This window comes from Amblyomma mixtum, chromosome 9 (assembly GCF_055824585.1).
Source record: "Amblyomma mixtum isolate Tamu chromosome 9, ASM5582458v1, whole genome shotgun sequence".
Classification (NCBI taxonomy): domain Eukaryota; kingdom Metazoa; phylum Arthropoda; class Arachnida; order Ixodida; family Ixodidae; genus Amblyomma; species Amblyomma mixtum.
The window spans coordinates 8,445,221-8,516,617 of NC_143020.1; the positions used below are offsets into that span (position 1 = coordinate 8,445,221).

General features: G+C 50.0%; 3 protein-coding genes across 3 annotated transcripts in view; 2 read left to right on the forward strand and 1 right to left on the reverse strand.

The window, feature by feature from the left end:
• Positions 1-456: 456 nt before the first annotated feature.
• Positions 457-31,079, reverse strand: LOC149328229 (BTB/POZ domain-containing protein 6-like). Its single transcript, XM_089559578.1, has 4 exons — positions 30,145-31,079; positions 9,375-9,484; positions 3,035-3,255; positions 457-1,439 (listed from the first exon to the last, which is right to left on the reverse strand). The coding sequence occupies exons 1-4, from the start codon at positions 30,149-30,151 to the stop codon at positions 806-808; spliced, it is 972 nt and encodes a 323-aa protein (XP_089415704.1). The 5' UTR covers positions 30,152-31,079; the 3' UTR covers positions 457-805.
• An 8,183-nt stretch (positions 31,080-39,262) lies between these two features.
• Positions 39,263-43,939, forward strand: LOC149328230 (BTB/POZ domain-containing protein 6-B-like). Its single transcript, XM_089558941.1, has 3 exons — positions 39,263-39,280; positions 41,908-42,128; positions 43,546-43,939. The coding sequence occupies exons 1-3, from the start codon at positions 39,263-39,265 to the stop codon at positions 43,937-43,939; spliced, it is 633 nt and encodes a 210-aa protein (XP_089415067.1).
• A 22,116-nt stretch (positions 43,940-66,055) lies between these two features.
• The window catches only part of LOC149328231 (uncharacterized), a 5,541-nt gene continuing 199 nt past the window's right edge, over positions 66,056-71,397 (forward strand). The window contains exon 1 of the mRNA XM_089559580.1: positions 66,056-67,711. Within this exon, the coding sequence (XP_089415706.1) occupies positions 66,550-67,707 (1,158 nt within the window). The 5' untranslated portion in view covers positions 66,056-66,549 and the 3' untranslated portion in view covers positions 67,708-67,711. The remainder of the gene's footprint in view (positions 67,712-71,397) is intronic.

Below are 71,397 nucleotides of genomic sequence, written 5' to 3' on the forward strand. Positions count from 1 at the left end.
TCTCATTGCGACCGGTTATGTCTGCGCTTGTGCAATGAACAGTCGAGCATCAGCGTCTACAGATTCGACACCGGCACCACCCGAAGTGAAACGTGGTCGTCCGTGCAAACTCTGAAGCACAATATAACGCTTGTAATGCTTTCGCATTCCCACACGTAAGGAGTCGCAATTATGTCTGCCGAACGTATTTGGTTATTTAGTCAAAGCACTGGCACTTACGAGGTAGGCCTGCGGCGGCGATGCCTGTATTTTAGTTCTTGCTCTTTTGTATCTTACAAGAGCTTTGTTATTAAGAGAGGTCTTCTTGCGCTTAAGGCCTGGTATTATATCGACACAAGCGAGCCTCAGTTCCATCTCAGTGTAGTTTTAAGGCATCAGAAACAGCATCCATGTAAACACTACAAAAACGCATCACTCCATGTGCCCGTATTTTTGGCCAGCACGGATACCTTTGAAAAAAAAAAAATAAACTAAGAAAAACCCAAACACTTTATTACCTCTCATGTATCCAACAGGCAATGCCACAATGAAGCCTGGCAGTCCGCAAACAAATATATGAACGTATAAAAACACTTGAAAACCTTGAAGCATTTGCTGATGCGAGGGAGCGCAACGCATAATACAGAAAAATACGAGATAATCTAACCAGGTAGGGCAGAAAAAAGACAACTGGTCTGAACTCAGAATTTAGAACTATCCTTTCTTCGGAAGCTCAACAACATTTAGATGTAGCACCTAGGTGTATGACGGTAGAGGGATATGCCGGAGGCTCTGGCTTTGGATACTGGCGTCCAATGTAGGGAGTTTACTTCGGGCGCATCTTACGGGCGGTCTTCTTCCCCCTCTTCACTCGCTTCACTCGGGGAGAGACGACGTTACTGAAGCCATCGGGCAAAGGCAGCGAACTTTTTTTCCGAATGTTGCTCAAGATAGCGCGAACCTCATGGTCGTCCAGGATTCCCCACTGGATCGGTCCGGTAGTCAACTCCTCTTCCGAGAGCGCGAGGAACCGAAGTTTGGGGAAGAAGGGCTTCATAAGCATTCGGAGCTCAGGCTTTCCGTCCACGACAAAGGCTTTGTGAAACGGGTTCTCCAGTGCCCATCTGTGGAGGGCGCTAATAACCCAAATCTCGGGCACGTCAACGACGTGGTCGATGACGTAATCGACCGTGTACTCCGAAGAGCATAAGAACGCATCTGACATCAGCACGGTGAGGCTATCTGCCAGGATGAGATCCAATGTAGGGAGGTCACTGTGATCTTCACCCATAGTGATGGCGTAGTCCAAGACCAGGCACACATCCATCTGCTTCATGTTGCACTTTATGTAAGCGGTGCACTTTTCTGCGAGTTCCGGCACCAGGTACTTGACAGCCGCGCTTCGAGTGTACAGCGCCTGAAGCACGTATTCCACTTCTAGCTGGCCGCTGTAGAAGTACCTGCATTGAACACAATGGACATTAGTTAAGAGCTCACAACACCCAATTTTCAAACATAAACTTGCACTTGATTTCCAATATGCAAAAATACAGTTCCTCGAAATCTGGATTTATTACATTAGGCAGATGTTTAGTGTGATTTATATTTACTATTGTTTTTCAACAGCTTCTTGTCTGGCACCTTAGAGATCATTAACGCAAGGAAGGGATACCGGCCCCGCATCATCTCATTTACTACCCATGTGCTGGCAGGCCGGGGAACAGCGTCTAATTGATAAGCTTTGCAGCAGAAATTTTTTTGTTTTTTTGGGACCCTACTGCGTAGTATGTGCGTTTTTTTTTCTTTTATTTATCTTAAAGGCCCATGTGGGCATTACACGGGGGGAATATCATGCAAGAGAAGCAATGAATAAAATTCAATAGTAATATTAGGGCGCCTAAAGAGCATTCCGGTATACATCGTAACAACAAGTTAAAGCAGTCAGCAATAAAAATATTATGAATACAGTATGCGAAATTTGAAAAATGCAAGCATGGAATGCAACATACTCCAAGGCTTTAGAAAAAAATAAAGATTTCAAACAAACCGGTCAAAAGATAAATCTTACACACCTACTCTGTTAAACTCTCTTTTACTGAAAATAACTTATCGCAATCAACCGTGTTAAATATGCAATAGGGGAAAGTATTCTATTCTCTTAGTGTCTGGTGCAAAAACGAAAATCTGACTGCATCTGTACAATGGAGATCAGGTTTTTGATTGTGGTTAAAGCGATGAAATGTGCGTATGGCAGGCCTAATTGGTGCTGAGGAGTATACGGTGTACGGTTAAAGTATAATTTATGAAAAAGGCAAGTCGTGATTTCTTACGTCTGCTTTCCAACGTTGGGAGGTTAAGGTTCTCTTTTATTGCAGTAATGCTCGAGTACACGTAACACGAGTATTGACGTGCGAGGAATCGACTGGCCCTGTTCTAAGCTGTCAGTGAGGTTTCTTGATGACAACACCAAATGAATGACACATACTCAAGCTTAGGTCTGACCAACGTGGTATCAGCAAGTAGTCATGTATCATTGTTAGCTTTACAAAGTGACTGGCGAATAAAACCTTGAGTTTTATATGTATTAGTCAGAAGTTGGTTGACATGAGTACTCCACGAAATATTAGGGGCTAAATACACTCCTAAGGATCCGGAAGAGCCGACAGATTCTATTTCAATGCTGGTGATTGTGTATGTGTTCGACAAAACGTGACAGCGGGTACTGAAATGCATTAATTTTTTTATACAGCATCATCTGTCTGATTTGGACAAGTCATTCATTAACATAATGCAGTCAGTAAAATTAAAGATTGCACAGTAAATGGCATAATAGCTTGGCTGGCATAAACCGTGCAGGCTGGTTACTTTTAGCAAAGACTGCACATAGATGTGGAAGGTGGTCCACGCAGTACCCTCCTCCACGGTCGCATCGTAAAGTATATGTATGAGAAAAATGCAATCGCTTGAGGATTTCTAGTTTTAACATCGCAACAGTTCTGGCACATGTCACGCGACGTAGTCGTGGATCAACCGCAAATCACTTGAGTGAACGTACCGAAGAAGGCCGAGAACTCCCTCCGGGTGCAAGTCTGTGATGATTACACGTTCTTCCTTGGGGAAGTCTCCATAGAACATGGCTTTGAAGACGTCGTTCTGCAGCGCTAGGATCAGGCGATGCGCCTTGAATGACTTCCGCTGGTCGGGAAAGTGGGCACAATCCACGACGATCTCTACATCAGCAATGTCCCCAGTTTGGAGAAATCTTGCAAAAGAGAACTGAAAGTGAAGGACAGACGTTAGGATTGTAGTGTAATTTGTCAACGACCTCACATCACAAAATCTAAGAACACACCTATATAAGCCGGTTCCAAAAACAACCAAAAACTGAATGGGAGGCCCACATCCTCGTGTACCACTGCTGCTGAAGCAACTGACTTTCTTGGCCTGCTAAGCACAACGAATGCTGGCTAATGCATATGCCCGCCTCCCCCTTGGCTATTTATAGTGCTGGAACTTCAAGAAGTAACGCACCAACATGCATAATAAGCTTGTAATTACACAGGTTGTTTCACCAAATACTTTGCACAATTAAAAAAAAATAGGCTTTTTGAGTCAGAAGAGCTCATTTCGTTATTGTATATTGTGGTCAGTGTAGTAAATCAGAGGACAGTTAAGACGTGCTAAGCAGGCTGGGTAACTAATACTGAATAGTCAAGTTCCTAATTCTTAGGCTCCTCAGTTATTAATTACTCCTATAAGCACCTTAATTATGGAGTCATGTAGCCCACCGTATGTAATGTCTTTAGAATTTCTAAAAAGCGGTAACCCTCGGCGCAATGTCCCACCAAATTTAGTGTACATCGCGCCAAAATACATGCGCTTTCGAGAAGGTTTCAGCAAAGAAACTTCTCCAGTGCACGAAAGACATTGCAACAGCCAAAATTTGTTATGCTGCAGCGCCGAGGGTAACTGCATTTCTGAAATTTTAAAAACTGATATGAATATTGCTTACGGTAGGCTGCACACCTCGCAATAATTAAGAAGCCCCACAGCAATAGTCAAAATCTTAACCATTCAATTTTCGTTAACCAAGCTTCTGTTAATATGTCATAGCTGTGATGTAATAAACCGCTGAAAGCTATGGCGAATTGAGTGGTCTTCCAACTCAAGAAGCCTATTTTTAAAAATCTTAGGTCATACATTCTACACAACTACAAACGCAGATGCATACATTCAACACACACACACACACACACACATGCAGATATACAGGGTGTGCCAGCTAACTTTGACCAAGATTAAAAAAACCTAAGCATTCTACAGAACTGAAATCATGTGAATATTGGTGGGGTTTATCTAAAGTTATAGTACCAATTTTTTGCCCGTCCTATCTGAATAATTAGTCGAGATCAATAAATTAACCTTTTGAATATAGCTTGAAAAGCTCAGGCGTCAATCGGAAAGTTTACTTCCAACGAGATAAATTTAGCGTGGCCGTTTTTATTCGGGAAAAACGAAAGCCCGCGGACTTAAGAAATACCACATGACAGCGTGCTCCGTTCGCCCGGATGCGCCGCGATTAGCGCTCTCATCCGTGTTTTGTAAAGACCATCACTCGCTTCGCTCCTTTCGTGCTGCCCAAGACAGCTTCTCGTTGTGCTTGGTTCCAAAACAAGCGCCAGTGGGTTTGGGTGACAGTTGAAAGAAAGCGCGGCTCCCATTTCGGCGGCGATAATTGTGCTCTTACGTTAGCAGAATGCATGCGGAGGAACGATGACAATCTCATGGGTTCGGATTTGGGAGCAAGATCCCAACAAGCAAAGACGCATATAACAAGCTTGATAACGTCGTGTGAATCACGATGAAAAACCAGTGCATGCTCCAGTGCACGTAACTCTTAGAAATGACCAAAATTTTTTGGGCCATAGCGCCGAGGGTAACCCTATTTTCGAAATTCAAAAAACTGATATTGATATTACTTACTGTGGGCTACACACCTTTCAGTAAGTAGAGAGCCTAAAAGGAATAGTTTAAAGGATAGCTATTCAATATTAGTTAACCAGGCTGCTAGTTAGCACATCCCAGCAGCATTCTTAGGTACTCAGTTAAAAAATTTGCACCATTAAAGGTGTAACGCTAATGACAGCACCCATTCCACACCCTTTTCTTTTTTCTTGCTTTTTGAAAAAGGGTGCGCTCAGCATGTTTTATCACCATTAATGCACCCATGCACCCTTGAAAGGTGCACGAGCACAAGGGCGTTGTGGCTCCTTCGGGTGCTAAGGTGCGTAAGGGTATTGACTGAGTTGTGCTGTATTTAAGTCAAGCGTGCTCTTAAAATTATGTGAGCTGTTCGAGCTTACCATTAAATGACAGGTGCAGCACTGATGCAAGCAGTGATGACTGCGATCTGCGCCCCTATAATGTGATAATCACTGACTCCAAATAGGGGCTCGCTGATATGGCATGTATAAACTTGTAGAAAGTATGCCATTCACGGTAAATAAGTATTGCGTGCAGCGGTGGTGTCTTCTGTGTTGAACTCTGTCACCTCAGCAGCTTTCAGTGTCTCATTCCAGTTACCCTTATACCTGTTTATGGTCCTGCCATTTGCGGTAAATGAGTATTGCGCGCAACGGTGGTGTCTTCTGTGTTAAACCCTGTCACCTCAGCAGCTTTGAGTGTGTCATTCCACTTACCCTTATGCCTGTTTATGGTCCTGCCATTCGCAGTAAATAAGTATTGCGCGCAACGGTGGTGTCTCTGTGTTAAACTCTTGTCACCTCAGCAGCTTTGAGTGTCTCATTCCAGTTACCCTTATGCCTGTTTATGGTCCTGCCATTCGCGGTAAATAAGTATTGTGCGCAGCGGTGGTGTCTTCTGTGTTGAACTCTGTCACCTCAGCAGCTTTCAGTGTCTCATTCCAGTTACCCTTATACCTATTTATGGTCCTGCCATTCGCGGTAAATGAGTATTGCGCGCAACGGTGGTGTCTTCTGTGTTAAACTCTGTCACCTCAGCAGCTTTGAGTGTGTCATTCCACTTACCCTTATGCCTGTTTATGATCCTGCCATTCGCAGTAAATAAGTATTGCGCACAACGGTGCATGGTGTCTCTGTGTTAAACTCTGTCACCTCAGTAGCTTTGAGTGTCTCATTCCAGTTACCCTTATGCCTGTTTATGGTCCTGCCATTCGCGGTAAATAAGTATTGTGCGCAGCGGTGGTGTCTTCTGTGTTGAACTCTGTCACCTCAGCAGCTTTCAGTGTCTCATTGCAGTTACCCTTATACCTGTTTATGGTCCTGCCATTCGCGGTAAAGAGTATCGCGCGCAACGGTGGTGTCTTCTGTGTTAAACTCTGTCACCTCAGCAGCTTTGAGTGTGTCATTCCACTTACCCTTATGCCTGTTTATGGTCCTGCCATTCGCAGTAAATAAGTATTGCGCGCAACGGTGGTGTCTCTGTGTTAAACTCTTGTCACCTCAGCAGCTTTGAGTGTCTCATTCCAGTTACCCTTATGCCTGTTTATGGTCCTGCCATTCGCGGTAAATAAGTATTGTGCGCAGCGGTGGTGTCTTCTGTGTTGAACTCTGTCACCTCAGCAGCTTTCAGTGTCTCATTCCAGTTACCCTTATGCCTGTTTATGGTCCTGCCATTCGCAGTAAATAAGTATTGCGCGCAACGGTGGTGTCTCTGTGTTAAACTCTTGTCACCTCAGCAGCTTTGAGTGTCTCATTCCAGTTACCCTTATGCCTGTTTAAGGTCCTGCCATTCGCGATAAATAAGTATTGCGCGCAACGGTGGTGTCTCTGTGTTGAACTTGTCACCTCAGCAGCTTTGAGTGTCTCATTCCAGTTACCCTTATGCCTGTTTATGGTCCTGCCATTCACGGTAAATAAGTATTGTGCGCAGCGGTGGTGTCTTCTGTGTTGAACTCTGTCACCTCAGCAGCTTTCAGTGTCTCATTCCAGTTACCCTTATGCCTGTTTATGGTCCTGCCATTCGCAGTAAATAAGTATTGCGCGCAACGGTGGTGTCTCTGTGTTAAACTCTTGTCACCTCAGCAGCTTTGAGTGTCTCATTCCAGTTACCCTTATGCCTGTTTAAGGTCCTGCCATTCGCGATAAATAAGTATTGCGCGCGACGGTGGTGTCTTCTGTGTTGAACTTGTCACCTCAGCAGCTTTGAGTGTCTCATTCCAGTTACCCTTATGCCTGTTTATGGTCCTGCCATTCGCGGTAAATAAGTATTGCACACAGCGGTGGTGTCTCTGTGTTGAACTCTGTCACCTTAGCAGCTTTGAGTGTCTCATTCCAGTTACCCTTATACCTGTTTACGGTCCTTTGGCAAAAATACGCGGCACAATATAGAATCGTGATACTGTATGAGCTGGTTTGCTGCTGGTTGGCTTCCTTTAGCAAGGCGTTTTTTCTATTTTGGATATATTCAGAAAAATCACAACGTACACGTGATGCAGACATCACAAATATGACTCCAGATCAAACAGGTGCAGAAACACTGTGAAAAAACTTTAGTACAAAGTTAGACAAGTCATCAGCAGCGTTTCAGCTTCCCTCCAAGAGTGCACCAAAAAAAAAAAAGACTGATCAGCCTCTTTTAAAGCGCTCAAAACTTATGAAACTGTACTGTAAAGCAGTCCGGAAACTGGTGGAACCGTAACGATACCACCCTTACTACGTGTGTGACAAGCATACTTTGCACCCTTATGGGAGGGTGCAAGGGTACGAGTTGCAGAGAAGGGTGCAATTTTTTTTACAGTGTACTACACCGCTGACAATGTCATGGCAAAGAAAGAGCTCTTCTAACTAAAAAAACCTCTTTTTAAAAATCATCTAAAACTTAGGTGAAACACATTGTATATACAGGGTCCTTCAAATAATATTTACACAATTTTCAAAATATGCTTTTTGAGCTGAACAGCGTTTTATTCGGCATAGCGTTGCCAGCGGTGATGTACATCATAGTACGGCTACGACCTGCTAACTAGCAGGCTGGTTAACTAACACTGAAGCGTTAACTTTTTAACTATTACTTCTAAGCTTCTCAATTGTCCGCAGACCTGTATAGCTCACCGTAAGTAATATCCATAACAGTTTTTGGAATTTCGAAACCGCAATTACCCTCGGCGCTTTGGAACAACAAACTTTGGCTATTTCGACGGGTTGTGTGCACTGTAGAGGCAGCTTTGATTGCAAGCTTCTCAAAAGCGCATGTATTCTGGCACAATGTAGCCTAAATTTCATGGGCCCCTGCGCCGAGGATAACTGCTTTTTCAAAATTGTAAGAACTGATATAGATATTACTAAAAGTGGGCTTCACACGTCTCCATAATTAAGAAGCCTAACAATAGTAGTTAAAAAGGTAACTGCTCAATATTCTTTAACCATCCTACTAGTTAACGCGCCTTAGCTCTATTTGGATGTACTACACCGCTGACAGTGCTATGCCAAAGAAAGCAGTCTCTAACTTAAAGAAGCCTATGTATAAAAATTGTGTTAAGCCTTAGATGAAACACCCTGCACACGTATCAAGCAGTGACAGCGCCATGGGGAATCGAAAGGTGGCAGCTGCTACATCAAAAAGTGTTGGGCTTTAAGTTGTTGAAACTGATTATAGTGTGAAAGCATGGGATTTTGCGTGACATTCAAAATGGTTCAACTTGACATTATTGGTTGGTTTTGCTAGGTGCGAACCCGATTTCTTGGCGCGAGTGCAATTTTGGTGGTGCAAAAAAATTACCTGTAGACACTTGTGCCCGTCCCTAACTTCCTCATCCTCAGTGTCAAATTATGTAAAGTAAATATTACTTTCATAGCTGTTTTCACGGAAGATGATGATGTGCAATACACAGCGTGAAAGTGTGCTACAGCTTAACACAAAGCGTGTTCGGCTGCGACGAGGGCCAATTGCTTTAAACCAAAACGGAGTTTTACGTAGCTATAAAAGCATTACAGGTCTCGACGACAGATGGTCGTTTCTACAAGCCGGCTGCGATGACGTCAGGTTCTCCTGTTGCCAGATCTCTGATGTTAGACCACGGCGCCACTGACTTCCTAGCAACAACCATGGATGTGTAAATGCCCTCGACGCTGTAATTAATGAGATGAGTTTGAATTGCGAGAAAAATGCTCCATTCCCAACTGCACACTTCTCACGAATCAATGCGCCTTTTGCTTCCGAGTGATCGTCTACAAAACCAGAAAATCTATTCTGCTAAGAACAAAAAGGCTATGGAGTGGTCCCCAGCATCATTTTAGAACCAGTTCACATTTTTTATCATCGTATACGCACTAATAAGGCGGTAATCAGCTTAGCATATGTCTGGCGCGAAGGATTAGAAAGCAGTTTATGGAAATTATCTTTGTAAGGCTTACCTCTTGTATCTTCTCCGTCTGTGCAGAACGTTCGATCTTGACAACACTACGGCCACGTTTCGGTTTCCTACTGCAGCAGCAGGAATACCCGCGGCACTCGTCGCAGTACGCTAAAATTGATAGAGAAAAGAAAGGTGTACTGTGCATAAAACATGAGGTACTTTAAACACATTGACATGAAGCGCACAAGTGCCAATTTTCCTTTCCACTTCCCATGTACTGCGATGGGCCACCAGGACGTCAGAAGCTGATCTTGAAAGGGGCCTTCCGAATCGTTATGTCATACGGCAATGTACGAGCGAGGTAAATAAGTGCTGCAGGAGGGATACAACCTGAGCGCGAAGCTCTATTTTTGAACGTTTTCAAATTAACGGCCGTTCTTTCTATCAGGTATGTCGCCATTTCTACTGCTCCTACATCAGCTGCAGCTCACCTGCAAATCACCTGCAAAGGAACCCATAGGGCTAATGCATAGGAATATGGAGCACTGATCGGACCTTAATACGGCAGCTGGTAGACGGTCGTGCCACCTGTGCATTCGCGTGAACTTCCCATCTCACGAAACACACAACTTTTTCAAAACATCTTGAAACAGCTACTAACGTATGCCTCACACTAGACCGAACTGTCGTGAGTGATGCACGCAGGTGGCGACAGGTAAACCATCGTCACCAAGCAGAGTCGTGCAAGGGGGGTGGGGGGGGGAGGGGGAGGATGCTGTGCAGGAGACGGCGGGGTGATGCACTGATTGCTCTAATAGACGGGGCCAGTGGAGTGGGGGTACGGAGTGATGGCGTAGAGCCCACGTGGCATGGAGGAAGGAAAACTCAGGAGAGGCCCTTCCCATGCAACACCCTGGGAGAAAAGTGTGAAGGAAATCTCGAGGCTTTTCTCGATCCAGAGGCCATCTTATCCGGGCACTGCTTAGCAACGGTGTCATAAACTGCTATTTATAAACCGGGCGATAGCACAGGGCCGTGGCATACTATTTGTGGAGCAGCGTAGGCATACTTTCCTCAACTGCTCGAGCTTCTGATTTCGGTTGTGCTCACAGGCTGACGATGGCGCCAGTCATATCTGAAGACGGAATTCAGTGCAAAACTCTCGTTGTCGTGTGCACGGATTTTCAATTGAAAGTGGTTGGCGACAATGATCGCACAAACATTTCGTCTACTGCGACCATGCGTGGAGCCGTTGGGAGACCGCTGCTGCTCACTGAGTGAGGGGCATTCGCGCTGTTCGTTCATCAGTGACTCAATATAGCGTGCGCTACACAGCAGTCGTCCGTGTATTGTGCAAACTTTTTGTGTCCTGTGCATGCAATGTGCGTGTAGCTTTAGCACTCCAGTTTCAGAGTCACCTTTATGCGTGTTCTCGCAATGCTCCAGCGATTGTGACTGCTGTTGATTATAACATAACTGCCATTTTTGTTTTTTCGGCGATTGCGCTTGTGTGGACGGCGGGGGCCATGAAATGCACGGAGAGCAATATTGTAAAGGAAGCAACTGAGCTCGCTTTGCTATGCAGAAACTTTGTTGCATGCCCATTTGGAGCGTCTAAGTTTGAAGCGTGTTCAGCAAGCTATTTGCTTCTGGGACGTGCCACGCTCAAGAGGATTCATTTATATCGATGTCAAGTCTGTATTTTTGGTCGCGCGCTAAATAGACCTATTTCCTATAGCGGGTTTTGCAGTTGCTTTTCTGGCTGAGGTCATGGTCAAAAGTGCGAAAAAGGCGAAGCTCTAGCTGAATTTGGAGGCCACTTCTCACACGTTTATTGTGCCCACGTGTCCTGCGATATTGTTATTTTTGGTAAAAAGTACAAATGAGGATCCACATGTGCATTTAATTATGATGATGTCTGTGGCTACGTTGATGAAAAATAATTCGATGTGTTCATTACGTATAAGTTCACTCTCATTGTATGTACTGTCAATCACAAGTGTGCTACTATGCAGTGACATCACCAGATATTATTTCACTAACTAGTGAAAACTGGAGCGTACAGCTGCAGCTGTGCACATTAAATGTAACAATTTAAATGGTGCACAGCACTGTGAGACTTATACTGTAGCTACAGTGTGCTCCTAAACTTCTGGAAGCAATCTGAAATGCTACGGTCATATACATTATGCACCATAATAGATCTATGGATGTGAAAGGTATGTTACAGTGCTATGTATCGATCATTCTTTAAAGGGGCGGGAGGCAGTGGTTCCATTTCAAACATATATTTCTTGGACTTTTTTCGTCGAGAAAAAGGGGTTCAGCATGGTTTCCCTATTTAAAAATTGGCTATGGTTTAGCTCTGGTTAACCCTAGCTGAGTTACGAAAGCCTCAAGTCTTCTTGCTCATTCTTCCTCCGTTTCCTCGGCACGTCATCCATGCAGCATCTCATTCCGACGCTCTCGAGAACTCAAACCGGTCCCTCCCGCAGTTCTAGAGTCACTCTGGGACGTGGCACTTCTTCTAGCCGCACCTTCGTTACGACTCTTCTCGGGTCGTGCGTCGCGTTGCCTTTCTTTCGTGCTCTCTATAACCAGAATCCACTGAGGCGAAGCGCATATATATATACCTCCCGCGAGGCGACACCTCCTCTCCCTCTACCCCAGCGGAGCACATCTGGTGGAGCGAGCGGCGACGGCAGCGGTGCCATCTGTTGGAGTGCAGCTGCGGCGTTGCTAGGCAATTGTGGCTCAAGGTCGTTCGTGGGCCACGGCATACGGCCGAAGTGCGACCACGCGACAAGCCGAACTGGCTGGCGTAGTGTTGCTTTAGCAACAAAACTTCAGGCTTTTTTTTTGGGGGGGGGGGGGTCGACACCCCAAGCCCCATAAATCCTCCCCTGCCATGCTACTATACGCACTTCAGCGCTCTCCGTTTCTGTCACCTCTATGAGTGGTTCTTGAAGTTGTAAATCAAAAGTCACTGTTCGCGCGACCACCGCTATGAACACGTTATGATACTACTATGATACTACATTTTACATTCAAAGTCAAGAACTCAAACTTTTTAGTATAGTTGCCAATCCCGACTGCTGTGTGAGAAAGCATTCCTGGCTTGGCCAGCCGCAGGAAAACATGTATGAGGATGAATAGAATATTCGAGACCAAAAACAAAATACAGCATGATTTTTCTTGTCCTCACTGCTGCAGCAGAAGGCACTGTTGATGCAGCCAGCTGCCCAAACAAACACAATGGAGGCAGATTGTAACATTCAACTACAAGAGCAGCATTAAAAGGCAGGTTGAGCACAAAGGTTGGGTGTGAACATGCATGGCAGCACTGTTCACGACTCATCTGGAAGCAGACACGTGCACACTTATTCAGCATATGAAATGAGAGGGTTGTGCTATCTACCAGACAGCGTGATTAAAGTGTGGCCAGTATGTAGGCTACTTATATGTGAGGATAGCACGCAAACAACCTGACATCAACAATCTTTTTTTTTTTGCAACCTAACGAGCACATTTGACAGCTGTCCATTCAAAAATCATTATTATCTCAAATACAAAGTGTTGAAGAGGATCATTTAAATCTAAGCCTCTTGCCAGCAAGCTGGACACGGAAAGCTTCAAGGGTAGCCATGCACTAAAACTTTTCGGGAAGCATAAGTAAAGGCACTACTTTACACTGCATTAAGGTGAGATAGTTTGTTCGGAAGCATCACGAAATACGCAGCGCGATCCAAGAAAAAAGGAATGAAAGATGATAGACAGCACAGAGTAAAAAGTTCTATTTTAGAGGACCATATATGTGTAGCAGTTTATATGAGAAAAGAGAGAACACAAACAAGCATGCTTATTAAAGTGTATGCTAGATTTGGTTTTCTTTTCTTCAACTATATTCTGGCAGCAGCTGTATATTTATACAATTTCACGGAACAAAAATTTCACGCCCTTCAATGGATCTGGTGAAATGAACTTTCTAGCCTTGCGATTAACACGAGACTAAGATGGACCGGACGTAAGTACACTAGTATATTTCGCCAAGTGCAGCCTGCAATGGACCCAGGGACATATACCTCCGCCGCCGCAAAACGATGAAGGCTAAAGCGGCGGGAGACACTGGGTACCAAGGTGGGCCACCGCAATAGGTCAAAGAGAAAGTTACTTCCCGGGCTTACTGCAACTGCGATAAGCGCGATCGCCGAATGATACCTGGGTGCCATGCAAGAAATGACTGTTTCGTTCGAACAGAGCGGGGATGACGTGGAGACGATAGACACAGCAAAGAGAAATGACTGGAAGCAGCCGAATGTCTCGGGCGATTACTTCCGAGGTCTACCCGTACATGAACAATGGCCAGTAACCAAGCGCCACTCTCACTGGAGTCTCTCCAGAACAGTTCCTTCGCTGGATTTGAAATGCGCGCGCGGATGATGATGATGAAAACGTTTATTAAAGCCACAATGCCTTAGTTGAAGGGAAGGCTGATCGGGTCCCTAGTCCGGGACGCCGTTGGTGAAAGCCGCTGCCCGTGCTCTGGCGACGAGGGCTCGTTGTTCCTCGAGGTCTGAGCTGGACAGGGCCGCCTCCCAGCCCTCCCGCGTTGGCTGATTTATAATGTCAATGCTGTCATTTTTCTGACAAGCCCATACCATGTGGTACAGTTTGCCTTCTGGCCACAAAATTTGCACTGTGCCGAAAAGGACTCGGGCTCAATGGCGTGAAGCGTAGCTGGATTATTGAAGGACATAGTTTGTAGCCTGCGAAGGTGACATTCCTCTGATTTACTGAGACCCTTAGCGGGCCTCGGGAGTGTCTGCCTTTCAAGGCGAAAATGTTGCAAGATTTCTGAATATGTCGTTAGCGGAGAGGGGGAGCCAGAATCAGGAAGGGAGGATGTAGAAGGATGCCGGGGAAGAAAAGCTCGGGCCAAAGCGTGTGCGCGCTCGTTTCCTTTAACTCCCTGGTGACCTGGTACCCATATTAATTCCTTCTGTTCAGCTGAAGTCCTACATTGACTAAGAATTTTGCAGGCTAGCGGCGTGATTCTGCCACGTATATAGTTTCTATAAGCCGCCTGGGAATCTGTAACTATGTATTTAGATTCGGAGTGCGTTGCGGCTAGGGCTATCGCTACTTCCTCCATAGCCTGTGTATCCCCGTTACGAACTGAAAGCCCGTCCACGACTTGCATTTGGTGCACCACTGAGATTGTTGATATTCCTTGTACAGGACCCGCAGCGTCCACGAAGAGGGCTCCTTCTTTTGTTGAATAGCACTCGTTCATCTTCTTGCTCCTCGCCACTCGTCTAGCATGATGATGCTCCGGGTGCATGTTTTTGGGAAGAGGAAGCGTAAAGAATTTGCTCTTCCACTCTTTAGGTATATCTTGTCTCCCAGCCACTTGCTGCGGAAAGCTAATGTTTAAATCTTCTAAGACCCTGCGGCCGGTCGTAGTTGTGGCCAGTCGCACTACCTAGCTTGTAAGATGGGCGCTAATCAATGCATCAGCCGTGTTGTGTACCCCTAGTTTAAGTAGATGCTCCGTAGATGCTTTCATGGGTAGGCTGAGTGCCTTCTTATAAGCCGTTCGAATGATAACGTCCAGGTGGTTTAGATCGGTCTTCCTCAAACGAAGGTACGGGGCCACGTACACTATCCTGCAGATGACAAAGGCCTGTATTAGTCTAAGGGTATCCTGTTCTTGCATGCCGTTTTTCTTGCTTGTGATCCGAGATATCATACGGATGACTTGTTTGCACACCGTTCGGAGCTTGGTGATCGCTGCTGCGTTCACACCCTTGTTGTTAATGAGCAGCCCCAAAATCCGTATTCTTTCCACCTCGGGAACAGGTGTACCATGGACTGAGATTTCCAGCGATGCAGTATCCCCCTTCCCTCGCAGGACGAGGAGCTCCGACTTGTCCGGGGAACAGCGCAGTCCGCATTCTTCTGCATACTTTTCAACCGTACTGGCAGCCTCTCGGAAGGCCTCCTCCATCTGTCCCATGTTTCCCTCCGTTGCCCATATGGTTATGTCATCCGCGTATAGGGCGTGGCGGATTCCCCCTATGGCATGAAGTTGTTCCGGCAGGTGCATGAGGGCAACGTTGAAGAGCAGTGGAGAAAGGACTGCTCCCTGAGGCGTCCCCCTGGTGCCCATGGGTATCGCCTCGGACCTCGTGTCGCCAATCCTGATGTGCGCTTGCCTATCTTGCAAGAAAGCCTTGATGTAATTAAAGGTACGCTTTCCGCAGTGAGTACCCTGCAGATTGTCCAGAATATTGGAATGCTTCACGTTGTCGAAAGCCCCCTTCAGATCTAATGCCAGTATGGCCCTACTGTTTCGTTTGCGCGGGGGATCGATAACCTCCATCTTCAGCTGCAGTAACACGTCCTGGGTTGACAAGTGTGCCCTAAACCCAAACATTGTGTGAGGTATAATATTGTGGTCTTCTATATACGTAGAAAGTCGCATGTGTACCGCCTTCTCCATCAGTTTCCCGGCGCACGACGTAAGCGAGATGGGTCTGAGGTTATTGATGTTCACCTCCTTTCCAGGCTTGCGAATAAAGCTGACATCAGCCGTCTTCCATGCCCTGGGTAACTGTCCACATTTCCAGCATTCGTTGATGTACTGCGTGAGATGTTCAAGCGCTTGCTGATTGAGATTGACAAGCAATCCCACCGTCACCCTGTCGTTCCCTGGCGCCGTGCCCCGCCTCATGGCCATAAGCGCCGCCTGTATTTCCTCGACTTCGAACTCTCTGTCCAGGTCCGGATTGTCCATACCCTCATAATCCCGTACTGGCTCGTTGTCTTTCACTGTACAGAGGTACTTGCTCACGAGGGCTGCAACTAGCTGCTGGTCCGTGCCGGCGAAGCCGTGTAGGGCTCTCTTGAGATTACGTTGCTGATCCCCGCGAGACTTAGAGGGCTCTATCAAACATCTAAGAAGACTCCACGCCGCCTTGGTGCTAAGGGTGCCCTTCATGGAGTCGCATTTGGCCAACCAGTTGTTTTTGGCCAGGGATCGTGCATACTCTTCTGCTTGCAAGCTTAATTTCGCGATCTTGATCTTGAGCTTGCGGTTATGTTTTTGCCTTTTCCACCGCCATGCGAGACTTCTTCTGGCCTCCCATAGATGTAGTAGGTGGTTGTCAATAGCCGGGACTTCTTCTGGTGTCTGAAGTGTACGTGTGAAGCGGTCCCTGACTCTCAGCAGCGACTCAGCCCACTCCTCGTACTTTTCAATGGGCGCGTTGAGCGTAGAGTCTTCCGCCTGTTGGAACAACGACCAGTCCGTGAGCCGTGCATTCCCTCTCGGTCTGCGATGCTTATTGTAGTCGAGGCAGATCTTGAGAATGCAGTGGTCACTCCCTAAGGTCTCCTGCGTGTTGTGCCAATCATAGTTTCTCGCTCCTTTAACCAACGAGAGATCTGGACATGTATCTCTCGAGACACTGTTGCCAATCCTCATGGGATGCTGCGGGTCAGTAAGAATCGTCAGTGCTAGGTCCGATATGGCCGCAGCGAGTCTCCTGCCCTTAATATCCTCCTTACTATATCCCCACAAGAAGCTATATGCGTTAAAATCCCCCACAATGATGAGAGGTGCACTTTTTGCCAATTGCGCGGCCTTTTGGAAAATCTCATCGAAAGACGCACCCCAGTTCTTCGGTTGACTATATATGTTCAACACATACGCACTTCTGCTAGTGCATACGTTCGGTAAAAGCTGAATAAATGTATGTTCCACCTCAGTGACTAAATCCAGCTCAGTTGTCACAGCCGTGCAATCCTTATGCACCAGAATGCAAGTGGATGAGCTGTTTTGATGCGTGCTGTATGGTCTGAGTTTGGCTTCCGTATTCACGTCCTGCAGTGCAATAATATCTGGTAATTTATCCAACGAATCTACGTATTGCTGTAGCGAATCCCTCTTCTTTCTGAACCCCCGGCAGTTCCACTGCAAAATCTGCAATTTAGGAGGCTCGGGGCCATGTTGTCTGGGGCTGCTCTTGCCTACTTTTTTCTCCGCGCGCGCGTTGATTTCCTTTAGTGTTCAATGCGCGCGCGGAGAAAAAAGTAGGCAAGAGCAGCCCCAGACAACATGGCCCCGAGCTATTTTCTGGCTTCAAAAAATGTCACCTGACGGCCTCTTCTCTAAATTTTCCTTCTTCCATCACACGCGGAGACAGGACTCGTACCCAGTAGCCTGCTGGACTTCAGAGAAGGTCTGCTCTAACCCCCCACGAGCTGACCCTGACCGCAAGCTTTTCGGGCCGCGCAGATCGTTTGCCATTGCCTTCCTCTCACGCCCCGCCGAGAAGAGGTGGCGGTGCTAAAACTGTCTTGGTCACTCCACCCGCTACCGTCTGGGCCTAATGCTATCTCATACTGGACCGCAAGAATCGCATAGGTCATCTGTGACATTCTGCCGCTCACGAATTATCGGGGACAAAAGTAAAAGTTCAGGGGGCAACTTAGTTGACCTAAAGTGCGGTGAGGCGAAAGCCTTAAGCGCGGTGTTGCTGCTTGATTCACTTATATGTGTGGTTAAGATGTTAAGCTTCGCCTGTAAGAGTGGAACGCTACAGTGTCTTGCAACGCTGCCAGGGAGTCCACAGAACGCCATCGCACCCAAAGGCGGCACGAAGGTGAGCTGGGAAGTAGGCCCTCCCAAAACTCTGTCTCTGCACTCGTGAAACAATCAAAACAACAGAGAAAAACAGCTAAAGGAAGAAAACAGGGCACTAAGGCATGAGCTAGAAATTAGCCGCAAAGCGCGCGAAGAGCAGGACAGAAAAATCAACAGGCTACAGCAGGAGATACAGGACCTCAGGTCAGGCAGCACTCCCATGCCGCCACCACCTCCCCCGCAAAGTCAACCCACCGAAATGACACAGACCAATTTCGCCAAGTTTATGGCAGAAGTACAAGTAATACAAAGAACAGAACAGTAGGTAGCCATGCAAGGAACAGAAATCCGCACCCTGCAAAAACAGAAAATCACCGAAGGCGTTAAAGATAATTTCAATCAGAGACGCCCGGCATAAGAAAACTACAGTACGAGAGACGAATCCGAAAACTAAACATGGACAGTACAACCAAAGTTGCGAAGAAGGAAGAAAAATTAGAAATAGGGAGTGGAACTGCAGAGGATACAGAAGGAAACAAGGATTATTACAACAATACATCAACACGCAACTAACTCCACCTGATGTAACTGCCCTACAAGAAACAGGGATCACCCCAACACTCCAGGGCTACACGTGCTACGAAAACTCGGAAGAAGGCAGAAGAACGGCGATCCTAGTCATCAAAGCCCTCATCGCCATAGGTCATAATAGGATAGCCGACACAGACGTGGAGCACGTAATAATAGAGATCCCACCGAAGAAGAAAAGAAAGAGAGGAAGTATATTCGTCGCAAATATATACAGCCCCCCAAGACAAAGCAGGGCAAAATTCGACGCGCTGTTCAAGGGAGCAAACAAACTAGCCAAAGGAAACGCGCTACTCATATTAGGAGACTATAACGCCAGAGAAGAGAGCTGGGGATACACAAGAACAGATATGAAGGGAAGAGCGGTAATCCAGGCAGCCAACAGTATCGACTGTGAGCTTATCCCGGACGCCGACACCCCTACGAGAATCGGAAACAGCGTGACCAAGGACACCTGCCCCGATCTCACGTTTGTCAAAAGAATAAGGCAAGCGGAGTGGGACAACCTAATGGAAAACCTAGGAAGCGACCACTATATCCTAAAGACACAAATTACAATAGCGGATAAAATCAGACGACAGATAGGGAAGGCAGATCATAAGGACTGGAATGCCTTCAGAGCAGCATGTGCCAACGCGATAGGAAGTATCGAGTCCATCACGGAGTGGGAGAACTTGCTCAAAGAAAAACAAGCAATTTCACCAAAGAAATCGAGCGTACGCTACAAACACCGGACGTAGACTCCAGACTTCTCAGGCTATGGGAAGCTAGGAGGGGATTCACAAAAAGGTGGAAACGACAGAAATACAATAGGAAACTCAGGCTGAAAATCGCGGAAATCACAAAAAAGGCAGTGGAGTACGCGACGGACCTAGCAAGACAGAACTGGCAACAATTTATCGACTCTTTAAACGGAACCTTAAACACCGCAAAAACATGGCACATACTTAAGGCACTTCTAGATCTAGCAAAAGCAGAGAAAACAACAAAGCCATATACCGACTGGTACAGCAATACGAAGGAACAGACTCGGAATTATTGGACAAAGTACGCAAAAAGTGCTACGGCAAAGGCAACCCAGCAGCCTACGCAGAGCGCGACAAAGGAGAAGATGAGGCCATAGCACAGGCCATAGCATCTTCCATTGCCACACACTTAATGAGCGACTACAAAACCGCAATCAGGAATTTTGCAAAGGGACAGATACATTCTGCCACCTACAAAATTCTCCAATCAAGCCCCCACGACTCTGTCCGCTTCTACCTGTGTGAGGTGAAGATAGGGGAGTGAGTATAACATTCTGCTAATCACGAATGCTTGCACTAACCGCCTGGGTTCTATGTTCTCGCCTTCCTGGGTGCCTGTTTGCTATTCTTTTGATTAACCAATAGACACCTTTAGCATACCGTGTACCGCGTTACCGTTACCGGAGTACCGGGAGCCCGCGGGCAGCCAATGCGCATGCGCAAATCGCCTTCACGGCGCCAGATGCCCGACTGCGGCGCGTGTGCCTGCAGCATCGGGACCAATCTCATAGCAATGCGCACCCTCTCGCGGCAGCTGCGCAGTGCGCCGTGGCAGCTCCGCCGCGCCCATGCTAACCGCGCGAGCTGGGGCCCTTTCTCTCGATCTGGCGTGACGTCACCACAGAGGACAGCTAAAGGTCAATGGTGGAAGCGGCACGACCACGCTAATGGCTCGAAAGTCAGAGCAGTATTGCTTTTGCAATAAAAGAAAGAGAAAAAGAGGTGGCGTAGTAGAGGTCTCCAGAGTGATTTCGACCACCGGGGATCCTAACGTGCGCTAACATCGCATAGCACATGGGCACCTTTTGCGTTCTGCCTCCATCGAAACGCGGCCGCCGCAGTCGGGTTCGAACCCGGGTACTCCGGCTGAGCAGACGAGCGCCGTAACCACTGCGCCACCGCGGCGGGTGGCGGCAGTGACAGATGTGCGCTGCATGCGTTGCCATTGACAGCGTTGTACCAGAAACGCGGCGCTCAAGCAATAGTGCACATAACTGGCTCCCTTGGTCAATGGATGCCTGAATCGCGCTTATAGGAGGTATTCACTGAGGCCGCGCTACCAGACGGCGCGAGCGTCGTCGCGGCATACGCGCCATGTTTGCGGTCGTTTCACGCCAGCTAGCGCAGTGTCACGGTGCGCCGTGAAGTACCCGGCCTGAACTGTTAGTGATCCGTAACATATTTACACGTTGAATGCGGCAGGGACCACTTATCTTTGTGGAACGCTTATTTTGCATGAAGTTTGCAGCAGAATACTTCTGTGCCGTGATATAACCGAACTACTTATAGCAACCCGGCAGCAAAACTGGCTGGCTGCACTGCACGCTGGAATGTACATGACTTGCAGCTTTTAATATCAGTTGATAACTGTCAGCTAGTCATGCAGGGCACATCGTGGATAAACAGCACGATTAATTACCGAAATCCCAAAACTGCCGCCGCAGAAACTGATAATTCAAGCGCCTGTAGTCCGCGAACTGCTGACGCTTCTCAGACGGTCTTTCAGCAGAAAGGCAAGGCGTAGCTGCCTTATTTACACGACAGAACGGTCAAACAAATACTGCCATGCGTTCGCAGCACGAACGACAGACACAGCGAGAATGTTTGCAGTTTTGACTGTAGCTACGTAGCGTTGCTTCGTATGCACAAGACTTCTCGCGCTTTTGCAGCAACGCAGTGTGCAGCCATTCCGCTAGATTCAGCAGTAACACGTCACTTTCAGCAGATAGAGATGACATGTGAAGCTACAGCTAAGTGAACAGACCCTTAGAATTACTCGCCTCCCCAAAAACGGCACTTCGGCCATCGGCTCCTCGGACGTCGGCACCCTCAGCACGGCTCTTGGACTCTCCCGCTTGTCAAGTAATTGCACCCTCTCATAGGTTTGTATGCTTTAATTCCTTGGCCTGCCAGCAAACTTAAGCCGTGCACAAGGTGGGCCTCGATACCGGTGAATTCAACGCGCGGCAGCAGTCCTGTACATATCACACCGCGCCGGCGCCTCCGCTTTCCTACGGGTCGACCTTTTCACAAAGTGGAACCTTTTGAGCTTGGCCGCTCTTTTCTGCTTCGCGCAGTTCACGGAATACCCATTCAGTCATGCGGTGTTACGGGCCGGACAGAAATTATTTGCGACGAGACGCGAAATACACTCACATTTCACACATCACCAGCTATTTAACGCTGCGGCTGGTTGCAGCGGCCGCGCGCGCGACCACCAACATGGCGAATGCCGCGCCGGCCGCTAGCGCCCCTTGCGGATGACGTCATGTGAATACCTCCTATAGGTACGAGGGTGATCAAGAGACGTGGGCTGCAGGCATTGACTACGTTGTGCCAGAAACGCGGCGCTGAATCCACAGGCCGTCGGCGTTCATTGGCGTTGGCGTTGACAACGTTCCACACTCAGATCATTTTAAGGAAAGTAAGTCACATAACTGGCTCCCAGGGTCAGTGAACGCCTGAATCGCGCGTATAGGTACTTGGGGTGATGACAGAGAGATGTGGGCTGCATGCGTTAGCACTGACACAAAGAGATCGGGGAGAAGTGAGCCACTCGCTTTCGACGCCCACCGGCCAGTGTTTCCTTCACTTCTTGGTGTAGCTGGGAATAAATCCTCCTTCCTTGTTTTGAAGCGAAAAGCTTCACTAGGCTCCTCAACACCGCGCTTCGCACGGGCCACCCCCGGGCGCCGCCGCGGCGCGCCCTTCCTCCTCCTCGCCACCCCCTCCGTTCTCCTCCACGCCACCGGTTTAGGCCACATTCTCACAGCCGGTTTTTCCCTTGCTCCGTCGCCTCCATCACGCCGGGAGCCGACGGAGGGGGCTGCATTTGGACCGTTTCCCCCCCCCCCCCCCCCCCCCCAAATCGGGTGGCCGGTGCCGCCGGCTCCTGCTCTACGTTTCCGTCGAGCGGCGGCGACGGAGCCCGCCCCCACGGAGAGCGAGCCAGTCACAGCGCGAGCTCGCTTCACGTCACCCGCGGCTTGCTCGCTGCGACCAAGAGATGGCACTGGCGAGCGTCGGCGGCGGCAGCGATGCGCGGGTGCGCGGCCAGGGCGAAAAAACAAAAAGCCTGCTCATTTTTTTTACTCTCCGTCGGGAGATGCACGCGCCTTGCGCCCCGAAAAGCGCCCGCTGTCGAGGAGCAGAGAGCGGATGAGTTTTATTTCATATGGCATATGCGAGGTGTTCGAGCCAAAACGGGTCTGCGAATGAACATTGTGGTTGCACTAGGCGTGGGATATACGATAAATGATTTTTTTTTTTTTGGGGGGGGGGGGGGGGGGGGGACGCTCAAGTAGCACCACTGTTATGTATTTGAATTTCATGCGCTATCTTTTAGAGCTTTAAGAAAAAACTACTCGGACGATACCTTGTTGCGAACACTCTAGCCGGCCGTTTGTCAAAGTGATCTACAACTTTTAAATTGACATTTTTTTTCAAGAAATCAGTCAGAAGAATGAAAATACAGCACCAAAGCCTTTTCCAAGAGGACTTCCTGACGTCCATGTTTTTTTTTTTTAAAAGGGGGGGGAAGCAATCTTTTTTTTTTTTTGACGCGAAATAGCCTTGCCGTGTTTGTTGCCTGAATACCGCTAGCGGGAACGAAGCACACCGCGCGTGAAGCTGGAATATCTGGTGCGATATTACTTTGGGAAAACGGCACGGAAAACGTAGAGTGAATGACACAACACGGGAGGTGGCTAACAACTGAGGTTCGCTCCACGCACAGAGAAATACAGAAAACGGCACGCCGGGTCAACACACTCGTTCACATTTAGCCCAGAAAGGAAAGCCTGTTCGCAAACAGCGCCGACTGCAGCACTCCGCTTGCATGCTACAAGAAGCTCGCAAACCCAAGACACCCCAAATCAGGAAAAGCCTGGGAGGTTGAAACGGTGGCTCAACATGTGGCTCCACAGTTCAGAGGCGCGCCATAAGGTAGAAAAAAACCTAAAAAAAAAAAACACGGCCCGTAGGCCATGACGAACCGAGGGAGTTCGGGAGGGTAACGAAGTGGGGGACGAAAAGACTGCTGCCAGGTTTAAAGCGAATTGAAGGGGATGGCTGATGCAAAGGGGAACCATCCAGGTGAAGAAAGGAGAAAGAGGCGAGAGGGGTAACTGCGGAGATAACGGAAAGAGCAGAAAAAACTAAATTCTGTTCATTGTTTTTATTAGCCGTTTAAATTCTTTTGCTAGCTTAATTCTTGAATGGTTGTATAAAGACCAATCTCGCAAGCTATTGATAACAGAGTTCATTACCACCCTACATATGTTCAATTTCGTGCATATCGGCCTGAATACTGTGACTGCAGCACTCATTTCTGCAGCGGCTTTAAAAGTAGTTGCTATACTCATATATATTTGTTTTGGTGCTGTACACGTGGTGTGTTTCGTTGCAAAAACAGGGGAGTTGCGTAGAGTTAATAAACTAACTTCAAACTTTGTCCACCGCTTGCGAGATCACATCGGTTTTTTTCTGCGGTAAGAGCCAAGCGAACCAAAGCGCAAGCAGACGACTTTCATCGCTACTTCGGCATGTTTCTCGGACACCGCCGAGCAGCGTTTTTTTTTTGCGCAGAAGAAAAAAAAGGCACTGACGTAGAGTCACGTGGGAACAGCGAGCTGCCGCCCAAACTGGTTTGCCGGTGTCCGGCGCCGCTTTCGATTAGAACACAAATCCGTTCCGTTGCGGCCGCGGTTCCCGGCTCTGTCGCCGCCGCGCCGGAGAGGAGACCGGCTGTGAGAATCAGGTTCTTTTGCAAGGCGTTGCGATAACGCGTGAGCGGCGGCCGTAGAAGAGGCGAAGACATTCGCCATGGAAGAAAAGAAGACCCAGAAGTGGTAGCGAGGGAGTTGGCTCAAAATCTACACCGCTATCGTGGTGCTCCCAGTGCATTGTGCGCGAACTGCGACAGCCATGACGTCAAACAAAGCATAACTGCAGCTTTTCGCTTGTATATCCAAGCTAAACCAGAGCTAAACCACAGCCAATTTTTTAAAGTATATTTCGATCTCCCACATGCCACCGAAAAACGAACAGCGGCAGTTCGCAAGCGGCGACCTTAGCGGCCTACCAGACATGTGGCGGGACGTGTGCCTCCTGCTTTAAAGCGTAGGCATATGCTTTATGTGTGCTGAAAGGTCTTAGAATTTCTACAGAAACCTCATAAATGTCCGCCCGTGATAACAGTAGACAGGAAGAGGTTCTAAAGAGGCATCCCTGAGCTCAACAGAAGTGTCTTCCGAGAGTAGCCAATTGAGGTGGCTTCGTAGGTGAGTTATTTCCGGTAGACAGTTGACTGCAAACCTGATGAAAACAGTGGCAGGGGAGTGATTGCTGTGTGTACATATATGAGTTGATTTATTGGGGTTTACCGTCCCAAATCGACTCAGGCTATGAGGGACGCCGTAGTGAAGGGCTCCGGTAATTTCGAACACCAGGGGTTCTTTAGCGTGCACTGACATCGCACAGTACACGGGCCTCTAGAATTTCGCCTCCATCGAAATTCAGCCGCCGCTGCTGGGATCGAAGCCGCGTCTTTCGGGCCAGCAGTCGAGCGCCGTAACCACGGAGTCACCGCGGCGAGTAGTGTATATACAGGGTGTCCCAGCTAACTTGGACTAAGGTTTATAAAAAAACTAAGCCTTCTTCAGAACTGAAATCGCGTGGATGTTGTTAGGGTTTATCTAAAGTTAGAGTACCATTTTTTCGCTCCTACTATTTGATTAATTAGTCGAGATAAATAAATGAACTTTTTAAATTAGCTCGAAACGTTCAGGCGTCAATAGGAAAGTTGGGGAGCTCCACAAATATTGTCCAACCCAGGCACTTCCAACGAGGTAGACTTAGCGTGGCCGTATTTATTCGGGAAAAACGAAAGCCCGCGGCGAAGAAATACCACGTGACAGTGCGCTCCATGCGCCTGAATTCGTCGCGATTACAACGCTCGTATCCGTGCTTTGTAAAAAGCATCACTCGCTTCGCGCCTTTCGCGCTGCCCAAGACAGAGCTTCGCGTTGAGCTTGGTTCCAAGGTAAGGGCGGCAGTTGAAAGAAAGCGCGGCTCCCGTTTCTGCGGCGATAATTGCGCGCTCACGTTAGCAGAATGCATGCGGAGGAACGATGACAATCTAATGAGTTCGAATTTGGGAGCGAGATCCCAACATTCAAAGACGCCTATAACAAGTTTGATAACGTCGTGTGAATCACGATGGAAAACGGAAGCCGCGCTTTCTTTCAACTGCTGTACGAACCCCTGGCGCTTATCTTGGAACCAAGCACAACGCGAAGCCCTGTCTTGGGCAGCACGAAAGGCGTGAAGCGAGTGATGCTTTTTACAAAGCACGGATGAGAGCGCTGTAATCGAGGCGCATTCGAGCGCATGGAATGCGCGGTCACGTGGTACTTTTTAAATTCCGCGGGCTTTCGTTTTTCCCGAATAAAAACGGCCACGCTAAGACAATCTCGTTGGAAGTTCCTGGTCCGGACAATATTTGTGGAGCTCCACAACTTTCCTATTGACATCTGAACGTTTCAGGCTATATTTGAAAAGGTAATTTATTTATCGACTAATTATTTAAATAGGAGGACTGAAAAAAAATGGTCTGTAAGTTTAGAGAAACCCTAACAACATCCACGCGATTTCAGTTCTGAAGAACGCTTAGTTTTTTTATAAATCTTGGTCCAAGTTAGCTGGGACACCATGTATATATTGCAATGTGCGAGACACGCACCCTACATCACACCCCTGCCACTATTCTCTCTCTATCTCTGTATACATACATACATACATACATACATACATACATACACACATATACATAGAGGGGATTTTATTTATTTTGGGGCGTTGATCAATGGCGAATATTACTGAATATGTTATCGCTTAGATAATTGATTAGATAAGCAGAAGAAAAAACCACACGCCGCCGGTGGGAACCGAACCCACGAACCCGAATTACACGTCCCGTGCTCTACCAACTGAGCTACGGCGACGGCTGTCAGATCAGCTTTCGGGGGTATTAATGTTTACAAGTGACCTAACCTTGAGAGAGTTCATCAGCGCCACCACGTTCATAAGCGGCAGACGTAGTACGTCCTGAATGTAATATAATCGTGTATATATTGGTGTGATTCAGGCAGATTCCAACAGCGGAAGAGACTACGGTCAGTCCTTTACCGCGTCAGTCCCTCTTATATACACGCGGAAATAGCAACCTAAATCCGTAGCGGTCTTACATTCCCGCACACGAAATGTGCTTAATGGGAGGGCACAACAGCAAGCTCAGCACACTGACGCCGAAGACGTGCTGGTGATCGAAAACACGTGCTTCGCCAGGACAACCTTCAGTCTGCAGCTGGCCGATCCGGCTACCGCTTGCACCTCAGTGCACCAACGAGCCAAATCGATAAATATACGTTCTGATGCATAAAGTTATCATAGATGTTAGCGCACGTAAAAGACGGCAACAAGCGACACGCCAGAAATTACTCATAAGTACCGGTTTCCAATCCGCACCCTACCTGCATGGTCGACTTCTCTCGGATGTCACCTTAACGAGTGACAATGCATGTCAGAAAATGTCAGAGGGAAAATGCGAGCAGTGCAGTGCTGCCGATCCTAGGGATTATTTCCTAGTTTTAGGGAATTTGGACGCTGTTTAGGGGAAAAGAGATTATTTTGCATAATTTAGGGAAATTTCATTTGCTTGGAGAGTTCTTTTTTCTCTCTCAAATTGGGAAGACAGTACAAGCTTTTCGCTGTTTTTTTCTCTAGAACTGATGGAGGCCCGCACAACAATGCCGCGCGCTCGAGTAAAGCCTGTTTCACATGCAAGTGGAAACGCTTTGTTGCTGCGGCGCAAAGGTTGGTTAGAGCCATCGCGGCGGCTCCAACAGTCAGAGCGGCTACGTTCCAAGAAGTTAACAAATTTTTCGCCGCGATGCGCTCCTCGATTTTCAGTCGCTTGCATGCATATGAACCAGGCTTTACACGGACGTAGTCGGTGGTGTATGGTCCCTGACGTGGCCAGTTGCACCCGCTGCTGTGATCTGGCGCGCCACCGCCTTCCCTCAACACGCGCGCCCACTCCTCGCGCTGTACTTGGAGCTCGCTGCACGACGTGAAATTCCTATTCAGTAAGCATATCTGCTTGTTTATTTTGATAACTAGAACAGAACAAGGGCACCATTTTTTTTATAAAGGAGCGCCGTGTTGAAAATCTTAGCTAGTCTAACTAGGGGAACAATTCCCAGTTCACCCGCCGCGGTGGCTGAGTGGTTATGGCGCTCAGCTGCTGACCCGAAAGACGAGGCTTTGATCCCGGCCTCGGCAGTCGAATTTCGATGAAGGCGAAATTCTAGAGGCCCGTGTACTGTGCGATGTCAGTGCACGTTAAAGAACACCAGGTGGTCGAAATTACCGCAGCCCTTCACTACGGCGTCCCTCATAGCCTGGGTCGCTTTGGGACGTTAGACCCTCCAAAATCATAAATCATAATTTCCACTTCCACCACGGCGAACAAAATGAGTTGAGATCACATGACGCATACAAAAGCTGTAACAAACACTGCTTTATTGTTTTAATTGACTCAAACTGTTACTTTAGCCACCCTCTAGAGCAATCGCAGCAAATCGACAAGCAGCTTTCATATCGCAGTTTCCGTACACTCCTCAAGCGACCTCCAGGCATTTTGTACGTGGTATACTTCGACTGAAGTCTAAACCGACATAACATGAGGGAAAAAATTTCAGTTCATTCCACACGCCGATGCATGTTTACTAATATCTTGCGTACAGTGAAGAAAAAAACACACAGACACGGTATAGAGCCTTTGATTTCTAATTTCCAAAGAGCGCTACGGTTTTATCTTGTATCTTCATTTAGAAGTTCTTCATTTTAGACCTTTCATTTTAAACTTACACCTAATTTGCTTACAAACGTCTGGTAATAGGGTGGCTTCAAGATAAAACTTGTCACTGGAATACGCGTAAGTATACATTTTTTCACATTTGAACACTATTTTTGATATCTAGGGAAATCTAGGGAATTTTTTGTTGCAAACAGGGGAGAAGCGGCTCCGGAGGTTGGCAGCACAGCAGCAGTGATGCACAGCACACACCCACATGAGCGCATCAACGACGGAAGCGAAGAGCAAGTAAACATGAGCGCGACGCGCTGCGCCGGCACGACCTTCCGCAGTCCACCGAGCTGACCTAAGCTGACCGAGCCGCGCGAGCGACAGAGGGCGACTGGTGTCGAGAGTAGTAGCAAGCTCGCTGTCTGCGCGAAAGGGTTAAAGAATCTGATCTATAGGCATGGAGGAAGGAAAACTCAGGAGAGGCCCTTCCTATATCTACAGGCAACGGACGTCACAATCTTACGTCATGTAGAGAGGAAACACCACGTAATGTTACCGCTTGAGAATGGCGGGCACTTACGGCGGAGATGGGCTTACTCGATGGCCTAGCAGAATTACCTACGCCGAACCCAGAAGCCTGGACGCCCGATACACACAGCGTGGCATTAATACTAACAGCCATGACTTGAAAGCGAACAAAGAGAGAGGTAAGAGTTTGTTGGCGGTCAAATCAAGAACACAGATAAGCTTCTTCTGTAAATTCACACGAGACAGCTGGTCGAAGCGTACAGCGAAGCTAGCCACAGCCGCGAAGAGCGATGAAAGGTAACATACCCGGCTCACAAACAAAGGTGAATCAAACGGCACAGCTGCTGCGAAAAACCTCACTACTCCCACGGATTCCCTGCAGTCAAATAAACCAGGCGCATGCAACCGATGCGGCTCCATCAACCGACGGAGCGGCCCGCGAAGCAATCGCGACCAAAACTGAGAACTTGAACGACGCCGCTGCGCGATCTCAGCAGTTCGCCGCCAAGAGCGGTCCACGGGCGCCTACGCGAGCAGGGCAGCGAAACCCAGCAATGCAAGAGCGCAGGGAGCGGTGAGAGGAGCGGTGAGAGGCCATCTCCAAAGTTTCGGACTGATAACCACGCCCGGGAGCTTGCAGGTTTACGAACCTAGACACAAAGGACCCCAAAGTCACGAGCGAACACAGGCGCGGAACCAGCTCAAGGCCGAAGAAAATCTCCGACAGCGTAGCTTAGAAATTTACTACGTGGCGCTTCCTCGGAGAATCGGTCCGCAATTTAGTAGATGGCCCCGGAGCTGGAATTGGTTTTCCTCTAGACATGTTGCGAGAAAAAAAAAAAAAACGGCACTCGAAGAGTCAGAACAGCCACTAACCGATTACTCAGCTTAATTCATATCTGAACTGCCTGAACTGTGCGAACACAATAAGTTTTGGCTCTACAGAGCTCGCGTGAGAAGTCACGAATGTGCGCGCCTCGACCTAAGCCTACTCGCGGAGAAGTGGACAAATCGTTTCATGCCGGTTCCACTCAACGTCGCGCTCACACGTGGGAACACACGTGGACGCTGGCTGGCCGTGCCATGAGCTCGCCAGCACAAACGAACAAGTTCGCGCCAAATGGTCCTGGGAAAAAAGAAAGTACTAAGATATAAAACGCTGATTACTCACAGGACATTGTTCCCAGAAAATCTTCCACAGCAAGACGATTGCTCTCCAAGGACTAGCCAAGCTACTCCAAACGCAAGGAACGCGCACACACGAACAACGACAACGCTCCAGGCGAGCCTAAAGAGGCTGTGTTTTTCCAAGTAAACCGTTTAAAAGGACAAGAAGCGCCATCTGACGGCTTATTCCGCATACTGAGGCAGTAAGTGGGAAAGAGTGTGTCGGAGGAAATGTGTTTTCGCTTTCGGTTTCTTTTAAGCCACCAGTTTCGGTCGCTTATCGAAGCTGCGTGTTGCGGCGACTACTGGTTGCGGCTGCCTGAGGTTGCGGTTATAGAGCGCATTAACACTACGCGCAGTTGCTTAAGTTGCGTCCCTTGTGATGGCTTGCTGAGTCCGAAACATTTCCGTTTCATACATAACACACCCCCTGTTGGGTGCTTACAGGTATACGTTCAGGCAAAACAACGTTAATAAGAAAACATTACTCACGCAGCGTGAAGAAGTTGCCGTGATGCTGAGGCGTAATTAAACTGAGAAAAGAGCAGAGAGAAAGAGACGCGGATCACAGGGTTGTTGTTGGGCCCTTGGTTATTGAGTTAGAGCTTAGACCTCCCGCACAGCGTTATCTTTCTTTTCTGTGTGTGAGCACCAGGCCTTTTTGACACAACCAGCAGTGGTTCCCGAGCGAGGCCCTCTAATCATATTGCGCCCGCGGACAGTCTGTTAGCAGTCCGCCAATAAACCAGTTTTGGTTTACATACAATACCAGGTCTGTCTGTACATTTCGGTGCTGCATGTAGGAACAAGAGCGCTGTTTAGTGTCGTATCGCGGCCTCTTCTATCAACGGTGAGCAGCTTTAATCATACGTCTTCGCGAGGTCCTTTCGAGCTTGATCTTCGTGAACGCTGCGGTTCTGTGTCACGTGCTGTGCTGTGGTGGCGGCTCCAAGCGTGTTCGTTTGAAGTCTTGAACCAGTGCGTTATGGAGGATGGCTAGATTAATCTACCGGCTCAACTAATCCAAACTGTAAGTTCGACGTTGGTGCCGGGAAATTAGGGCTTTTATTAACTCTTCGCGACTCAGAACGTTACGCAGTTGTATAACACCATGGAAAATGCACGGTTTTGCGTTCTCGCTTCTGTTTACTGTTACATAGTTTTGTGTAGCGTGAGCAGCAATGCACTTTACCAGTGGTAACCAGCTTTCTAGGGCGGTGGTTAGCTGGCTAGAATTGCTAGATGCCTCAACTGCTCGCAGCTTAAATGAATTGTGCTTTTGATGGCTCCATTTCCACATATTTGGGCGTATTTTAGTCGGTAACATCGGTGCAGCGATTTCTGACAACTCCGCGTGCTCTCTATGTGAATGTCCGTGGCTTTCCTGACCTTCCTCTGGCTTTCGCGCGGCAGAGGTATCCCAGGGGCCGCCATTCTTCCGCAACACACCGGGGCGCGGTGGTGACGATGTCTACCCACCACACGGACAGTGGGAGTGAAAGGTAGTACAAGACCATCCCCCCCCCCCCCCCCCCGCATTGTCGCCTGGTAGGGGGCACTTGTATAACGTCACGCGGTCCACACGGGTGCGAGCGTATTTCGTGTGTGTGTGTGTGTGTGTGTGTGTGCGTGCGTGCGTGCGTGCGTGCGTGTGTGTGTGCGTGCTTGCTCTTGTGTGCGTGTGATCGTACGACGGTCTTAATACGTTTACGGTACTTGGTGGCGAAAAAAATTCCCTCTTCAGGGACAACGCAGTGGGCAGTCCCTGAAGAGGCAATTTTGTTCGTCACCAAGTACCGTAAACGTCTTAAGGCCGTTGTACGATCGTTTTTGTGCCGATTCCGCAAGAGTGCGGTTCGCACGCCTGCGCGCGGACGTGGGGCCGAAGGTTGTTGTACAATCACTTTGCTGCCTGCGGGCGAGCCGGGTGGTTCCAGCGTTCCGATTGGCGCTCCCGGCAGCGCCTCCCGTCTAATCGCGTGCGGCCGTGCAGGTATGTGTTTCTAGCAAAACACGGAGATGTCTTGCGGTAGAAATTAACCGTATTAATTGCGGCGTATTCGAGACATCCGCTGCGTCAACGTTTCTTTTGCAGCGGGATTTTCGTCGAAGGTAAAATCGTGGTCGGCTGTGATGGCACGGATCTCTGTTTAGCCGACCCTGACGGCCGCGAACCAATACGCGACAAAACTTTGCAACATATCGAAGGAGAGCCTGATCATCTGAAGCGATGTCGTGGGAAACCATACGTATTTGAACCATTTCTATCCATGAGACTGAAAAACGCGTCACATCGCGATCGCGTACTCCTCCTCGTTCGACGATACGTTCTCGCAACGGCCAGTGATTTCTGCTCCATAATAACAGAAGGCTGCCTCCGCTGAAAGTTGCGCTGCTCCGACGATTTCAGACCGACGACGCGATTCTTACTGCCATTTCTAGATCGGGCCAAGCAGCAGTACAGGCTCCTATCAACGTACTTACAACCGGGATAATCACATATTTATATTAGTTTAGATTACATGCTTAATATATTTAGTGAGTTACTCAAAGTAGTACACTGCGCTGTTTTTTTTTTGCATTGCTGACAGACGAAAATAATTGCACTCGCAGCCTTTCCCAACAATCTGCAAACTACATAGTTGTCACTCTAATATGTAAACGGCCTCCTCTCTGGCTCCCTACTCACTGTTATTGCAAGCGACGTGCTTTTCTTTTCAATGTATATGGTGTGTGTGTGTGTGTTTGTGTGTGTGTGCGTGCGTGCGTGCGTGCGCACGTGTCTGAATGGTGCATGCGTTAAAAATTCACATTTTAGCACACTGCTGTCGAACACAAATGCAAATGCACGTGAGAAACTATGACTTTTCCAACCATTTGACACAGATAAAATCAGTTGTAATTAAAGCAGCTGTGCATTTCCCACAACAGTGACAATGCAACTTTAACGGTTAATTTTCGTCGTTTTTTTTCCGAGCCATTATGAAGGCCAAAATAGAAGTAGCACTGTGTGGCTGCAAAGGGGCTTAGACGTGCATCACCCGGCTAAGGTGCACGGCTTTGTGCTGCACAGTGACAGCGGGCCATGTGGTTGTCGTTTAATATTCCTTCCTGAGCTCATATTGCAGTTGCACAAGCCAGAATGCAGCGTTTAAAAGAAGCATGGGAAGTTTTGCTGAAGGCCATGTCATTGTTGCCATGTACAAAACAAGCTGGCAGATACTCTGTGCAGCTCCAAAGCATTCTCAAATGTCGCTGTGAATGGAAAATAAAGTGTGTGCTTTGGTATTGCATAAAAGTCTGTACATGCCATTCTCATCACTATAAACATAATGAGATGTGGTAGCCAGTAAACTAAATCAAAGGTAGAGGAAATGCAAGAACCAATTTGGAGGGTTTATATGGTAACGGCTCCTGGCTTAGGCTGAGAAAGAATACTTGTATAGCCGGGGAAGACGGTATGATGACCATATTATCTTGTTATCACGAGCAAACAGTAACATCTCAAGCAGAATTTGTAAAGAAGCAGAACTTTTTGTGGGGCTAGTTGGTCCATTCTGACATAAGTGAAACAGCGCGAAAGAAGCCCGAAGCCCGAAGAGTTTGTAAATTAGAGCTCAAAGGAGTCCGGACACCTGCGACGGCACTGACAGTAGGTCCCCCACGTGGCTGCGGCAGGCGTTCGCCATGACGGCGAAACGACCGGGCCGGCCGTTTAGTGAGGCAGGGAGACGCGTGACGTCACACTCTCCAAGGAGCAGTAGTTCGGGGCGCCGCCGACAGGTGCTCCACTTCAAGGAAAAAATAAAGGAAAAAAGTGGCTTCCGCTGGCTTCGTGAAAAAAACGATGCGGTTTCAGTCTACTTAGGACCGCCAGCTTTAATTCCAGCACAAAATTAGACCGCATAAAAGTTATTGCAGTATACACCTATTTCAGTGCCAGTCTCGTTTTCAATGACAAATTAACTGAGGCGTCGATAGGCATCAGAAACTTGGCAAAGACCAAGTTGAAGTTAGGCTGAAGAACACCGAAGAAAAACAGGAAAGCAGTGATAGCTTTCGTCCTTATTGGCATCTCTTCACTGCAGCTTGAAGTTGACGGCTTTTGTGCTTAAGATGAACCACTAATTAAAAAAAATTAGTGTCCATGAGTTACCAACAGAGCCTAAATCATACGGAAAAATTCAGGGGGTACTTTGGCTCTCTAAAGTGCTGCAAGGTGAAAGCCTTTCCTGACGCACTGTTTGGCATTGACTGCGAGACTGTTTGTGCTCTACTAGTGCTTTATTTGACTACACACTTTGACTACACACTAAAACTACACACTTTGACTGCCGACTTTGACTGCCTCGTTAGCACGACTCTCACTCTATGCTTCGACGAGTTCGGTTGTATCCATGGCTCTGTTTGCAGTAATGAGGTATGTAATGTGGTCACCCACGGACGCCTTACGCCGCCTGTCGTAGCGGACGACAACTATTCTTGATTAGTTGTCGTATGCTTTAAAAGGGGGCGTCAGGCATCCGTGGGTGACCTTATTATTTCGAATCCGCGCACACTGATGACAAACATTTCGACCAACCGAAAAGCGTGACACCTCTGCTGACAACCTTCATTCGACAACAATGAGGCATTAAAAACTCTCGCCTTAAAGGGATACTCAGGCGGTTTTCGAATCAGGAAATGTTTTAGGGTTTTGAAGTATTGCCATTGCTGATCATGTCTGTGAAATCATTTTTTCGATTTTGGCTAAAACAGTGCCGCAGTCATCAATTGAGAGCGCGTTGTTTAAATCTCCCGCGCCCCGCGCGAGCGCAGGAGAGGAGAACGGCGGAGAAGGGAACCTCGTCCATGTCGGCCAACGTGACGTCACGTTAAGAAGCCGGGGATACTTCGGCGCACCCGGGAGAGCTTTCATCGCGCCTTGTTTCTCATGCTGAATGCGTTGTTCCTTGTACTGCATGCGTTGTGACCACGGTGTGGTTGTGACCACGGTGTGGTTGTGAGGTACAAAGCGAGGCAGCCGACCTTGAGAATCAGGTTCAACACGAGGTACTACTCTGCGTTCGTGTCCACGAACAACTACGGCCGCGACTGTGTCGTCTTCCACTGTTTTCCGCAAGATCATAAGCTCGCAGCGCAAGCGCTCGCTACTGTGACGAATTGAAGCCGACCAAAGCAAGCGTACTCTGCTCGAAGCACTTTCGCAAGAGCGGCTACATGCAGACCTTGTGCGTAATGTGATCGCTGGAGATTTTTGTCGAAAAGGCGCGGCTGAACCATGACACAATTCCTTCGATTTTCTCGCGCATGAGAGGCGTGTCCCCATTCCGAAGAAGCACCTCTTCTAAAATTACAAACGTGCTCACTTAGCCCCTGCAGAAACCTTATAGAGGCTTAAGCATGTGTCGCTCTACTCAGCTTAGGTGCGGCCAGACCACCTGAGGCATGCTCAGCAAGGCTCGGTTAGTGATTTTGTACTCGGTTCGACGTGTCCAAGCAAGCAAGCAAGCAAGCAAGCAAGCAAGAAAGCAAGCAAAGCACAATAAAGCAAAGCAAGCATCGAAGCTCTTCAAATATGCGGCATCTCGCTTAATCGTAGCTAAGCGATTAAAAGGAAAGCGTTCGACAGCGTTCGACGTTCTGATTTCGGATGCAAATTTAAGAGAGAAAGGAAAGGCAACCAAGTTTTTGCATAAAAGCACCATGTTTCGCAACCTTATTCGGTATCTTCATGAAGCTGTGACAGCAGGTGAGTTGCAGCTAGCTTGGCTTTAAAACACACATAAAGTTGGCCACTACTTCATTGAACCTAAACTGCAAATCTGGGAAGGGCGAACGTTTCCGAGGGAGTGATTAATATTTTCTGGCATCTGCTGAACGTGCCACGGGTGAAGCAGCAGCATTGAGCGCGTATTTGGTTTGGTTTCCTGTGCACAACGATTGCGTCACTATTCTGTGTACACATGCCTCGCAGTGCTTGGCCACTGCGCTTCGCTAATAACATCAACTTTGTGCTGCTTCATCGTTTCCTTGAAAAACTTCCTTGCCCCAACTTACAACGCCGGGTACTGAGAACAGGATTTTTTGTACACTGCGCTTTGGGCCTTTTTAGCGAGCCAGGAGGCGTCCGTTGGTGGTCATTAACTTGAGTATTGTTCGCACCCCTTCCTTTCCGAAAATACGAGCCGAGGTTGTACTGGCACCTTTTACCCATGGTCTGCATATGCGTCTTTCACGCTGGCGTATGCTTGTGCTAATCGTAGAATTCTCTGCTTGTGTATTTTTTGGTTTCAGGTGATACGTGGAATGAACAAACTGCAGTATCCTTTACTTTAGAGGTCAGTAAAAAAATAGTCGCCATAGTCGCTTTTACCACACAACGGAAAGCTGCGATCTGCACTCAACGCAGCGCCGGATCCGCATCGGCAGCTTCCCCAGTCCTCAAAGTGTCGTCACGACCTCTCTAGACCAATCACGGGCGGCGGCGCGCCGCACGGCGTGCCCCGCGGCAAAGGCCGCATCTTTCTGCTAAAAAAGGCAATTCGTGCTTGTTTTTGCCTTATATGGATGCGATATTCCAGTATACAGCATGAAAAACTATGGTATGCCGCTGCCAGCTTGATTTTCAAAAAAAGTGCTTCAGTCTCCCTTTAATAGAGCCAATAAAAAATGGAGAAAAAAAACTAGGAGGGAGCATGACGTCATGCGCTCAGCCTCTGCAAGCCATCCTCATCTGACGCCGCTGCCGAGGGCCCTTTTGCGCACTGACTCTTGGGAAATAGGCCCTCCATGGCTACCAGACTGCCAAGCAGCTTGGATCGCGGTGCTTTTTAGTGATCGTCCGTGCTCCGATGTAGCGCAGAAGCGCGGCGCCTGGGTTGCAGCTTTGGCGGAATGCGTACCGAGCTCGAGGTTGTCTGAAGGCTCCACGTCTCAACACTTCTGTTGATTACACTCTCAAGTTTTTGGGTGCACTGCAGAAAACCGTAGGTAAACTTTTCATCAAAGGGTTCATCGGTGGGGACTGCGCTTTTGAACTAACGTCGCTGTACGCTATATGTGTACGGTACTCCAGTACCGGGGTCAAGAGGCGTTTTCATGGTCTTGCAAGAAATACAAATTGCCCATGCCCGCTTTGAATGTCGCTAGAATTCAGAATTTTTCTCAGCGGCGTGCCGCCGCGACATCTTCAATGTTCAAATGTGGTTCATAAAGCGAATGGAGAGGAATTCCTTTCGTCGTTTACACACATGCGGAGCGTTTATTTCAGCGCATGCTCTGAGCGCAGAAGTCGAGAGTAGGCGAAGAAAAAGAGCCTCTAAAAAAGGGCGCAGTGGCTTCCAGAGCGCTCACGGCGGACGGACGTGTTTAACGAGCTCTCAAGCGCGCTGCACTAGATTCTATTTCTCGGGCAGGCGGACTTCGGCCCGCCCAAGGGCCCGCCGTTCTCCGCTATTCTCGAGGCACAAGTCGCGCCGAATACGCCCGCGCACATGCATACGCGGTTCCGACGTGAAATGCAGCAGTAAAGTATATCTCTCTCGCTGTCGCGAGAGAGTCCCGGCGGCTTTACGTCTGCCCCTGCAAGGGATCTCCCGGCCCTCGGTGTTAGCTTGTTTGTCGGTTTCGGAGCCGATGCTCGGAGTTTACGCGGTGCTATGGGCTCACGCCGTTGCTCGAGAACTGGCTGCGCATGTCGGAAGACGACGGCAGATACCGTCTTATAGAATAATGCAGCTTTCGTTACTGCGACCTGACAGGCGCTGCCATTAGCGACAGCAGCAAGAGTTTTCTGTTTGTGATGAGGCCCCCAGGACGGCGTTCTTCCGTACGGATCCTGCATCCCGGCACGCAGCATTTCATTGCGCAGCTCAGACGACCCAGCCGCACTTCGCGAAACACACGGGCGCACCGAGGCACTGGCCTCTCGGCAAATACAAATCTCCAAGCTCCACGCCCTGTGTGCGCTTCTCAAATTTCGAGCGCAGCCGTGTTGGTCGTCTGACACAACACAAAGAGAGAGCGAAACCGAAACTATAGTGTACTAGAATATACCGAAACCGAAGTCCGGCTAAGAGCTACCGCTGTCTTCTCACGTGAGTGCCTATTTCCCATGATGCTTTCCACTATATTTTTTATGACTAGGCTTGAAGATTTTGACGTCACGGTCCCTCCTAGTTTTTTTTTCCCTCATGCAAAAATTCATACATAGTGTGGAATACGTTGAGCTCAACATAATATTTCTGTTTAACTCGCACACACTGGGAGTTCCCCACAAATAAGTATACTAGGGGCATTTTTATTTTTTATGTAGTTGAACGACATTGCCAGCTTGGACGTGCAGGCTAAATAGTCACCTGCGGAGATGACACTAGCACTTTTTGTGTTTCGGATAACTGAACAGAATTGTTCATCACTGCCCACTCGGTGATATATAAAGTCGGCGATTGGGAAAGATAGAAAGTTTAGTAATTAACAGCTCCAAAACGAAAGCGATTGTTTCCCGTGCGAAATCAAGACTTATGCCGTCGGACTTACGATTTAAGATAAGTGGTTCAGAGGAAGAAATCGTGAGTGAATTTAAAACATCGGGGGCAATTCCCCCGGAAACAGCGCCTTTGGTCTGGCACATAGACTGCATGTCGTCAAGATGTTTCCTGGCCATAGTACGTTAGTCGGGTCCTAATCTTTAAACTCTTACAGTAGGCAGATAAAAATACAGATGCGCGCGGCAAATACCCCTCAGAGCCGGCCTTTCAGCCATTGGCGTAGACCGACTGTAATGACGGTTAGCCCCATTTCGCGAAGAGCCGCAATGGTGGCTCAGTGGTTATGGCGTTCGGCTGCTGACCGGAAAGACGCGGGTTCGATCCCGGCCGCGGCGGTTGAATTTTGATGAAAGCGAAATTCCAGCGGCCCGTCTACTGTGCGATGCCAGTGCACGTTACAGAACCCCAGGAGGTCGAAACTTCCAGACTCCTTCACTACGGCATCCCTCATAGCCTGAGTCGCTTTGGGACGATAAACCCCATAAGCTATAAACCACATCGCGAAGAGAGCGACCAGCAACATTTTTACGTTAGAACCTCTGCGAAGACTACCGTTACCAGTGAACCGCTATGAACGCCTACAGGGAGGTGCGTTTTTTTGTAAGCGTTCGCAACGAATTGAGACGCCTCGCGGAATTTCAGAAAAAATGTTTCTGATCATTACAGCTGCACTGTGGGGTAGGCATATTCTTTGAAAAATAAATGCGCTCAGAGACGTATATAGGAATTGTGTGTTACGCAGTGCAAAAGCACGGTTGCCTTCTTGTAGGCATCCTGTAGTGTTTTATATCGTTAGCAGAATGAGGAATGAACTGCGTGGTTTCTGGTGTCGCTTCATATTACACTGTCCTGTTGCTGCTGCGATACTTTTGGCCTCGCCGCTTGACTTTGCAGAACTGAAGCAGAAATGCTGCTAAAGCACTTTTTTTAAAATGCAGCTAGATATTCGCCATTTATCTCAGCGTTAAGGAGAGGAATTCAGACAACGTGATAGGGCCTAAGATACTGGCTACAGCACCTCAAATGTTTACATGACGGAAGCCAACCGCCACCAAAACTAGGGAGGCGAGGGAACGCACTTTTTCTTAATTCGCATTTTTTTCAGCAGCGGGAGATTAATAAAAGCAGAATAGAAGCAACCACATGCCTCAGGTGGGAACCAAACCCACGAACTCTGATTTAGCGTCCGGTGCTCTACCAACTGGGCTAAGGTTGCTTTTTTTTTCGGTATTGTTCTGAGCTACGGCGACGGCTGTCCAGTCTTCTGCTTTTGTGGCTATATATGTGCAGTACAAGCGAACCTTGAGAGTGTTCACTAGCGCCACTCTCGTCCGTAGCGGTAGACGTGGCACGTCCTGTCGAGTGTCACGTAGGAACATGGTCGAGCTGTGAGGGCGGAAACTGTGCGAGAACTCTCACATGCTACCTGCGGCATCAAGTCTGCCAGATTCGAGGCCCTCGTTAAGGAATTAAGCAGGCAAGGGAAGGAGGATGAGGGGCTCGTTATGGCATACACTACGGAAGCCAACAGCCACCGAGACCAAGGTGCGTAGCGGATGTATTAAGGTGAAAGCCTTTAATGGCTCATATTCGCAGCCATGACTCTGTCCGTCCGTTATATCTGGCGTGAAAGTCGTAACCAGTCATTACTAGTCACAAGTCATGACTGGAATTAGAGAAAAACTAGCGCCAGATCATGCACACCACAAGGGAGGAACGAGGACGAGGCACAAGCACTAACTCACAACTGAAATTTTATTGAAGCCAGGAAGCACCTTATGTAAGGTGAAGTTTCATGGGTAAAGAAGGGTGACATGGAGGAGAAGGTGAACAAAGGCAATCATATGCGAACGCAGAAACAGGCAGGCAGCCAAAAATCCGAAAAGAAAAAGAACAGTTACTTGAGAGCTGAATCTAAAAATTCGAACTCGGAGGCAAAAAGAGATAAAGATGGAGTGCTGACACACCTACAGCTAAATTTCATTATGTAAAAAACCTCCAGACTAACATATGTAGTTTAACTGTGCTGTTGCCAAGAATTTTCGTCTCATTTAACCGTGCCTCGCAACTGTCGCTGCTCGTTACGTGCGCAAGCAAATGTGCGTACTTATCTTCGAAATCTGCTAAATTTCGGGCATGGTCCCCCAAACGCTCGTTGATGCAGCGGCCAGTCGGGCCGACATAAAACTTGCCACACGTTAAGTGAATAGCGTAGACCACTCCTACGGGGCACTTGGTGGAAGGAGTATCGTGCTTAATCTGGCAACCCTGCTTTCTTAAGTTGCAGATTTGGGGGCACAACTTTACCAGCTTGTTAGGAGCCGAAACGACGACACTCACGTCATAACTGTAGGCCACTTTTCTCAAGTTGTGCGAGGTTTTGCGCACGTAAGGCCCAATTAGCGGCTTCTGTGTCCTGCCACCAGGCCAACAAAATGACTCACGTCACACAACGAAATGACATACCATAACATCTGATGGCATTTTACGCTCTGCAGGAAGTTATTCTCGAGAACGGAAGTGTTCTTGTTCAGCATATGACATTGTTTAAAAGTTCATTCAACGTTGATTTCGGTTCCAGAACGATTATGACACGCAACACCGTATTCAGTTAGGCACATGTGTGATTTTCCTTGAGTTTGCACTCAGCCTACGTCCCTGATCATTCACCTGCTTCCGGTGTTACTTCCACTTGAGCGCTGTACAGTGTCATGCTGCATTTTACAATCGCATCATATCCTGTTAAGTACGCCATTTGTCTCTGCACCTGCCGCAGTGCATTGGCCATAGTTGAGGCAAAATCGTCGCACTCATCTTTTTGCCGAGCTGCACTCGCAGACTGCTCTCAATGCTATGCCTTAAAAGGCGCTCTTTTAACTCAAGAAGCCTATCTTTAAAAATACTGTAAACTCTTCGGTGAAACACCCTGTGTAATCACAAGTTGACTGTTGGGCATGTCGGTGCGGCACATCTTAAAGTTTCTGCGCGAGAAACAGAGAAGAGTGGGCGGGCGTATGCATTAGCAGACGGGCTTTGAGCTTAACGGACCAAGGAGGTCCTTTGCTTCACCAGCATCGATAAGGACTAGAATGTGGGCGCCCTTTTAGTTTTTTTTTGTTTGTAGAACCGGGTTGTGAAGGTGTGGTCATTGATTTGGTGACGCGAAGTCGCTGACAAACTACGACATAATCCCGACCTCTGTCCTTCACTTTCAGTCCTCTTTTGCAAGATTTCTCAACGCTGAGGACATTGCCGACATAGAGATCATCGTGGATTATGCCCACTTTCCCCACCAGCGGAAGTCATTCAAGGCGCATCGCCTGATGTTGGCGCTGCAGAACAATGTCTTCAAAGCCAAGTTCAACGGAGACGTCCCCAAGGAAGAACGTGTAATCATCACCGACTTGCACCCGGAAGGCGTTCTTGACCGTCTTCGGCACGTTCACTCAAGTGATTTGGCAGTTGATCCACCGCTATGTGGCGTTACATGTTTGCCATGATCGTTGTGGTGGTAAACTTAGCATCCTCAAGGTGGTTCATGAGGGACGGTAAATTGGTTTTGGGGGAAAGGAAATGGCGCAGTATCTGTCTCACATATCTCGGTGGACACCTGAACTGTGCCATAAGGGAAGGGAGCAAGGTGGAAATGAAAGAGAGAAAGAAGTGCCGTAGTGGAGGTCTCTGGAATAATTTCGACCACCTGGGGATCTTTAACGGGAACTGATATCACACAGCACACGGGCGCATTTTTGCGTTCCGCCTCCATCGAAACGCGTCCGCCGCGGTCGGGTTCGAAGCCGGGTGCTCCGGCTCAGCAGATGAGTGCTTCAACCATTGAGCCACCGAGGCGGCTTAGGGTTTAACGCCCCAAAACGACTCAGGCAGTGAGGGACGTCGTAGTGAAGGGTTCCGGAAATTCCGGCCACCTGGGGTTCTTTAACGCGCACTGACATCGCACAGTACACGGACCTCTAGAATTTCGCCTCCATTGATATTCGATCGCCGCGGACCGGGATCGAATCCGCGCCATTCGGGTGAGCAGCCGAGTGCCATAACCACTGAGTCATCATGGCGGCCGCATCCTCAAGCGATTTCGTCTTTCTTGTTGTTTTTTTCTTGCAATATGCCAGCACAGCAGCGCTGTACAAGTTTGGGGACTTTTGACAGGATGCTGTCGGCGACGACCCTGGTTGGTCGACGCAGGAACCTCACCACTGATTTAGCTTTGTTCCCGCAGTATATTTCCTTCATGCTTTCATCGCGTGGTGCGACTATTCTTGAAGCATATAAAGACTGCTCGGTCGGATCGGAAAGGATATGGTTGCCCTATGTATAAGAAAGACGCTTCCTCAAGCGATTGCGTCTTTCTTATACATACTGCCCCCATACCATTTGCGATGCTACCAGGCTGTCTCTATATGCTTGAACCTTACGTGAGGAAAACTTGAAGGACATTTACTGCGGGAGCAAAGTAAAATCACTGATGATGTCCTTGCCTCTACCAACCAAGGATATCGCCTATGGCATCCTGTCAAAAGTTCTGAAACTTGTACAGCGCTGCTCTACTGGCCTACTGCAAAAAAACAATAGTGCAACAAAATTTGCGACACGCTTTATTTTGACTGTTTCACCTTTTGAAAACGCTGTTGAGACCAGCTGCTATTAAGCAGAAGCAGTCTCGGCTCTACCGGCTTGTTTTTGGCAGTGCTACGTTTTGTTTCGTTTGCATTATTGTCGGTCATTGTCAGAAATTAAATTAAAAACTTAACTTTAGTTCAATTTTTTTGAAACTCTGAAGCGGCTTCAGAAATTTAGAAGATGCAGGAACTTGTAATGCATTGTGTACAATGCAGGTACTTCTACAGCGGCCAGCTGGAAGCGAAAACCGTGCATCAGGCCCTGTGCACTCGAAGCTCGGCTCTCAAGTACCTGGTGCCAGAAATCGCAGAAAAGTGCATTGCTCACGTGAAGCACAACATGAAGCCGGAGGATGTGTGCCCGGTCTTGGACTACGCCATCACTATGGGTGGAGATCACAGTGACCTCCCTGCATTGGACATCCTCCTTGCAGATAGCCTCACCGTGTTGTCGTCAGAAGCGTTCGCATGTTCTTCGGAATACACGGTCGATTACGTCATCGACCATGTCGTTGACGTGCCCGAGATTTCGGTTATGCAGGCCCTCCACAGAAGGGCACAGGAGCAGTGGCTTCACACAGCCGCTGCTGTTGAAGAGCCTGAGCTCTGAGCGCTCGTGATAACATTCTTACCAAACTTCGGTTCCTCGCGCTCACGGCAGAGGAGTTCGCTACTGGACCGAACCTGTGGGGAATCCTAGACAACCACGAGGCTCGCGCAGTCTTCAGCAGCATTGTGAGAGAAGAAGAATAACATGATGCGCCCGATGCAGACGCCCTACCTCGAACATCTACTCACCAGTGCTAAAGCCAGAGCCACTGGCGTAACCTAGCCCGGCGGTCATACATCCAGGTCCCACGTTTAAACGTTTGTCTGTTTCCTCGGAAAGGATCATTCCTTCTTAATCTTGAGTTCAGTTATGCGATTCCTGTTTAGCACGCTGAGAATTTTCGCACATTGCACCCTTTGCTTTGCTTCATCAGCGAAGGCGTGAACAGGTGTTGCCTTTGTTGCGCTAGTCGCGTGCATTTGTTGCGCTAGTCGCGCGCTGCAAGTCATGTATACAGGGGGTTCCGGCTGTTTCAAGTGGAAGTTGTTTCCACTTTTTTGGCTGAACCAACCCTCATCAATTTGTGATGAAAATAAAAACGTTTGATTGATTGATTGATTGATTGATTCTTTTGCGGGCAACCAGGAAAGAAGATGCGAGGTGTTGGGTATTTGTGTCATAATAAAGTATGTTTGTCCTCCTTCTTAGTCTATACTTCAGTTTTCAACGAGATAAGCGCAGGCAACAGCCAACGATACAAGAAGGGTGACTTTTGGTGGCGTTTACACGCATGCCATTGCCCTTCTTTAAAGATGGTTAGGTTTGTGGGGTGTAAAGCCCCGAAGGGGCTCGGGCTATGAGGGACGCCGTAGTGAAAAGCTGGGTAAATTTCGATAACCTGGGGTTCTTTGACATGCACTGACACTGCACAGCACACGGGGATCTATAATTTCGCCTCCATCGAAATTCGGCAGCCGCGGCCGGGATCGAACCCGCGTCTTTCGGGTCAGCAGCCGAGCGCCATAACCACTGAGCCACCGCGGCGGCTCACCTTGGAACAGACTTCTCTGAAATCGAAAGAAGCTCTGTTACAAGACGCTCCGGTGGATGGCGCCAGCTGTACCGGCAACGCACCCTCCGCTGCGTCCGCTGTCGGAGCAGCAGCCAGCCACCCTCGCAGGCGATGCGTCGAGCGCATTGGCCCGACGGCCGCCGTCCTCCTCACCATCTTATAGCCAAGGGGCAGACGGCTCGGATTCCGCGGCGTCCCCACTTGAACAACTACGCAGCACACACAGCCGTGTATTCTACCTAATCAGACCTATGTAGCCCATACTGTAATAAACGTTCAATAATCCCCATCTAATAGAAGTCCGCCGTTAAGTGAGTCATCCAAGATTAGAGAGGCACGAAACAGCTCTTCGAGGACTAGTCTAGTTTTGTTTATCGGGGGTGAAATATATTTCATATCAATTTGTCTAAAGAATTGTTCCTGGAAAGAAGAGTAAATTTCGTTGCCGCGCACCACTTGACAAGCCGATCTGAAGCATGTACCGGAGTGGAGCACACTTGAGCGCGCATTTCTGCTGCTGGTGCGATGTCGACAAATCTGGGGCCTGTCCTGCTGTATGGAAAGTGTCAGCCGCCGGAGGTTGGCAAGACACCTCACCATTCATTTCTAGTCCACTCTGGACACCATACCGGTTTGTTGAAGCTCATGGATCGGACTTAAAAACAAAATGTAGGAAACAAGCCGAATGAAGCACCCATCGTTTCTTTTTTTTTTTTTTAGAAATTTGCAGGCAAACTACGGTGTATTGTTTAGCCCTCTGGATGAAGTTTGTTGCAAGTATGCCTTTGTTGTAAAGGTACGGTCTTTAATCACTGCGCTCTGTAGCTGGCAAAGTACTGCGTATATCAGCGTCACTTCATCGGCATGCATATTGTCGCGACTTGATAGAACCCCAAGGAGGGCTTAAAGATAAAAACGGTTGACTGATCAACCAGAAAGAGTCCCGCGTTTCATCGTCTTTCTCTTCCAGCTTCGCGCTCCTAGACCCAGTCGTCATCTTTGGTGTCTTCTTCCTCTATGCGGCATTTGCCCCCCTCCTAAGGAAGCATCGTCCCAGTGTCCACAAAAGGCAGTAGGAGGTCAAGATAAGTCCGAGTGGTACGGCTTCATACGTACAACATGGACGACGACGACTTACTGGTGGCGTCGCTTGGATGTCGATACCCCGGCTGGCACCACCTCATACGTTACGTCGGTTAAACGTCTCAGAACAAGATAAGGCCCGAAGTATCGCTGTAATAGGTGTTTCGAAATTCCATGGCGGCGAATAGGCGTCCTGATCAGCACTTTGTTGCCAGGTTCATACAACATGTCTGTGGCGAATATTGTAGCGTCGTGCATCATACTCCTGCTGAGTTCTGATCCGCACACGCGCTAGTTTGCGAGCTTCTTCAGCTCGCTGTGCGAATTCCTCGGCGTCCTGATCCAGATCGTCGCCTTAGGCATTCGGGAGCAACATAGAATCCAGCATAGTTGTCACTGGTCACCTATGAAGGAGGCTGAAAGCCGTCAAGCGAGTTGTGTCTTGTGCCGTATTGTAAGCGAATGTGACGTATGGATGAATTTCGTCCCAATTCTTGTGATCCACGTCGACGTACGTACAAAACATGTCTACGATGGTCTTACTGAGGCGCTCTGTGATTCCATTGGTTTGAGGGTGATAGGCCGTCGTTTTAGGATGCCTGGTACCGCTGAGGCGGAGAACGGTCTCCAAAAGCTCGGCCATAAATGCAGTTCCTCTGGTTACAATGAGTGCCGGAGCGCCACGCCTGAGGACAATGTTCTCAACGAAGAATCGAGCTGCTTCGGCGGCGGTACCTCCGGGCAGAGCCTTTGTCTCCGCGTAGCGAATTAGATAATCAGTGGCGACGAGTGTCCATTTATTACTGGCAGTAGACATCGGAAACGGTCCCAGGGGGTCCATGCCAATTTGCTTGAAAGGTGTCTTTCGCACTTGAAGAGGGTGGAGTAGGCCGGCTGGTTTTCCAGGGGCTGATTTACGGCGTTGGCAGTGTACGCACGTCCGTAGATAGTGCTTCACTGTCGCCGGCAGTTTCGGCAAGTAGTATCCGCTCTGTACTCTAGCCAACATGCCGGTGTAGCCTAGGTGGTCGGCGGTTGCTCGTCGTGGAGCGCTTGCAAGAATTCAGTGCGTAGAGATGTTGGGATGACGAGTAGACGACTGTTTCCCCCAGGACGCAAGTTCTTGTGAATTACGTCGTTGCGAATAAAGAATGAAGAAAGGCTACGTGCGAAAATCTTAGGCACAACCGTAGTTCGCTTTTCCAAGAAATCAATATGAGGGAACAATTCCCGGTCCTCTCGCTGCTGTTGGAAAGATTTGCGTCATCTATGACTCCTAAAAAGCCGGTGTTTTCATCGGTCATGATGCAAGGTTCGACCGGTGCTCGCGAAAGGCAGTCAGCTTCCGTATGCTTCTTTCCGGTTTTGTAAATAACCGTCGCGTTGAACTCTTGTAACCGTAGGCTCCAACGCGCGAGTCTCCCTGAAGGGTCCTTTAAGTTCGTCAGCCAACAGACAGAGTGATGGTCGCTAACGACTTGAAAGGGGCGGGCGTACAAGTGAGGGCGGAACTTCCTAACCGCCCATACCACTGCAAGGCGCTCTTTTTGTGTTGCCGAGTAGTTCGCTTCTACCTTAGACAGAGTCCTTCTGGCATAAGCAATAACTTTTTACAAACCATCCTGGCGCTGTACCAATACAGCACCTAAACCCATATTGATCGCATCGGTATGAAGCAGGGCAGGGGCGTCGTTGTCAAAGTGTACCAGGACAGGTGGCATCTGTAGACGTCTCCGGAGCTCATAAAAAGCTTGGTGCCCTTCTTCACGCCAGAGTTGTCTCGTATCAGTGAAGTTAATGGCCAGCCAATCGTGAGAAGCCAGCAATAAATCGACGGTAATAGGCGCAAAGCCCCAGGAAGCGCCGCAACGTCTTTTTGTCCGTAGGTGTTGGGAACCTGGCGACTGCGGAGGGCTTTTCGGGATCAGGCCGTACACCTTCTTGGCTAACGACGTGCCCCAAGAATTGCAGCTCCTCGTAACCGAGTTGGCACTTCTCGGGTTTTAGTGTGAGGCCCTAAGATCGTATGGCCCGATACACAGCTAGCAAACGGTGTAGATGCTCCTCGATGGTGGCCGAAAACACGATCACGTCGTCAAGATACGCCAGGTATGTTTGCCAAGTAAGTCTGGAGAGGACAGTGTACATCAGGCTCTGAAATGTTGCTGGTGCCGTGCATAAACCGAAGGGAAGAACTCATACAATCCGTCGGGAGTGACGAATGCTATCTTCTCCCGATCGTCCTCATCTACTTCAGTTTGCCAATATCCACTTTTCAAATCCATTGATGAGAATGTAACGTGCATGTTGTAGCCGATGAAGGGAATCATCGATGCGAGAGAGAGGGCACACGTCCTTTTGGTCACTTGGTTGAGCTTGCGGCAGTCAATGAAAAATCGTAAGCTGCCGTCTTTTTTTTTTAACAAGTACCACGAGGGAAGCCCAGGGACTCTGTGACGGCTGGATAACGTCGTGTCTAAGCATTTCGACCATCTTGCGCTGAATGGCTTCGCGTTCTTTCGGAGCCATACGGTCAGGATATCGTCGAATCGGACGAATCGCGTTATCCGTGATAATTCGATGTTTGGTCAAAAGCGTTTGGCCGATCGGCGATTATGAAGCAAAACAGTCTAGAAATTGATCAATGAGATCCAAAAGGCGTTCCCGTTCTGAAGACGAGAAATTTGGGCTCACATCGACGATGATTGCGGGCGCCTTGCTCACTGATCCTTCCTGTTGCAGCACAAAACAGACCTGCGCACTTGGGAGGCTGTCGGATAAGGCCACAGTAGTTCCTTTCGGAATTTTCGGACGCTCGCCGCTGAAGTTTCACAGCAGCACATCGGTGTGCCCATTGGCCAAGTTGACTAGCCCTCGAGCTATGGAGACACTTCGGCTGAGTAGCCGGGTGACTGCCCGTTCGGCGACGCCATCGCCGGTATGCGCCACGTCACACTTCACTTCAACAAGAGAGCATGATCGCGGACGTAATGTTTGGTTGGCTTATTGGTTTATTGGGGTTTAACGTCCCGAAGCAACTCGGGGTATGAGGGATGCCGTAGTGACGGGCTCCGGAAATTTCGACCACCTGGGGTTCTTTAACGTGCACTGACATCTCACAGTACACGGGCCTCTGGAATTTCGCCTCCATCGAAATTCGGACGCCGCGGTCGGGATCGAACCCGCATCTTTCGGGTCAACAGTCAAGCACCGTAACCACTCAGCCACCGCGGCGGGGTACGCGGACGTAATGTGGCGACGCTTAAGGGCATAAGTGGTACTTCCGCATAACCAAGGTCTCCATGATTTTTGGTGAAGGCAACGACGTTGTCCTGAAACTTGATTAAAGCTCCATGAAGGCGCAGAAAGTCCATGCCCAAAGTGAGGTCTTTGAAGCAGTCAGAGAGAATAACGAAGCTGTCAATGAGCACTGAGTTTCCTCTTCCTATCCGGGCAGTGGACATCCGAGTCGGTGCCTGTAGCTGATCTAGAGCACTTCTTATTACTGGCTCAGTCCATTCGGTTTTTACTTTGCGCAGCGTGCTGGCCAGGTTTTGGCTAATAATTGAAAATTCCGCCCCAGTATCAACCAGCGCGTGTACCTCCAGCCCGTAAATGCAAAGGCGAGGTCCACGCTAACAACGTCATCTGGGTTGCTCATCTCTTTCGACATTTGAGGCGGAATTGCGGCAAGGTCGCCGCTGTCAGTTTCTTCTTCAGAGCTGCTCATCTGGTGCGGCGTATTCGGAGGTAATGTAGCCGGTATTTTTGGTGGTAGCGCGGCATTGTCAATGTGAACAGGCGCGTCATAGTCACGGGTTGCGGTCGGCAGTTGCGGCGGTTTTGAAGGCTTTGAAACTCTTCGACTGGTTGCAGCCTCCCCTCGTGCGGTTGCGGCTGTTAGTTTCCCCGGCGGGGGCACGGGGTCCGCCGTCCGCTAACGTCAGCATCGCTACGACGCGTCGGCGAAGCGGCGGACGCCCAGTGAGTCGGCTTCCTGATGAGCGGAGGGTCCTCGATTTGGACAGAGCCAGCGTCGGAATGGTGGAGAGCAGTAGCAGGCGGAAAGGCCTCCCCCTTTTCAGGGTAGCGGCAGTACCGATACACATGGCTAGGTTGTCCGCAGTAGAAGCAGAGTGGTCTGCTGTCATAAGAGCGTCAAATGCCAGTTCGGCGCGGTTGAGAGTGGCTGGAAGGTGCCCACTGATGCCCCTGGAAGAATCGCGTCCGCTCACGGCACAGTGAGCTCGGTGGGGCGTGGTCTGGCGGCGGGTAACGAAGGACTGCCGCATAGCTCGCAGGTTGCGGCTCGTATTAAGGTGCAGGAATGACGGCCGTGTTGCTGTCGGGTAGTGGCGCGTGGTATGGTTCGCGTTGTCGACCGGGTGATACTCATGATATGGTGCAGACGGTGACAGGGCGTACCAAATTCTCTCTTCACAGCTGCTGCGACGGCATCTCGTGACTGAACGCTCGGTGCAGTCATTCATTGAGCTCTGCGCGTCAGAGCCCCGCCTAGGCTTGCTTGCCGACCACTTCCCTGACTGACCTCACACACGTCCGCACGCGCCGAAATCTCCAAGCCAATAGCTCGGCAGGCGATTTTCCCGTCGCCGCGTTCTCGCGGCAAAAAGAAAAATCTCTTCAGGAGCCGCAGACAAGCGAGACGAAGATATTGAAAGAGCAGGAAAAAACGCAAAGAAACCGTTAAGGAACGTCAGACAAAACACCGCTCCTAACGAGGAGTAAATGCGAAGGGTGCCGTGGCGTTCAACCCGAAGCACCCCGTCCTCCATAGCGGCCGGCATTGTTGAGCCGCGTGTGGCCACTTCGGACCGCGAACGTTGTACAAGTGCCCCCTACCAGGCCACAACGCGGGGTGGGGCCGGAATGCTCTTGTACGACCTTTCACTCTCACCGTCCACGCAATGGGTAGACATGGTCTCCGCCGCGCCCCGGTGTGTTGCGGAAGAACAGCGGCCCCTGGCCTACCTCTGCCGCGAAAGTCAGACGAAGGTCAGGGCAGGCTTTCACATAGAGAGCACACCCTGCTGTCAACTGAACCGAGCTTTCAGGCGAAAGGCGCATTCCACTGGCAGAACAGGAACACTCAAAAGTAGCTGCCTTCCAGTGGGCGAACAGGAACAGAAGCAATATGATCCAATGGCAGAAAAGGTTCATAAGAGAAGTTTATTTGGACCCTCGATTAAAAAGACACATCCGCCCCCTGTACAAAAACAAAAGGAACGTTTGGAGACATCGAGAACGGTCGAGAACAGGTGGAGCTGCTCCCGAAAGAAAGGCTTTGGTTTATTGGTGTTTAACGCCCCAAAGCGACTCAGGCTATGGGGGACGCCGTAGCGAAGGTCTCCGGAGATTTTGACCATTTGGGCTTCTTTGACGTGCAATAACATCGCACACTAGACGGGCCTCAAGATCTAATTTCGCCTCCATCGAAATTTAGCCGCCGTGGCCGGGATCGCACCCGCGTCTTTCGGGCCAGCAGCCGAGCGCCGCAACCACTGATGGAAGTCACGTGACGCAAACTCGTATATATCCTCTCTCTTTTTAGAGAGTGCAGCTCTTAGGCGCCCGTTCCTGCGTTTCGCGGCGTCGCTGTTGTCCCCCTACTCCCTAAGCCGCTCCGAAGCCGGGACGCGATCCTGGCGCTACCTCCCGCCCGCCCAAGCCTAAACACACAGCCGCCGCCGTTCGCCACTGCATGCACCTCCCTCCCTCTTCCTGCGTGGCGGCGACCGCGCGATAGCGCGCGGAGGTCTCCGGTTGCCGAAGCGCCGGCTCAACATCAGCGGATCATGGTGCGCATATCCCAAGCCGGAAAGCAGAGCTACGTTCACTTGACCCCCTAGCAGCGTCAGCGGCATCAGTCAGTCGCTGCTATCTCTTCGCCGTGCAACATTCTTATGCGCCCACGCGCTGGCTCCCGCGACTTCCCGATAACTGAATTGCTCTCTTCGTTCCTCCTGCAATGCCACCTCCGTGAAATGGTATAATCAGAGCGCCGCATCGGTGGCGGCGGATTTTGATATGCGCACCGCCCGAGCCGATACGCATAGCCGCCGCTGTTCGCCTCTGCAAACCGCCTACAACTTCTAAGGCGAAAGCCTTAAATGGCTCATGCTCGCGGTGTCCGTCCGCGCGCGGGAATCGTGCCAACTGTGGCCTCTCCTACGCGCAGCGGCGCAACCTTCTCCGTAATTTACTTTCCTCAAATTCATTTTAATCATCACGGGCCCTCTTTCTGTTTCTTCTTTCACTCCCACTTCCTCCCTTCCTGTACGGTGCGGTTCGGGTGTCCACCGCGACGGTTGCTAGGCAACGGCTTATACGGCCGCACCAACAACAAAACAGCGTGATACCGACGTCCACTGACCCAGGGAGCCAGCTATGCGCGCTTCCTTTCCTTAAAATGATCGGAGTGTAAAACGTCAACCCTAACGCCAATGAGCACAATGAACGGCAAACGGGCGACGGCGACGCCGCGAATCGGGCGCCAAAGAGCTGCGCTCTAAAACACTACAATAAAAAAAGCGACCGCAGTCGCCGAAGACAATAAAAACCGCACATGCGTCAAGCCCGCCACGGAAAGTGGGTATACCACAAGGTTTTCGCCAAGCACAGTTTAGAATTTCCAAAGTGTCTTCAGTAATTTTTTTTAGCCATGAGCGAGGCAACCGGTGGAAGCCCTTCGTGACAACTTCGCAAGTCTGCAATTGTATACCTTGCTGGAATTCTTTGCATCAATTTATGGAAAAGTTGAAACAGCTGATGAGCTGCGCTCAGACTTCGCATTGGGAAGTAACGTAATCGGCGGCCATTTTCTGGTCGTGTTTTCGTCTTTTTGGGCCGACTTGTGCGCGAGAGCATGCGATAGCAACGGCGGCTCCGGACCGAAGTTTGCGTGGTAACCAGCGCGAATTTGTCGCCGTTGAAAGCAGTGTTGTGAACATGAATTTCCAACACCGGAACGCTCCCGAGGATGGCGTCCAGGCCTGCGTCTCAACGAGCCTGCGCGTCGTCTTCGTGGAGAGCGTTGCGCGTTCGGCCGGTCAGCTACCGAGACGCTACCCAAGGACGGCGTCCAAGCCTGCGTCTCTCCGTGCCCGCGCGTCGTCATCGTGGAGCGCGTTGTGCGTTCGGGCCGGACAGCTACCGGAACGCTACCAGGGATGGCGTTCAAGCCTTCCAGGCCAATCAGCCACTAGGACGCTCCTGATTGGATGAAAAGAGGCGGGAGTCTGTGCCGATTCTATTTAAGGGCTCCCGTTTCCTTCATCCGGGGAGAGAGGGGAAGGAGGTGGTGACGATTCGGTTTGCAGCCTCCGGGCTGCGGCCATGTATCTGTTTTTGCGACGCGTGTCTTTACTCTCTCTCTTTTACTCTGTCCTCTTATCTTTCAACTCTCTTCTATCTGCACGTGGCAGCGGTGGTGGCTCGGCTTGGGCCAGTTGGCAGGCCCGTGCACTTTTCCTTTTCGTCCTTCTCTCAGTCGCAACCAACCAACCATCATCCGGGGAGGTGGTGACGAATCGCGGCTACGGCCGCTTATCTTTTTCAGCCAGCGTCCGCTTCGGCGGACGTGGTTGTTGCTGCGGCGCGCGTCTTTTCGTTCCTTTTTCACATTCCTCTGATCTTTGAACTCTCCTCTATCTGCACGTGACAGCGGTGGTGGCTGGTGGTGGTGGTGGAAAACATTTATTTACAGATAAACTTCGGAAGGTGAGGTATGAGCTGACCCAGAGGGCGCCAGCCCTCAAGTACTAGGTGGAGGTCCCTATGTCGGGACCCCAGTGGCGTCGGCCGCTGCTCGGGCTCGCGCGACCAGGGCCTGTTGGGCCTGCAGGTCAGAGCAGCCGAGCAGGGTCGCCTCCCAGTCCTCCCGGGTTGGGTTGGGGTGAGGGGGGATAGCAGGGTTGGAGAAGCAGGCCCACACCATGTGGTAGATGTCCGAAGACTTCTCCGCACAGTGCGGACAGCTGCCAGAGAAAGAAGGGTCGAAGTGTTTGAGAGCTGCCGGGCACAGCAAAGTATTTGTATATAGGCGAAGCAGAAGCCGCTCCTCCGCCTTTGAGAGACCTTTACACGGGCGGGGATAAATACCATGGCCAGATTGATAAAATAAAGAAATGTCTTTAAACGAGTAAGCGGGAGTGAATTCGAGTTCCTGATCGTCGGGGTCGGAGGGGAATGTCCGGTGAGAAAGCGCGCGGGCGGCGGCGTCAGCTGCCTCATTTCCCTCAAGGCCCATGTGAGCAGGAGCCCAAACAGTACTCCGGTGAGCGGGGTCCCCGGTATAGACGCTGTTTTGGAGAATGCGGTAGGCTAGATACGGTACCCAGCCCTGCTCGACGTTCCGACATGCCCCTCGTGAGTCGGGAATAATTGTTTTTGAATTGGAATCAGATGCAGCCAACGCAATGGCGACCTCCTCCGCGTGTGTTATGTCACAGGCTCTGAAAGTAAGGCCGTTCACTGTGTTGGATTCGTGGACGATTGCTGCCGTGAACCATCCCCCATGGTGGGGGCCGGAGGCATCCACACAGAATACGCCGGATTTCGATCCATAGTGGCGGGCCAGGGCTTCCGCCCGCGCCAGGCGCCGGCCATTATGGTCCTCACGGTTCATGTTAGCGGGAAGAGGGCGCACGTGGAAGGCGCATCTCCTCTCGGATGGAATACGTACGCGCTCTTCCATGAGAGTGGTGTGTTGGATGTGTAGTCGGGCAAGGAGGCGGCGACCCGACGATATCTTCAAGAGACGTGTGTATTGGTTGGTCAAGTGGGCTTCCCGGAGCTCCCGAAATGTGTTCACCATGCCCAGCCCCAGGAGGCGCTTGTTGGAGGTGTTCACGGGGAGGTCCAGAGCCCGCTTAATAATTTTGTGGAGAATGACTTCGAGTGAATCCTCGTCTTGCTTCCGAAGGTGGAGGTATGGAGCCGAATATAGGCTCGGCTGGAGCCAGTAGGCAGGCCCGTGCAATTTCCTTTCATCCTTCTCTCATTCGCAACTCTCTGTGTCTTTGCCTATTGTGATACATCGTGAAATGTAGCGTGGTGGTGGTGGTGAAAAGCCACAGAGTGGCCCCGCTACATGGTCGGCGTCCCTAGTCCGGGACACCGCATGACAATGCCCCGTCTCTAGCCCGTTTCACCAGAGCCCTTTCCCAGGCAGCACAACAACATTGGCCGAACGTCGCGCAAGTGTTGGCAAAACTTGGCACGAACATCGGTCCTACACTGGCATTTGGGCCGAGCGCTACCACTTCACACATTGGCCTTACTTTCATGCCAGTTTTGGGCCAACGCTCGGCCGATCAAGCGGCCAACGCAGTCCCGATGTTCGTTCTGCAGCATGGACCAGCAAAGGTCTCATATTGGCATCCAACTTTCAAACATTGGTAGCCAGTTTTCGAATAATGGTTTCCATCTTTGGAATATTGGCATCCAGCTTTCGAATAATGGTTTCCAGCTTTCGAATAATGGGATCCAGCTTTCGAACGCTTGCACATGCAATTAACCCACTCGCCAATGACCGGCACTGTGGATAGATGTACATACATAACATTCTACCTAGCAAATATTCATAAATGAGGGTGCGAAAGAATTCCAGAAAAAAGACCCGTTTATTGCTTTGAGTTACAAGAATCACGCTTCTAGCGCACAAAGGATGGTTTGCGCTACCACCAGTCACCCTGGGGAGTAAAGAAAAGGGGCCCAAGAGCATGGTGGAAGAGGCTGTGGGAAAACAATTTATTTTCAAGTGTGGTGAGTGCCGATCAGGTTGGACAAAGCTTCTCGGCAAGCTGCTGCGGCACGGCTAAAGCATCCATAAAGCGCTCAACGGAGCTGTCCTCCAGTGAACTGATCAGTCATATCCGAAGTAATCGTTGCACTCCACTTGCAAGGGGGCTGCTGGACTGCATTCAAACAAATTCCTCGTCCAGTTCTTGCACGATGGCCTCACGAAGTGCCAAGCCTGCAAAGAGATGCATGATGTCATGGTAAGTTGAATTATGGCCATCACAGAGCAAAAACAAACATAACAAAAATAACACCGAATTTTGTGAAACACAGTCATCGTGAAGACACTAGCAACATATTTTACAGGATAATTTTTAATTTATTCTTAAGAACCAGCCCCACATTAGTTGCACAAAGTGGAATTTAATTTACTAAACTTCCCTTACACCAAATGGTTTAATTTAGTTTAATGCTTCGTGTCGCACTCCCAGTAAATATATTCAATGCGAGATAAGGAAATTAATGTGATATTGAAAACAGATTAATGTATTATTTTGTTTTAATATCATAACTTGTATCTCTAAATTGCGAGGTAATTTTTTATTCCAGTAAATATGCACAGGTTGTAGCGTCTCTTCCACATGGACGTCAAAACAACATTTTTGATTAGTTTTATTTAATGGGGTCGAAAATGCGGCTTGCGACTTTTGACGAAATACGCTGAACGCAAGGAACTCGGGGCACCTTTGTTTTACCTTAGTTGCTTCGCACGCATGCTATAGTTGGATTCGAAACTGCAACTTGAAAACCACACAAAAATACTAGTCTGATAGTCCAGAGTGATGCCCTTTTTCATTGCGAGAGAACTTGGGCAAAAGCTTTAACCAGTAATTGCGGATTTTCTATTGAGTCTGCAAGAGTAGAAGACAAAAAGAAACACTACGGAAGTATTACACATATCCTTACCAACTAGTCCGCAGTGGAAAATTAATTAAGCGGTTCTGATTTCCGTCGTGCATAAGCGGTAAAGGACATATTCCCGAATGCATCCTATCTCAATTCATATGAGTTCAAACCCGCTGTTAGCCAAAGTAGTGAATCTTTAGTGAGTTCATCTCACCAAAGACGAAAAATTAAATTCTCACCATTCGGCCACAATTCCACTGCGCACGACGTCAAGCAAGCCATTTCGCAATGAGAGTGGGTACACAGAAGTCGTCCTCGTGCTTTTTGGCTCGCTCTCTTCTCCTGCCGAAAAAATAAAGGCGCATGTAGTCAAAGCAACATTTACTACAAAAACCACTTTAACTTCCAGACGTATATCAAGATAAAAGAGTTTTAGTACTTACAAAAGATCTTGCAGGCGGTACGAACAGCGTCGGAGCTCTCCTAATATATGAGTGTGGCTTTTCGCGTGCGCAGACTATGAACGGTGCTAGCTCGAGTGTGCATGCATTTTCGTCGCGTTGGTTTGCACGTGGTTGAGCTCCGCCGTGCAGTCAAGAATGTCTTATTGTGATGAGTCGCGCGGTTCCAAGACGAGCAGTGGAGACGATGGTGTGGGGGGGGGGGGGGTTGGCTGGAGGGGAGAGAGGAATTTTCCTTTACACAGGTTTTGTGGTTCCGAGAAAAGTCCTCGAGCTGAAAGGTGGAGACAGGGAGGTGGAGGAACAGCGAAGCGCGTAGCTGCGCGCGAGGGAAAACAGGTTTGAGAAAGTGACAACCAAAAAGAAAAAATAGCGCTTCGCGGGATGGGGGGTTAGCCCGCAACCTGGAAAAGGGCACGGCCGGGAGAACAGGTGGGGAGATATTGGACTTGAAGGCTTGAAAGAGAAAGGGAAAGAGGCCAAAACACGTGAAAAGGGTTTGGAATTTTTGGAGAATGAGCTCTACCCTGTCCTTTCTCGCTGTCGCTCCCCTCTATACTTCTCCTCACTATCCTCTTCCTTTCCCTTTCGTTTCCGCCGGCTGCAGCTCGGGTGCTTAAGATATTAGATAGCAATTGCCGCGGCCGGCAACACTCTTTTGCTTCACTTTTTTTTTAAATAAACCACTACCACCACCACCACCACATGGCCACAGGCAGTACAGAAAGGAATATCTACAAGAGAGAAGTGGATGGGAAACACGGAAGCGTCAAAGTATTGCTACAAAGCTGCAGCAAAAGCCTGAAAATTTTGAAGTGAAAAACTTGGAGCTTCAAGATGCATTTCGCCAAAACGACTTCAGACACTCGCGTATTTTGTGGGGCCGTATGATGTGGCTTCTGTTAGTTCAAGATAGCTTAAAATGTTACCGCATAATAACAAAAATATAAAGCAAAAAAAATATCCAAGCAGAGTGCGCGCTCTTTCATAGTTTCATGTACCGTACATGCGCCAAACAAGCTAGGTTAACATGCGTCTAACGCCAGTTGTCAGTCCATTTAATCAGTGGTCGTCAAAGAATCCTCAAATTGTTTGTTGGTGTGGAAGTTTCGCGCAAAAAAGCAAAAACAAACAAAGACATGTTGAATTGTGGTTCGCAACTACTTTCGACGGTTTTCATCAATAAAGGTCATGTTCGAAAGAAAAAAAAAACTTGCGAGTAAATATGCAAGGACGTGAGCAAGAGCTATATTGCCCACAATGCAAATTACGCAACAGAAGAATAAAATGGTGAAAAACAACAATTTCCAACACAACGATTTGCAGAAAAGAAAGGAAATAGCAAATCAGAAAACACGGGAAAGGCGCAATCAGAGGGCACGACGTAGGGAAGCGTAGGAATCCCTTAGCACGTGTCCGCGTGCGTTTATGAAGCACCCGCCTAATATTTCACGAGCGCAACGCATAATTCGAAATTACGAGGCGACTGCTTCGTTTCTGGACGTTGCCAAAACTGAGCACAATTTCGGTTTAGCGAATGCACTTGCGCTAATCTATTACGTTTGTATCGCGATCTCCCTGAAGCAGACACCAGCTGCGCACTGCGGCAGTGAATTCCTAGAGCGAATAAAAAAAAGGGATTTTTTATTCCAAAAATTTAATCAAATGAAACTTATTTGATTTTTGTTGAAGGCACCTGTTCACAATTTTTGTTGAAGGCGTCTCGGGTGTAATCAGAACGTTAATTCTGATCAACAGGACTTCGATCGCAATTCTAAACGTATTATTGCTGCTCACTGCGCAACCAGAGTGCAGTTTTTCCAACGGAACATGGGTAGCTTTGCTCACAAACTGCAAAAGTGTTCGGTTAAAATATAATAATAAATAAAACCAAATCTTTGAACTCCCATGTTTTAGCGCGTTCGAAAATTATGAACTGCCGATATGGTATTCGACAATAAAATTAATTTTGAACCCATTTTAATGGATGACACAATGTTTACCAACGTTTGCCAGTATAATTTGAACACTGGATAAGCGGTGGTAATCCGAGGCCAATATAGCCAGCTCCTGGAAATGGCATAGCCAATTCTGGCAAAGAGTGGAACAACACTGGCTAACATGGCCCATGATAGCCATGATTCGATGATGGCACAGCCAGCAATGGCAAACAGTGGGGCAATCCTGGCTAACCTGGCCCATGATAGCCAGGATCTAATGAGGGCTCAGCCAATACTGGTAAAGCGACGGACAACCAGGGCCATTGTTGGATGTGCTAAGGAGTGGCACAACCAATATCGGATGCTCACTGGCAACTCTGGGCCTAGTTAGGGCCACGCTTTGCCAGTGGATTTCCAATATTGGCCCGCCGTCGTGTGCTACCTGGGTTGGGACTCAAGCGAGGAGCAGTTGAGAAGGGCAGTCTCCCATGCCTCTCTGGAAGGGGTAGGGGAAGGGGGGAGGTGGGGATTTTGAGTACATGCCCACACCATGTGGAAGATATCACAGGTCTCCCCACAGTGTGGGCATCGCCCATCCGTGTTAGGATCGTAATGCTTTAAGATTGCAGGACAGAGTAGAGTACCTGTCTGCAGGCGCCTTAAAGTTCGCTCCTCCGTCTTACTCAGCCCCTTTGCAGGGGCCGGGAAAAGGCGGTGGATGTCGCTATAATGCGTTATAATTTCCTTGAATCGCAGCAGCGGCTGGTTAGTCTCCGAGCCAGAAGAGCTGGGATGAGGAGCCCGGTGGGTAAGCGCTCGGGCAGCCGCGTCAGCGGCCTCATTACCTCGTAAGCCCTGGTGGCCAGGAGCCCAAATGATTCTTTTGGGTGTTGGATCAGTGGCAGTCCGTCTTAGAATACAAGCAGCTAAGGGGGAGATCTCCCCTGCCAAGTAATGATCACATGCTTGTCGGGAGTCCGTAATGATGATTCTCGAATTGGCGTGGGCGGCAGCAAGCGCTATCGCTACTTCCTCGGCTCGCATTGAATTCGGGGCTCGAAAAGAGAGTCCATCAACGTGCATTTCCTGGTGAACGACAGCGGCCGTGTAAAATCCCGTGGGCGATGGGCCTGCTACGTCTACATAATATACACCAGGTCGGGAGCCGTGTTGTCTCTCAAGAGCCCGAGCCCGCGCTTGTCGCCTGTTTAGGTGCATGTCGGTGTCCATGTTACGGGGGAGCGGGGAGACCCAGAGCATATGGCGCCACAGTACTGGGATACGCTCCGCCTCCTCTGGAGTGCAGTCGTGTTGGATGTGTAAGCGGTTTAGCAGGCGGCGCCCAGGGGCCGTCTGTATGAGCCGCGTGTATTGGTTCACGAGGTGGGCCTCCCGCAGCTCCTGGTAGGAGTTTAGCACCCCCAATGCCTTGAGTTTGGCATTAGAGGTAGCCACCGGGAGATCCAGGGCTCGCTTAGTTGCCTTGCGGATGACGGCGTCTATTCGCGCCTCGTCTTGCTTAGTAGTGCGGAGATATGGCACGGAGTAGAGGATCCGGCTAGTCACGAAGGCATAGACGAGCCGAAGCGCGTCCCTGCCCCGCAGACCGCCCCGCTTGTTGGAAACGCGGCGGATCATGCGCCCTACCTGTTCGCCTACTCTCTTGAGTTTCAGAATGGTGGAGTCCGGTCTAAGTCTGTGGTGAATGAAAAGGCCCAGAATACGGAGCTCCTCCACCTCTCTAATAGGACCTCCTGACAGAGAGATGTGAATTGCTGTCCTATCCTTTGGGTTCGCTCTGACATGCAAAAGCTCTGATTTCGCTGGAGCACATTGGAGCCCACAGTCAATAGCATACGCATCGACTATGGAAGCGGCCTGCTGAAGGCGGGCCTCCATGTCCCCAAGGCTCCCCTCAGTGGTCCAAATTGTAATGTCGTCTGCATATAACGCGTGTTGAATGCCTTCCACCCGGGCCAGTTGGCTTGGGAGGCGCATCATAGCTATGTTGAACAGGAGTGGTGATAACACCGCTCCCTGAGGGGTACCCCGTGTTCCCATCATGTAAGGGCCGTATTCCTCGCCCTCAATCCGAAGAAAGGCCTGGCGATTAGTCAAGAAATCTCTTACATACGCGTAGGCCCTAGCCCCACAATCGGTAGAACTCAAGTTGGCCAGGATGCTTCCGTGTTTAACATTGTCGAAAGCCCCTTTCAGATCAAGGGCGAGGATGGCTTTGTCATTGTGTTGCATAGTTGTGGGTCGTATTACATCCCTGTGCAGCTGGAGAAGGACATCCTGTGCAGACATGTGGGGGCGAAACCCGAACATGGTGACTGCAAAGAAGCCCTTACTCTCCAGGTATGGAGAGAGGCGATCCCGAACCATCGTCTCCATAAGCTTGCCCGCACATGAGGTCAGTGATATGGGCCTCAGGTTGTCCGTATTCACGGCCTTACCTGTTTTAGGGATAAACGTCACAAGTGACGTTTTCCACTCGGGAGGGAGTGGACGCCCGTCCCAGATCTGGTTGATGTATTCTAATAAATGGAGGTAGGCTGAGTCCGGTAGGTTCGCCAACAGGTTCACTGTTATGTGATCCCGTCCCGGAGCCGTACCCCGGCGCATTTTTGCTAAGGCCGCCTTAAGGTCGTGCAACTCAAAAGGGGCATCAAGTGTTTCATTAGGCCTGCCAGAGTACATGTACTCAGGCTCAGGCGGGTCCTCCGTACGACAAAGATATCTGTCGCACAGAGTGTCCGCAAGTTGCGCCGTCGTACCTTGATACCCTTGCAGAGCCCGCCGGAGCTGCTTTTGCGTCTCCCCTCTCGTTTGAGAGGGGTCGATTAGACTGCGAAAGAGACGCCACGTCCCCTTCGAGCTCATCTGATGAGCTGCGGCGTCGCAGCATGCTATCCAATTTGAATCTGAGAGTTCGGCAGCATAGGCTGCAGCTTGCTCTGTGAGTTTGACTATGCGGTCGCGTAATTTGCGATTAGTTTTCTGCTTTTTCCACCGTTTAGTTAAGCTCCGGCGCGCCTCCCACAAGTGCAGGAGGTGGGTGTCCACTGCGGGGATCTCTTCGGTGGTTTGTAGTGTTGTGACGTGTTGTTTCTGAATGTTGTATATGTGGTTAGCCCACTCCGCGTAGCCGCCGGAAAATAGGACGGGAGGGATAGCGTTATTTCGGAATTTGTGCCAATCGGTCAGCTTGGCCTGACCCCATTTTTTGCGCGCTGCCTTCGCCATGAGTGTAATCCGGAGAAGGAGGTGATCGCTGCCTAGAGAATCTCCCAAGTTCTCCCAAACAGCCGCTCTAGCATTTTTAACAAGAGAAAGGTCTGGACACGTGTCGCGGCTTACCGAATTCCCCACTCGGGTGGGATACGCCGGGTCTGTGAGCAACGTGAGGCTGAGGGTGGAGATGAGCTCCGCCAGCTTACGTCCTCTTGCCTGTTCGAAGTGGTAGCCCCAATGAAGGCTGGGAGCATTGAAGTCTCCAACGATCACTAGAGGCTCTTTGGCTGCCATTTTTATCGCGCGAAGGAAGATTTCATTAAAAGTTACGCGCGGCTTATGCGGAGGGCAGTATATGTTGAGGATATGTATTGACGGGTCGCGGCGTCTGAGAGGCAGTACCCGGACCATTGTATATTCTTGCTCGGTACTCAAGTCTAAGTCGACCTGAACCCCGGTGTAAGCCTTATTCACCAGGATGCACGTAGAGGGGCCCCCCTGAAAGGTGCTGTAGCCTGATAATTTAGCGTCTATGCCGGGCTCCTGCAGGGCAACGAGTGCCGGCATGTCACCTAGGGACTCCAGGTAGAGCTGGAGGTGTGACCGTTTTTTCCAAGCCCTGAAACCCCTGCAGTTCCATTGGATGATTTGGAATTTTTCAAGGTTTTTATCATTCCTATTAGATGTGCTAGCCATCTTGTTCTATTTATTTACGGGGGAGCGGTCTAGCTCTGGGCGGGAGCCAGCGCAACCCCAGCGAGGGGCCGCACCGACCCAACAGCTGCCGAGCCTGAACCGTGTTCCTTCGCTGCCTGGCGGGAGGCTGTCTTACGTTTGAGGTGAGGGGAATCGGAGCTAGTGGCGTTCTGAATTTGGGTGCTGACCCAGGGCTGCACGGCTTTAAGGACCGAGTCAGTGACCTGGGCCATAAGGTCGGGAAGTGCTTGCGTTAAAGCTGCCTTGAACATGTCCTGGAAGGACTCGCGGACTGCTGACATGATTTGATTCGGCAGGGCCGCCACTTGCTCCTCTAGTTGCTCGGTTTGGCGCTGCAGTGCCTCTAGGCCGGCGACGCGACCAGCTGATCCAACTACCGTGTCCCCGCTCTGCCGCGAGACGCTAGTGAGGCAAGATGTTACGGATGATCCGTCATCCTCGTCATCTGGCTCAGGTTCTTGCATTGGTTCGGATGACCCGGCCTGTTTGGCCTCTAATTCCTGAATTTTGCGCGCTAGAATTTGGTTCTGGCGCCTGAGCTCCTCTACCTGCTGCTGTAGGGCGGTTTCGGTAGGGGAGGGACGGGTAGGGGGCCCAGAGACTGCCCTACTCCAACTGCTCACCTGTGATTTGACGGGTGCCAAGGGCGGGAAATCCCTGGCGTTGAGGACCGGGGGCACCGCCTGGGTCCCGGACTTGACAGGTTTCGATGTGCCGGGTTTGGCCTTGATTTCCTGATCGGCTGGCGCTTTCTTGGCCTTGGGCGGAGGAGCCTGCTTGGGCCCCGTCTTTTTCTTCGGTATCGATCCGGATGGGGAGCTCGGTTTGATGGCTTTCCGGAACCACCCAGCACAGCCAGGAGCTCCGGTAGGGTGGCCGCCTCCGCAGATGAGGCAGCTCGGAACACAGTCCTGACGGCCTGGCGGAAAAATGTAGCGTGATCTCGCTGCTGTTTCTAAATATGTGAATACATTTACCTTGGATACATTTACCAATACATTGGATTGGATAGGAGTGGATTGGATTGGAGTGGATTGCATTGGATTGCATTGGATTGGATTGAATTGGATTGGATTGTACAACCGATGCATCACCACAAGTCTAACCACAAGCACCACCACCAGCTACACTACCAGCTGTACCATGGCGTAGGTACGGATATTGCTTTCGCAATTACCGGGCTTAACCAAGCTAAGCCACAGCGAATTTTTTCATGCTGCTCCAAATCAGTTCCCTGTCTCATCATTGCTCCGGCCGGTCGGCGACAGCAGACCCGCGTCTCAACAGCAGTGAAGACACGAATTGCTCAGCATCGGCTGTCCAGCATCCGCCGTCGAGTTAGCGCGAAGTGGCGGCGACGAAGCCTCGTCGAATCGCGGAAGTGCTTGAGACGCTGGACAACAGCAGCAGTGACAGTTGCTGGTAGTTGGAGGGCGTTTCAAACGTGTCGCGAACGCGTGAGAAACGCGCGCAGCGTTGCACTGGCGTCGCATTATACTTCGGCGCATATAATAAGAGAGGGCAGCAGCCAGTGAGCGAATAAATTGGTTGGTTTTGAGGAAAGGAAATGGCGCAGTATTTGTCTGACATATCCCGGTGGACACCTGAACCGCGCTGTAAGGGAAGAGAGGAAGATGGGAGAGAAAGAAGAAAGTGAGGAAGAGGTGCCGTAGTGGAGGGATAATTTCTACCACGTGAGAATCTTTAGCTTGCGCTGACGTCGCACAGCACACGGGAGCCTTCTGCGTTTTGCCTCCATCGAAACAACGCGATCAATTTTTAAGGCGGAAGCCTTTAATGCCTCATCGTTGTAAGCAGCAGTTGTCGACAGAAATGTCACGCTTTTCAATTGGTCGAAACGGTCGTGACGTAACAGTGCGCGAATTTCAAACGCGGCCAATTGTACTTTGGCTAGTAACCATGCAACCAATTGAAGGGATCGTATAGTGATGCTCCAAGTACATGGGACTCAGCTTAGTTAATTGCTTAATTGCCCAATTAGCCTGATAAACTTTTCTAGTCAGGTTATATAAACAAATAAATCCGAGTAGGAAATTCGTCGAGCTCGGGAATCGAACCCCGGTCTTCGGCGTGCGAGACGAGCATGCTATCCACTCTGCCATGCCAGCTCGAAGGTTTGGAATGAACAAAGGCGAGTCTAGTGAATACGGTGTCTTCGCTCACTTCCATACTCCTCCCTTCCTTTCCGGCGAGGTTAAGGTGTCCACCGAGATATGCGAGACAGATACATTTTCTTCCCTCAAAAACCAATTTACCGACGAGCGAGGCGTAGAACCGAATGGGCGATGGCGTTCTATGGACTCCCTGGTAGCGTTGCAAGACGCTGTCGCGTTTCACTCCTAGAGGCGAAGCTTAACATCTGAATCACACATCAGTGACCACACTTTAGGTCAAAAAAGTGTCCCCTTGAATTTGGACGGGTGTCCACCGAGATATGTGAGACATTTACTGCATAATTTCCTTTCCTCAAATACAATTTTCATTTTCTTCATTACGGGCCCTCTTTGTCTTCTTTCACTCCCTCTTCCTCCCTTCCTCTACGGTGCGGTTCAGGTGTCCACCGAGATGAAAGAGAATTACTGCGCCATTTCCTTTCCTCAAAAAGCGTTGCGTTCAAAGGGCAAGGCATCGCGCCGAACGGGTGGTGGCGTTCAGTGAACTCCTTGGCAGCGCTACAGCACGCTGTCGCGTTCCACTCCTAAAGGCGACGCTTAAGCGTCATTAATTAGCAGTTAATTAGTATTCAGGAATTAATCGGTAATTAACCATGAATTAGTGATTGGTCATCACTTAGTAATTGGTACTCAATTATATGAGACGCCACAGAAGCAGCGAAAGTGGTGCGGAGAACACTTTCGCCTCTACGCACTTTAGGCAGTCAAAGTGCCCCCTCAATTTTTTTATTAACGCGACACAGCCCGTGTCGCAGAAAAGCCGGTGTGGTCGTCGGCGTCCGCGGCGTTGGACGTGAGCTAGAAATCCGAGAAGCATTAATAAAAATGGCTGAGGCTTAGCTAAGGTTAAGCCTAGTCAGATGCGAAGCATATTGATGGCTAGGCTTGGTAATACATGGCTTTCCTTGGTTGACGTTCATCCCGCTCTTCATCGGTCTCTGTGGCACGCTGAAGCTTTCGCTTCTCGTTCAAATCAGCCCTGCTTCTAGGCGGCATCCCAACACCTGGCCGCCTCGTAAGTGCCCGGAGAGCTGTTGTTGTTGTAGTTGTAGACGCACCCCACATCGGCTCCGCACAAAGACAGCGGAATTCGCCAATCGCCAGCATCATCAGCCAAAATTTCACCACCCACGGATCTGCGAATGTGAGCGCTGCACGCCATCAATTTTTGGCCCGCCTACGCCATTTTTCGGGCACCCACGGCCCTTTCTTCTCTGTGACCTCTCCGCCTGAGCGAGGCCTCGCTCCGCTGGGAGCTAGGCCTACTCCGACGGACGCTTCCGCCACCAACGCCATCATGGAGGTGCAGGTGCAGGGAGAGGTTCTTAACCCCAACGACTACGACCCAAGGGACTGGACGCACATTCTTCGTGTGCCTGCCCGCTCCAAGGACGTCCTTTCAACAACCCGACGCCAGGAGGGCGCAGCCTCTGCTACCGGTACCCCCAAGTCTCCATGCCTTGAAAAGTCAGCGCACCTGCAAGCAACGCGCACAGCTGCGCAGCGTTCGCGGCAGCAGCCACCGCTTCCTGCTGCAGATTACAAGATCGTTTTTAGATCAGGAGGCGGGCTGCAGCTGGACCTGCTTCCACCCCGACAACTACGAGAGACCATCCTCCAAGCGGCGTCCCAGCTTAAGGAGCCAGCGCGTACCCAAATCAGGGTACTACACCCGGTCAACAACACCTGCACCGTAAGCACGCCCCTAAAGGATGACGCGCTCGCTCTGGTTGGGGTGAACACCATCACACACCAAGGCAAGGAATTCGCCGTAGCACCTTACATAGCCCCGCCGGACGGAGCAGTACGCGGAGTCATCTCCAATGCCTATTGGAATGAGACCCCGTCAGAGCTCCTGCAAGACCTGCTCACCGGCAAGCCAGACGCCCTCATCGTGGACGCCCGCCGAATGGGCTCCACGCGTTCCATCTTAACTTTCCGGGCTGGACCTGTCCCACGCGCAGTTCTTTATGGAGGAGCCCTCCACAGATGCACACCGTACCGGGGGCATATAGACGCCTGCACGAACTGCCGCGTCCCAGGTCACCGGGCGGATGTGTGCGTCCATCCAAGGTCTCATAAGTGCCCCCGCTGCGGGCAGTCCCACCCAAAGGAAGATGTGCCCTCATGCACCCTCAGCTGCATTCTCTGCGGCGGCCCTCATATGACCGGCACCGGGAACTGCAAGGGACGGGGCCGCAAACTAGCGTCCCCGAAGAACGCTCTCTCTGCTCCGGATACATCGCGGCTTTCCCCTCTGCGATCAACCAGGCACAGCCAGCAGACGCAGCTCGATGACTTCCCGGTCGCCTTCTACAAGCCGGCAGAATGGCAGCAAGAACGCCACGCGTCTCACCTGGGCAGACCGCGTTTCTGGCAAGGCTACTCGTCATCCCCCACCACCCCAGTCCTCCCAGGCAGATCCGAGAGACCAGGAGCTCAAGGCCTTGCGTGAAGAGGTAAGCCGCCTTTCCTCCCTCCCAAGCACCCCCGCCCCCTCCATGCCCCCTAAACCCGCACCCGCTGTCATTAACTCGACCCCATCATCCACAGACACATCGAGCACCCCTCCCGCAAAGAAACAACGCACCACAGACGCCACACCCCCTCCCGTACCCTCAGAAATAGACGCTAAATTAGCAGCACTCGAAGCCAAATTTGACCACAAACTAAAAGAGCTAGACGCACGCCTCGAGGCCAGATTCAATCACCTTGCCGCCACCCTCACCGAAAAACTTGAGCAGCGCATGGACGCTATGCTTACCAAGATGATGGAGCTCTTGGAACATAATCTTAACCATCGCTTCACCCAACTTCAAACCCCCTCCACTCCCCCCATCCTTCCTCCGCAAGCACAAACCACCTATCCTGAGCCACACATACCAATTGACACCCGTCTTACTTCCATCCTCAATCCCCCTACCATTCAATATGGCGGGGGGGGGGGGGAACACTAATTATCTACCCATTTTAACTTGGAACTGCCGCGGCTTCCCGGCAAAGCGCGCGCCTCTGCAACTTCTCCTTCCCACCATCACATCCACGCCCCACATACTACTTCTACAGGAGACTGCACACCGGGCAACCCTCCCCTCCTACACATCTACACACTCGGATACCACTAACACACCCAGGGCCTCCACACTCATCCACCGCAGCCTCACCTACAAAACTCATCACATCACGTCTGAGACACCCTGCGTGATCACAGAACTTGTACATCACACACATTCACTTCCTTCTATATTTATAGCAAACATATACCACCCCCCGACCCTGCCGATGGCCCCGCTAGAATCACTTCTGCGAAAGCTACACCATCTAGCAGGGAAACATCCCCTACTCATCGGTGGGGACTTCAACAGTCAGCATACTGACTGGGGATACACAACCACGACACATCGAGGTCGCAGGCTCTGGCTGCTCTTGCAGAACCTCCAACTCACTGTGCACAACACGTTTCAGACGCCTACGAGGATCGGCAACAGTGTCAGCATGGACACCAGTCCGGACCTGACGCTGAGCCGCTGTATCCGCGGCGTTACCTGGAACAGAACACAACATACACTGGGCAGTGATCATTACATTATACAAATCACTGTCCCGTACAAAGCACCCCGTCACGCAAATACAACACACAAACTCATTAACTGGGATGCCTTTCGCGCTGTACGCACCGCCCTCCCAGACACTCCCATCGCAGACATCGACGAATGGGTGCAGTCACTCAAGCATGACGTTCACCACAACACGCGAGACATTGAAACTACAACCGAAACACCTACCCTTGACACACGCCTAGCCCACCTCTGGGAGGCTTATCACAGCATCCTAGAACGCTGGAAAGGCAACAAACACAACAGAACGCTTAAGAAGCGGCCGGCCGCGCTGCAGACACAAATCCAACAGCACTCTGAGGAGCTCTGCCGATCCAACTGGGGACAGATATGTGACGGCATCGCCGGAAACCTGTCCAGCAAACGCGCATGGCAACTCCTCCGACACCTCATTGACCCCACGCGCACCAAATCAGCAACACAGCACCACGTGACACGCCTCACACATGAACACATTGACGATCCCGACACCCTTCTAGACACACTTCAAACCATGTACACATCTCCAGGCGGCCCCATACCTCTACCGCACTACACAGGACAAGCAAATCCAACACTCGACACCGACATCACGGAGACGGAAGTCAGAGCGGCCCTCCTGACTCTCCGCGCCAACTCCGCACCTGGTGCAGACCAAATCACGAACTCCATGCTCCGTAATCTGGGTGACCAATCGATCACCCACATTACGAAATACTTCAACCAGTGCTGGAGGGAGGGTAACCTCCCGCAGTCCTGGCGCCACGCGAAGGTAATATTCATACCTAAACCCAACAAACCACTTACATTTCAAAACCTTCGCCCTATTTCGCTAACCTCATGCCTTGGGAAGCTCCTAGAGCATGTTGTGTTAGCGAGACTCACAAGTCACATGGCGGACAACAATCTTTACCCGCATAGCATGGTAGGATTTCGCCCCCATCTATCCGCACAGGACGCTGTGCTGCAACTCTCACACGACATTTTCGACCCGCTTCTTCCGGGTCACACCAAGGCAGTCCTAGCTTTGGATCTCTCCAAAGCTTTTGATCGCATTGAACATCAGGCGATCATGACTGCTCTATCCCCCTTGAATGTGGGTGTGCGCACGTATGCCTACATTCAATCATTCCTCACTGACCGCACAGCTGAGATACACTTCGGCCCTCTGTCTTCCCCCTCCTACACTCTTCAGAGTATCGGCACCCCTCAAGGGTCCGTCCTTTCCCCCTTTCTCTTTAACATTACCCTCATCCCCCTCGCCCGAAAATTGGCCACTATTCCCCACCTGAAGCACACTCTTTATGCCGACGATATCACCCTGTGGACCACTCACGGCAGTGACGGAGACATAGAGAACACCTTACAGGAAGCAGCCACCCTCACCCAAAATTACGCACGGACCATCGGACTGTCTTGCTCCCCAGAGAAGTCCGAACTCTTCCTCATCCGGCCTAAGAACCACCGCTGCCCCCGCTCCCCCATTGCCATAGAACTGAATGTTGACCCGGTACCTGAGGTTGGAACCCTCCGTGTATTGGGCCTGCACATCCAGAATGATGGCAAAAACACCACCACCCTCAAGAAACTCAAGCAGGTTGTAGGCGCGATATCGCACCTCATCCGCAGGGTTTCGGGACGTCATAGAGGCATGAAGGAGCGCGACCTATGTCGCCTCATTCATGCCTTTGTCCTCAGCCGCGTGCTGTACACTACCCCATACTTACACCTATCCAAACATGACATAAACGCTTTGGATGCTTTGATTCGCAAGGCATTCAAGGTAGCACTTCACCTTCCCCTCAACACACCCACAGACAGATTACTAGGCCTGGGCCTCCACAATACGATCGGGGAACTGGTGGAGGCCCACCGACAGGCCCAATACATCAGGCTCACACAAACCTTCTCAGGTCGGTATATCCTGGACACCCTCGGAATCAAAATACCGGCCAACGACCCAACCCTCCTCGCCATCCCACGATCCCTTCACCGAGAGCTCCTCATCAGGCCGCTCCCGAGGAATATGCACCCGTACCACAATGAGCAGCGCCGCAGAGCCCGTGCGAAGGCACTCCATCGAGCGTACGGCCCCCAGCCGGACGCCGTGTGGGTGGACGCTGCCTGCACGGGTGATGAAGCGACAGCAGCTGTGGTGGACTCCTCTTTATCCGCCCTCCTCACACTACCTCTCCCTCCAGACACGTCCCCAGAGGCTGCATTTGCCCTTGCTATAACCCGCACGGAAGCCCGGTACATTTTAAGCGATTCTAAAACTGCGATTCTAAATTTTGCTCGAGGCCGAGTCCATGTCCCTGCTTTTGGCATACTGGACTCGCCCGATGCCCCCCCGCCCCTCCAAGTGGAGCTGATATGGGTGCCCGCGCACTCCGGGAATCCCGGAAACGAGGCCGGCAACCTTTTAGCCCGAGGTTCTTTAAACCGGGCTCAGGTGGCCTCTGATCGGGGATTCACGAAAGAGCGCATGCACTCATTCAGTGAGCTGACCCAGGCGCACAGAGCCTTACGCCAGCTCTACCCCCCGCCCC

Bases quoted from the DNA above. Each gene is read 5' to 3' on its own strand.
- LOC149328229 (XM_089559578.1), bottom strand. The intron at 3,256-9,374 runs GTAAGCCTTACA...CTTCACTTTCAG, and splicing joins AGACGGAGAAGATACAAGAG to TTCTCTTTTGCAAGATTTCT. The intron at 1,440-3,034 runs GTACGTTCACTC...TGTTCAATGCAG, and splicing joins GGAGTTCTCGGCCTTCTTCG to GTACTTCTACAGCGGCCAGC.
- LOC149328230 (XM_089558941.1), top strand. The intron at 42,129-43,545 runs GCACGTTCACTC...TGTACAATGCAG, and splicing joins GGCGTTCTTGACCGTCTTCG to GTACTTCTACAGCGGCCAGC.